The sequence below is a fragment of the Amblyomma maculatum genome, chromosome 9 (genome assembly GCF_055883805.1).
Source record: "Amblyomma maculatum isolate TAMU_Amacu chromosome 9, ASM5588380v1, whole genome shotgun sequence".
Lineage (NCBI taxonomy): Eukaryota > Metazoa > Arthropoda > Arachnida > Ixodida > Ixodidae > Amblyomma > Amblyomma maculatum.
The window spans coordinates 65,723,537-65,795,625 of record NC_139352.1 but is presented as its reverse complement, the minus strand read 5'-3'; the positions used below and the strand labels follow the sequence as shown (position 1 = coordinate 65,795,625).

Below are 72,089 nucleotides of genomic sequence, written 5' to 3'. Positions count from 1 at the left end.
CATCACGTACACGGAAATCACGGCTGAGCACAGGAATGAAAGCTAGACCTCTCACTTCCAGATCGGACTCTCACATCTAAGGAGTGCAGAGATTGGAGAAAATTACAAACAAACTGATTTTTTTCACCTTATCTACACGGGGATGGAGGCGAAATTCCAAAGTTCTGCACAGAATGCTGGATAATATCCAATCAGGATCACCTCATTTGGGATTGCCCAAATTCTTCCTGGCATATTGATGGAATTAGAGAGAAAGATATCTGAGATGCCCTCCTCCGGAGCCGGGCTCCGGAGCGACAAGCTAGAGTAATGCGTCTGGCACGGGACGCTTTGAGCAAAACGTCCCTCTGCGCGGCTCCGTCTTCCTTGGAAGGCCGCCTAGGGTCTTCCCGAGGAAGCGGAGAGGTCTACGTTGACGGCAATAAGGTTATCTTGAACTTGAACTTGGGAAAGGGCGTAATTTGCGTGCAATTGTTACTAATTTGTAATTAGAGGTAATCAACCTACTGAAGTCTGAATATTTCCGAGAGCCTTGCAGAATCTCCAGTGCAGAAATGCATAAGCATGAGCTTTGCTGCTGCACACTGTACATCATGCGCCTCTTGTCGAACACAACCAGCGTTCCGTTGAACACATCAGTTTCCATCGGCGTTTCATAATTAGTTTACAGAAAAGGAAGGCGCTGTACCGGTACCTCGCGGAATCCAGCTCACACGTCTCGTGGACAGCACAGAAACGCTGACGTTTACGCATTTCTCCACTGCAAATTCTGCAGATATATCTCGAAATTTTTATTGCGAAAATACGACAGCCAAAGCGAGACCTCGAGCGGCCGCAGCTACGCCGTGAAGAGGCGTAGCTACTGTCTCCTCATAAAAAATCAGCCTGCCTTGACATTTGAATTCACGTTACCCCTATGCCACGGGCAGGAGCTGCCAACTCGGGTCGCTCCTTTCATCATATGCGACGGTGATATCAGAATCAGCCTGCCAGAACCATTTGCATTCTCGTTACCCCTACGTCACGCAGGCACGTTCATACGGCTTGGTTGAAGCGTGACTTTATATGTGGGCTGGTAGCTTACGCTCTCGCTTCTTACCCTTAAGTGTCCCCAATAATGTTGCACCTTACACTGATAGGGCGTGATAGGGAAATAATGCCAGCAGGAAAAGTGCATGACAGGGCTGTCAATAACCGTGTTTCAATCAGTGTAGCAGGCTAAAGAAGCTTCCCTTATTGCTTTCGCAATTCAACCAGGATTAACCATAGCTAAATCTCAACTATGGTTTTGTTCTTGTGGAACGGCAATCCTCGACAAAAGTTGTTTTTTTTACCCATTTGATTTAGGCTAACTTATAGAAATGTCAGTCAGAATTTAAAACTCAGAACCTAATGTAAAGTAAGCGATAATAATCAAAGTAGCAAGAACGAAGAGGCTAAATGTTATGTAAATTGATTTCTTGATTAATATGAGGCCTTAGCCTCTATCACGTGTTGTTTCTTAGCTTCCCATTGAAAAAAAAACAAACGAGCTCATTACATTAGCGCACTGCTTCTTTCAGCACAGCCATCCTCATTCTCAGTTCACACATGTCCCATTTTAGTGGTAATTTTTTTTTTTCGAAAGGTTTGCCACAAGGCATAAGTTGAATGGTAATTGTTTTTACATGACCAGCCAAAGACTGAAATGCTTCGAAACTAATATCTAGGATATAGTATGCCATTAAAAAGTTCTTGACGGCAAATAAATATTGAGTACAAAAATTGGAAATCAAAAGAGAAGCAATAAATACAATAATCAATTCATTTATACGAGCAAAGTACTGCGCCCAAAAGCAGTGAGAATAAGGAGATAAGAAAGCATGAAAAATTCATTTATTGAAATTCATCGCTGAGCGTTCCTAAAGAATATAAGCTATCTATTTATTTATTTAAAAATAAAGGCGTTAAGAGAGACAGACTGTGTAAAGGAGAGCCAGTACAAAGGTTATGTGCAAAACGTTAGAACAAACGCATAATAAAAGTGTAGCAATACAAACAAAAAGCGAAAGAAGTGAGCGCAGGTAGCAGATCGTTATTAACAAGTAGTTATAAAAATTATAAGGCACCATTGGGGTCCTGGAACAAAAGCTGTGTGAGATGCACGAACTGTCCCACACAAACGCAAAAGCAATTATTTTAGGCGTACATGTCAGAAAACCGCGCATGAGCAGCACCAACAGAAATAATCATATGTAGCTGAAAACAAACTAAAGAGAATTGACCACGAGTATAGAAATGGCGTGCTAACTGTTGTCAATGAAGTGTCCTAAACAGTGTTCACGAAAGGTATCATGATTACGTTGCATGGCGATGCAGTCCGGAAGGTCACTCCAAGACGGATGGCGCGCTGGAGTGACGAGAAGTTAAAGCATGTGAACTGTCACAAATAGCTTAAGGTAGCTTAAGTTGTTATGCAATCTATTTGATAAGTAGGAGGGATAAGTTGGTGAGGGCAATTATCCTATCAAACTGGATTGCTGTGAAGTGCCAATAATCATAATCCCCGAAGATTCCTTTACTCTGAATGGCACTCAGCGTGACAGGAAGTTTGTTGGCTCAAAAGAACGCGCGGCCGCTAGCCATTTATATTTAACATCCGCCATATAACATCAACAGCCACCGTTGTGTTAAGCAAATTAGGTATTGTTGCTTTTATGTGGGACTTATATCCCTGTCACACGAATACTTTCGATCCTCATTGAACTCGGCCTGCCTTCCTACTCAATGCAGATCGAGGTTATCACGTGGGTACTTTCAAGTGCAATCGAGCCCGAGCCTGCTTGGCTTAAAGCCGAATACTTTTTCAAGTGCTCTTGAGTTTTCCAGCACATTCGAGAGCGGGCGTCGACACCCTCGTCATCACTGTGCTCTAAAATAAAGGCGAATGAATGCAGTACAACAACAACTATTAACATAGAACTGCCTTAAAATGCATAATAGAACATTATTATAGCATTTTGCTTGTTTATATCAAGATACTTTTATAATTTCGCCACTACAGTAACGCCACCTAACGTACAGGAACGAAATTTTTCAATGGTCATTCAAAACGACCGTGTAGCACCGAATGTTTCGTTCCTTCTTGAAAACATGAATGCAGATTGCGTTCAGCGAGGATCGAAAGTGTTCGTACGACAAACGTATAATATCCCGAAGCGTCTTCGCAGAACAACGCAGTAGAAGGCTCTGAAATAATTAGGCCTCCTTGAGATAATTTACCGTTCAATACTTTAACTTGCCGTTTTGCGTTTCGCCTCCATTGAAACGCTGCCTCCACGGCCCTGTTCATAACCATATACTCAAAATTGTCTAGTGTTCGAACCATTGAACCATCATGGTGTATTTATGGTAGATCTTTGTATCGTCACGGTTCATGCATATAAAATGTTCTTCACGGTAAAAATTTAGACGCTTCGTTTCTTTATTCCATAGAAGGGCTCAAGAAGAAGCGCTTCCGTTATGAGCTGAGGATCAATAAGTTGCCCTTGAAGGGACACTAAAGACAGCCAAAGATGGTATGAAAATCTAATAAACTACATTTGGTGACACTGTCGCCGCATATCCGGCAGCAAAAAATCGAATAATTGCTGAGATATTGCGATAAGAAGTTGAGGTTTTTTCTTGTTCCCGCCGGTCGAATTCAAACTGTGGCCTCCGACTACGTAGTTGGAGTTGAGTGACGCACACTATGAGATAAGCGGAGACTCCGTGATAGCTAGCGAGCCGGCGCGGCCCGCGGCGTCGCATCCCTCAAGGGCCAACATGGCAACAGCGTACTCGTAATGACGGCCTCAGCCGAAATAAATAAAACGATGAAGAGAGTAATTTACCGAGCGATGGGCCCATAAAGGAAGAAAAAAAAACACAGAGCGCTTGTAATGCACAATACTTTACATGTTTCTCAGGCTTTTGCGCTCCTTCTTGCACTGTGTATAAACAAACCGAGCCCTCGGCCATCGCAACGCTTCCTGACATGTTTACAAACAAATAAGATTTAGTTACCAGCAAAATAGTGTCCTCGCTGCTGCGCTTGTCAGTTTTGAAGCTTCGTCGCACTTTTTTCCTTCAAGGTTTGTGCTACAGCTCCGTGTTCAGCGAAAATTACGTCCACGGTAGCAGAACATGACCGAAGTGCCGGCGCCACTACATTTGCCAGCGCTGTGAAATTCCACATGTTAAAATGGATCGAGTGCACAATATAGTGCGCATAGGCATCCAGAACATTAGTTGCAAGACGTGAGAGCAGGCAGCATGCGCCGATGATCAAGAAGTTGTAATTTTTAGACCGGCAGCAGAAACACTTTATTTTAAATGGGCCATAACATAAAAACTAGAAATATTTTCAAAGTTCGTGTGGCGCGGCGTAGCTTCCGGCCACGCCAGTGAACGGACGCAGGATGCAGGGCTCCGCAGGAGCGGCTTCAGCGGCCATGTCGGGCCGCGGTAACAGGGCTATGGAACAGGATAATGGCTACCAGGTTGTTCTGCCAAGTCTTCCAACAGGGCGTTTTGTGTTAAACAGTTTTTTTGCACGCGGATATCAGGGCCCGCCCGTACCGGGTGGAAGATTTCCGAGAAGCGTTGGCTCAGCGTTCGCTGCTCCCTGACGTTATCGCCATGGGGGCGTATCGCATGAGCCACGTCTGGGCCATCACTATGAAAGACGCGGATGCCGTGAAGAAGATTGCTGGAGTGGGTGAGTTGTGTGTGAAGCAACGTCGCTGCCTCGTTATTTATCCCGCTAACCAGGATGTGAGGCTGAAGCTCCACTGGTTGCTTCACAACGTTCCGGATGAAGATGTGCGTGTGGCCTTCGCGCCGTATGGAAAGGTTTCCGAAGTGGCCAGGGAGCGCTGGCGCGTGCATGGCATATCGGATAAGGGTTCAACTAGCAGGATTGTCACCTTGAAGATGAAAGTGGGGGTCAAACTGGACGACTTGCCGCACCAGCTGAACGTCGGCGGTGAGTTGGCGCTCGTCGTAGTACCTGGAAGGCCTCCGTTATGTCTCCGGTGTCGAAGTACCGGCCACATTCGCCGAGAATGTAAGGTTCCGCGTTGTGGTGCATGCCGTCGTTTTGGCCACGAAGAAGGGCAGTGTTCTCGCAGCTACGCGAGCATCGCTGGACCTGGGAACAGCGAAGGTTTTTCCGAGCATCTGATGGATGAGGCGGACGCGGAAGAGGCAGCCAAAACAACCGGGCAACCGGCAAGGAATGATGGGCCGGTGTTGACCCCTTTGACAATGAGGAGGACGTCCACGGCCGTTGCGACAGCGGATTCTGCACCAGTGGAGAATGGTTCCCAACTGGACGCAAGTAACAGCGTGGCGGACGCCAGAGAACCTGTGCTCGAAAGCAAAGGCAGCGTGGAGTCTCCCAACTCCGAAGTTATGGACTTCAACGCAGGAGTAAGCGGTCTACCCGTTGGGAAGCGGCCCCATGATGAGAGCGCCGGTGAGGATCTGCAGCCTGGTGGTGGCAGTGACGAGCCGCCATCGAAAGCACCGGGGGTTCGACGTTCGACGTTGAGGCCTCGGCTGAACGTTTTTTCCGAGACGCGGCAGGCGGGGAAACCGCCTCCGTAGTTTGGACGTGACCTAATGCATGTGAGTGCAGGGGGTGCGTCAGCCGTCATAGCCTGTTTTCGGCTGTGGCTCTTTGACCGTGTTTATGGAAGGTGGCAAGTGCGGTGGTCAGGCACGCCTCAGTACGCATTCAGACATCCCTTTGGGAGCCCGGGTACGAGCACGTACGCTTTGGAACCTCGGACAAGCAGAGCAACATGGACGATTGAGGTAGGCATCACATGGATCGTGCGCCTTTTTCTCTAGATGCATGGCAATTAAGCTAGATGTCCCATTACGTGTAGCAACCTTGAATGTTAGAGGGCTTCGAGCCCGAAGGCGGCAATGCCAGTTGAATCGCCTGCTGCTATATAATGAAATCGACTTATTAGCCGTTCAAGAGTCGAAGATAGAATCTCAGGACCATGCAGACCGCATGGTGTCTGTTTTCCATGCAAACTTTGATGTGTGTGTTTGTCACTCTGTGGGGACATCAGGCGGATGCCTTGTTTTCATTCGCAATACTTTGGGTATAAGCGTACACTGCGCATTTGCATGCGAAAGTGGCCGACTCTTGGTTGGAAACTTTTTGTTCTCAAATTTATTTTGGCGTGCTGTCTGTATGTACGCCCCCAATGTTGAAAGTGATCGTCAAAACTTCTTTTATTCAGTCGAGCCGTACTTGAAATGTGACAAAATTTTGCTTGTATTGGGCGATTTTAACTGTGTGTGTGTGCTGCTACTGATCGAGTGAAGATTAGACCAGTGAAAGACAAGAGCGCTGAACTGTTGAATGTATTGGTACATGACTATTGCTTGGAAGACAGTGGAAATGTGTTTTCTGTTGGAACCCGTCCGGAATACACGCACTTTCAACGCGATAGTCATGCGAGACTAGACAGGCTGTATGTATCTATTGATCTCGTTCCAATCTGTACCGACTATAATGTAAAACCTATTTCGTTTAGTGATCATTGCCTTGTTAGTGCGACTTTTGGAATGAAGGTTAAGAAATCTGTTTTCAACTGGCATCTATGGAAACTGAACGAGAAAATTTTGGAGGACGAAGAGTTTGTTAAGGCAATCTTCATGCTTTCTTCATGCTTAAGGTGCATGAAGAAAGCCATGCAGATAAATGGGAAAGATTTAAAGAGCAGGTGAAGATAAAAGCAATAGAAAAGAGCAGTGTTATTCGGTACAAACAGAAAGAAACAGAAAAGGAACTTCGTGGACAACTTGAGTGCCTGTTGTGCATGGAAAGCTGTGCGCCAGGAAAGTTCACGAAGCAAATAAGAGATGTGAAATCTCATTTAGAAAGAATCGACGCTGAGAAGTACAGAGCCGCGGTTATACGTGCAAGAAGCGATAAACTGTGGGCTGGTGAGGCGCCGACAAAGCGAGAGCTATCAGATGAAAAAAGGTATGCTTGCCAGAAGGAAATCAGGCAAATAAGACATGAAGGGCAGATTACAAACGATGCTAAAGATATAAAGTGTGCGATTCTTAAACATTTTGCTGAGCTTCTGAGTAATACGCGCGAACATAGTGAAGGGTTTCCAGAAGAATATTTACGGCTAATGCCAACGCTCGAAGATCATGTGAAATAGAGCCTTGAAATGCCTATTACATTGCAAGAGATAGAAAAGGCCATAGATGACCTCCCATGTGGGAAAGCCCCTGGACCAGATGGGCTGAGCGCCTCCTTTTACAAAGCATTTAAAAACCATGTTTCCAGCCATATGTTGGAAGTGATAAGAGAAGCCTACGAACGCAAACAAGTGCCATTATCATTTACTACGTCACACATCGTACTTATTCCAAAAACTGATGATCCGGAGAAACGCCTGTTGGTGAAGTCCTATAGGCCAATAAGCCTGACAAATGTTGATTACAAAATCTTCATGAAGGTTTTAGCGAAGAGATTGCAGAGTGTAATAGCCAAATTAGTCGGACCGAACCAAACGTGCGGCATAAGAGGTCGCAGCATCGCCACAAATATACATGTGGCACGAACCGTACTGGAATGTGTAGACACGCTTGGAAGTCAGGTTGCCATAATTCAGCTGGATTTGGAAAAAGCGTTGGATCGCGTATCACACGACATCCTTTTCTCCATTCTAGAGGATTGTAACCTGGGCTCGGTAATCGTGGAGGGAGTGAGAATGGCGTACGCAAACTGCTCGACGCGTATTATAGTGAATGGCGATCTCACTGACAGTCTCGCAATGCGTTCTTCGGTGAGGCAAGGATGCCCACTCTCTCCTCTGCTTTTTGCAGCCTATATCGAGCCATTATGCTTGGCCATTCTCAATAATGAATGCATCTCGGGTTTCAAGCTTCAATCGGCGCATGTGAAGCTACTTGCATACGCGGACGACATTGCAGTATTTTGTGAAAACAGAGAGAGCATTTGTGAACTGGTTAACTTTGTTGAAAAGTTTTGTGACCAGACTGGATGTCGGGTTAACTGGGAAAAAAGCTCCGGATTTTGGTACGGCTTATGGGATGCTGAACCGGCTTCTTTCTCCCGATTGCAATGGTCTTCCGTGCCAATGCAGTATCTGGGTGTGCCCCTACAATGTTATCGCGATCCTAGCTTACATTGGAAGGAAGAAACAAATTGGGTTGCGAGAGAAAGCGGAAGCATGGCAGGGAAGGCAACTGTCAATCTTTTCACGCGCGTTCATCTGCAATGTTTTTTTGATTTCAAAGATATGGTATGTAATGAATGTTCTATGTGCGTCACGAACTGCCATTCAAAAAATTCATCGTGTGTTTGCGGTTTTTCTTTGGACTTCGACCTGGGAAAAGACGAGGCGAACGAATTTATTTTTTTCTTTAAAAAGCGGAGGAGTCGGTTTGATTCATTTGTTTCTGCGCCAAGTGGTATCGCGCTTTTTTTTTCTTCGCTGCCAAAATGACACCTTTTTAAGAACAGTCATGCAAGTGCCGCTGCAAAGGCTGTTACCCGGATTTGTTGTCTCCTCAAGTGAAAACATGCGTGGTGCTGTCACAGGATATTTGCGCGAGGTAGTTCTCTCTTACAAGTTGTTAGAAGTGCGTTTTTCCCGTGAATATTTGTACAGTGTTGTCAAGAAAAAGCTGTATAAGGACCTAGTGGAACTAATGCTGCCGGCACCTTTGTATCGAGAGCCCTACCGTGGAGGCCAGGGCAGGATATTTTAAAACGAGTGAAGAGGATGCCAGTTCGACCGGCTGCCAAAACGTTCTTTTTTAAGTTGCACTCGAACACTCTACCCGTCAAAACCTGGCTTCACGAAAAAGGAATCTATGTCCCTTGGACGACAAACTGCCTGCTTTGCAAGAAGCCAGAGACAATTGAACACATATTCTTAGACTGCTGGGATGCAGTATTTCATTGGGACGTGCTACAAAGAACAATTAAAAAAGAGCTACCACTAAACCCTTATGGCATCCGGTTTTTACCGGTGGAGAACGAAGACGTACCCTATGATTTAATAATGCTTCTGGGCCTCCACAGCTTGTGGCAAACACGGATGCAAGTAAGGCATGAAGATATTAACATTCGCAGTGTACGTGAAAATTTTGTTGAAAGTGCTGTTTATCTACGGGAATGTATCTGCGCGCTCCCCGACCCACCACAGTGGGCAGAAGTTCTGGATGACCTGGTAAAATTGAAGAAATTTTAACCTCACACGCGTCAGCTCAAGGGCAGCTGAAGTGTTTTATTAAGTGTGACAAATTGTTGTTCATGTATACCTCGGAAATAAAGAAGAAAAAAAAAAGCGGCGTAGCCGAGCGGTTAGCGCCGAACGCTACGGAGCAAGCAGTAGCGAGTTCGAGTCTTACCGATTTTTTTTTTCCTTTTTTTTTTTACAAATCGATTTTTTGTAACCTTTTGTAATGTATTTCTGGTGCTTCGTTATTTTTAGTTTTTACTTTTTTCCCGAGGCCCTTTTATTCGCCGGGCGACGAGCGCAATATATCGACGCTCTCCTTGGTATGAGCGGCAAGTATGCCCGTTTTGTTTACGACGCCTGCAAATAGCACGTTGAAGGTCTTGTTGACGCAGTATATGTTGGTTAGATGTGCCATGATTTAGTGAACAATTGAATGATAATGCGTTTTTCCATCAGTACTTAGCGTATGTATGCTTTTCGTGGCGTACATAGCTGCAGTCAAGCGGTCAGGTCGCAGTCGAAGCGGATACGGCGGCGATATGTTGGCGCAGAAGTGTGAACGAAGGAGCGTGTCGGCGGTAGCGAATTTCGCCCGCTCGTGCCTCCGAATGCTCAAATGGGAACCACCAAGGCGCATCTGCTGCTCCAAGCTCGTAATTCAGGCGCTGCAGGTTCAAACAAACTATCCGAGTGCGCACGAAATGCCTGAGCCGAAACATAACCAAAACTGAAGTGGGCGCCTGTGGCGCCTACAAGTATATTTTTGTATTTGCCTTGCAACGTTTACGTTGTATTTTCGCCATCGTTTACGTATGATAAAAGCGTGTTATCATGTTTGAGAAAAAACGTACTACCGCATTCAAACATTCAACGTAATTCGCATTTGTCAGCCTCCGGGATCCCTTGCGCGTCACGTGATTTGTAGTTGCGAGCCTCGGCCGCTTGGCTGTGGTGGCGATACCTGTATTTCTGTTATTCTTCTTTACTACCTTATAACAGCTCTGTTTTCAGTAAGAGTGGTCTTTTTGTAATCAGGAACTGGCATTCCATCGATGCAAACCCACTTCCTTTCACTCTTTAGTGTCCCTTTAAGTAGCATCGTCCTTTCCAGTGTAAAAGCATTCAACATTGAGGCGATTAGTTTTGCACAATTTTTCTTGGCAGTGACCGACTGGGCATGAGTAGCCCAGGTAGGGTTGCATACGTCGAGCCTCACCGGGCGTAATTGCCTGCAAGGGACAAGAGAAGTCACTTACACGTAAAACACGCTTCCAGTATCAGCTTAGTATGGAAACGAATCTTGCTCTGCTAGGTGCTGCACACTTAACTTATATATTTTGTATATTTAGGCAGTTGTTGACACAGGCACTTTATGCCCCTCGTGGGTTTCTTTTCCCTGGATGCCAGCAATGGTCCCCCCCCCCCACCTCGTTTTAAACTAAACCATTAAAGCCTACTTGTATGGCGAGTTTTTATTGATATAGTTTAAGACACTAGTGTTCAGTATTACTACAGTTTAACTTGCGTGCAAACGCAAATTATTGTCTCCGCAATGAAAATGGCTTCCATGTCCCCTTAAGACAAATTTCAAATCAAGGATGACTGTTTAGTAAAACTACATGCATATGCAGATTGATCAAGTATATTAAAGGTAGATGGCAAACCCTTTTCTGTTCGTCAAAATATTTAGAGCTTAATGGTGAAGCTGAAAAAAAAAAAAGACGCGCTGATTAGCATGTACAGTGCACCCTATGGTCTTCAGGTAGTGATAACTTATGATTGATGGGACGTGATTGTTTTCACATTCACAGCAGGTAAATAGGCTTATGTGTCCTCGTACCCTCGCAAAGTAAATTACTACTACTAGGACAAAATTCTGCAATAAAATAGACAGCTACCTTTACGAAATTTGTGATGCGCATCATAGTAAAACTGTTTTTACTGTTCGTGCGCGTGTTGCTGAAGTACTTCCTATTTAGTTCCAGTGGTGCTTATTGCATAAGATTCACAGTGGCTGTTAATTCGTGAATAGGTTCTAGTTCCGTATATACAGACTCGTACAAATGACGAAATGAACAAGAATGCCAAAATATATTTTAGTCTTCACTGTTCCGTCTTTAGGTCGTAGGACTTTCAGACATACTATGGAAATATTTTTTATTTCATGGAAGTTTACGATATTGGCAATATTTTCGGTGGTAAGGTCTATGAATTCTATCATCCATAGTAAGCTTAAATTTGGTAAACAGTTCCTGTTCCTAGGTGGTGTCCATTTCAATTCACTTCCGTTACTAAGTTGTCTTGAGAGTTTAGGGAATAGTTGTATAACCAGAATATTCTTTACAGGAAAACAGGTTTAAGGAAAGAAACGGTGACGGTTCCGAGGTGACGGCCACTGCGGAGATCCAGCGTCAGATTGGGTCGAATCCGCGACCTCCACCAAGATGTTACGGGGATGTACTTAATGTAACGGCACTGCGATGGGCTGTACTCGACGCTAAGACTTGAGTAGCCGTGCAGTATTCGCTCTGTCAGCGTCGTCCTCTTTCTCAACGCTTCGTCGTGCCCGCGTTCCTCGGTCGTCGGCTTTGTCAGTGAGCACATCACTTTGGTCCCGCGTTTCCCGGTACGTGATCACTCGCCATTCCAACCAGCTGCGCCACAGACGTTGCTGACTTCCTTTTGCACGACGTCATACTTCACCATGGTGCTCCCCGTCAACTACTTACCGACCGTGGCCGCTGTTTCCTTTCCCGAGTTGTTGAGGAAATACTTCGTTCTTGCTCCGTTCGGCACAAGTTCACCACTGCGTACCACCCTCAGACGAACGGCCTTACGGAGCGTCTTAACCGCACACTCACCGACATGCTCTCAATGTACGTATCCGACAGTCATCGCGACTGGGATATTAGTCTGCCATTTGTCACCTTTGCATACGTCCAGCCTCATAACTCTTCGCGTCATGACACTGCTGGGTACTCTCTATTCTATCTTCTCTTTAGAAGAGACCCCTTACTGCCCTTCGACACTTTGCTTCCCGCCACTGGCCCCGTCACAACCTATGCCCGTGATACCATCGCCCGAGCCGACGCTGCTCGCCAGATTGCTCGTCACAATCTCACCATCTCTCAAGAAGCTCAAAAACGCCGCTACGACGCTCACCACCGCGATGTGCACTATTCTCCCGGATCTCTGGTGTTGCTCTGGCTTCCGTGCCGTCGTGTGGGGTTGTGTCAAAAACTTCTGCCCCACTAAACAGGCCCTTACCGTGTACTACGCCCAGTGACCGATGTGACCTATGAGATTGCACCGCTCCACTCAAAGTCACCGACTGCTACACCCACTTCCGAAATTGTACATGTCGCCCGCCTCAAGCCAAACAACTTCCCCTAGAAACAACATGCCTAATACGCACCGGGACGTTGCCTTTTGCCGAGAGGAGTAGTGTTACCGGGGAACGCGGGACCAAAGTGATGTGCTCACTGACAAAGACGACGACCGAGGAACGCGGGCACGACGAAGCGTTGAGAAAGAGGACGACGCTGACAGAGCGAATACTGCACGGCCACTGAAGTCTTAGCGTCGAGTTCAGCCCATCGCACTGCCGTTACATTAAGTACATCTCCGTAACATATATATACTTCATCCTACTTAGAGGTCTGCTGAGTTGACCACATCTTAGAGATGCGAGGATACCAATGCTAAACCAATGTACACAAACATTCGCTTTTTCTAGAACAGTCCGCGATTAGAATGGTTTGCGGGAGGATGTTGTCACCACGTTGCCCTCTTCGTTTGACGATGCTCTTCCTGAGCTTTTGTTTAACTACATGTTATATGAAGTTTTCCTATTCTTTTTTTTTTTATGTACTATTCTCTTTTACTGGTTTCTGTTGTATTTATGTGCACTTTTGGTGAGAACTCCTTTTCAACGTCTTATTTTTAATAATGACATATGGTGGGGTTATGTTTTCTTGTACACAAATGTACCACCTGTACGACTTTACAATGTTTCCCCCCTACACTAATGCGCCTGTTAGGGCGCTGTAGGTACCTGAATAAAGAATTATAAATAAGTGGGTTAAGTGGAGAAATATGGGAGAGGCCTTCGCCCTGCAGTGGGTATAATCAGGCTGATGATGATGATGATGAAATAAAAACAACGCTCAGAATTACGTCATAAGCAAACACTTCACATGAAGACAGTCACATAGTTGAGAACCAGCATGAGCAGAGATGATTAGGACTTTGGGACACCGTTTAATTGTGAGGCTACTGTGTGATAATATACGGTACTGTTATGCACATGTTGGCAGGAATAAGCTGCGTGCCAAACATTTGTTGCAGAGTTTTTTTTTTTTTTTTGTGGAAGCAACTAGTAGCACCGCCCTCGAAAATAGGCGAGCTGCACATTTAATGCTGTTTTATGGCAAAATAGGAATTTCCAAAGTTATTTTTATTAATATATTGTTACAAGTAGCGTATGCTACCGATTTACAGCCAAATTATGCTTCTTAATTTTTCCCTAGGCTCACTAGAAATTAGAATTTCTCATAGAAAACCGTTTAGGTATGTTTTGAAAGAATTTTGAGGCAACTGAAGAGTATTCTGAGATATCTTTATAAAGCATATTGGTAGAAATTGTTTAGCCCACCGATGGTTACCAAAATGTCTTCAGAAGTTTGTGCTGAGCGCAGAGTAATAATCAGCCTGACATAAAAAAAAAATAAGGGGGATGTTTTTATTATGAAACAAAAACTAGGAGCCTGTCGAAGAGAGATCTGCGATTTTGTAGATCGTTATGCTCGAAAACTGTTTCTAGGAAATGCCAACATTCCTGGTGGTCGAAATTTCTAGACCCCTATATCATGGCGCTGCTGATAGCCTCCGCCTTCCACACGGTCTCTTACGAATAGGAGAAACTTTGCTGTGTCACCTCTGGCAAGTGTTGCCTTCACCAACCATTGTTCTTTTGTTATCGGCGTGGATGATAACCTTGCATGTGACATCTGTGGCAGGGTGAAAACTATTTCGCATATTATTTGCGAGTGCCCTGAATACAGTGAAAAAATGCGGTCTCCAAGCCGTGCACTAGAGAATCTAGAAATACCACTGCTGCCGGAGGAAATGATCCTCGCACAGTGGTAGTGGCGATAATCTGCGGTGAAAGCCTGTCAGACACTCCTCCGCTTCCTAAGAGCGCCGAGCCTGCAAGATACGCGGTGACATTACAGTGTATAGCGGCTTCTATGGCATTTTTGCCTCCTTTTCTCCTTTTGCTTTATATCCCAATGCAGGGTAGCAAACTCACTTCTTCTGCAGGTTAGCCTTCCTTCCTGCCTTCCTTCCTCCTTCTTATTTTTCTCCTTGTCATAGCGTGAGTCGCTTTGGCACACGTAAATATTACTAAAGAAACCAAGGCATTTCTGTATGTTTAGAGCTGAGGTATAAAGCTGAGATATAAGGGGTGTTTAGAGCTGACATATAACGACGCACAAGCGGCGTAAACTGACAAATATGATATGCTGTTAAAATACGAGAGTACAATGTGTGCCACGCTTCCTTAGTGCTTGAAAGGATATCAGTGTATCGAGGACTACGAAATCGTTTCAACTAGACCAGTGGATATTTTAACTTCACCTGAAGGAAAGGAATAAGTTGACTAGGTTTCTTTCTTCCTACAAGTATACACGTAGGAGCAGTGATATAACTCACAATGCATTCTGCATTAGAACTCGTTGTGGGCATGCCTGGGATTGAGCACTCATCAGAACATCCAACTTGAATCTGCAAGAAAAATTGCAATTCCGCTCGCAAAGGGAAAAAAGTACATGCCACGTTCCCTCTTCAGTGCCAGGTTCCTCACAAAGTTTTAATGTTAACGCCACCCTTCCTGTATAATTGTTAACTGTATATTAATAATGTCAGTCAAAGTCAGTCGGAGAATAAAGTTCGCAGTGGTGCAGGTACTGCAGTGCTGTATCCTCATGACGTTTCTTCATTTGGTATTTGTAGCGGCTGGTGCCTGTTTTTGCTAATGCAGTCACTGTTGACTTATTGGCAATTATCCAATGGCTGCAACATATTCTTTAATTATTACTCACTAACAGGTCAAGCAGCATCATCAAGCAGGAAATGCGTTTATCTTTGATCTTACGCAAACTAATGTCAGCATTGCGATAATCTGAAGCTAAACAAGAGGGAGAATTTGACGCCAAACATTAGGGAGAACATAGTTGAAAAGGGACTTCGCTTAAGTCTGCGTAAGAATGGAAATGGCGAAAGCCACTTTACAGGACTGTTGTCACTAACTACATAGTCACTCTCATCTCTGCTATTCTACACATCATAATTATCACCATCGCTACTATCATCATTGTCAGTATAAACTCAATTCACTGCCAATTTCAGTCTCTACAGAAATTTCATGAATCGTGCCTGGAATACCAATGCCACCTGGTGGTTTCAGGTAGGGTACGATTGATAGTCTCTATCAAACACAAACACAAACCACCACACAAACACCTTCCTTCCTCGGACGCTATAGACTGGAGAAAAATACAAGCAAACACATTCCCTAATCTTCAAATTTTAAATAAGATAAGCCCAACAAAATACACGAGTTACTGTCCTTGGTGCGGTGCAAGCCCCAGACTCTTTCACATCTCTTGGGAATGCCAGGACAAACCTGACCCAACGTTAATAGTGCCATGCCCGACACACGAGCAGTGGGAGGCGGCCCTGACCAGCGACAACCTGGACCAGCAAACCTGGATTATCCAGCTAGTCCGCAAGTCAGCTGCTGCCAGCGGAGCCCTGGACTAGGGGCACCGACCACCAAGCTCCTTCGAATATTTACTGATTATATGCTCATTAAAAGTTTTTTCTCTCTCTCTCTATAATTTCTTCGTTTCTCAGGCAATACCTGAAATAATGGTATACCATTATGGTAATGTTTACGTTATTATTATGGAAATAGTGTACTACTATACAATACAGTAGAAGATTAGTGTAGTGCATTTTAAAAGGAATACACTGTGCCGTGCAAATGTGATGGGTGCGCATTTGTCGGGAATCTTTTGAAGCATACATCAGCTGCTTCAGCGGCGCCTACCAGCCGGTTTCTGTACGCTTTCGAAATGCTCTTGTTTGGGCAACGTACGCAGCATGTGTTACTCATTAAGTGCGAGTGTCTGCGTTGTAGAGGGCTCGAAAACTATTGTTTCTAGCAAAGTCGAAGCTCGAACCGAAAACCGAAGCTGAAGCCAGATATCCTAGAACTACATGGTGTAGTAACAGCGTGGCGAGAGCTCTGACCCCGTTGCCTTGGCTGCATAGCCACAAAAAGTTATTCGCTAGTATATCATCATTACCGTCATCGTCATGGTCATCGCTGCTATCATCATTATGTTGTGGCAAGAAATATCCGGGAACAATAACAGAACTGCAGGCAGACTTATGTAATTCGGCTTGGACACATGCGGAAGATGTTTTCGCAAGGATCACCTGTTACAAAGGGGAAGGTTCATATCGAAATTTAAATTATTATCCTCACAAACTATATAGTCATTTCCATCGGTACTATTATTATTATTATTATTATTACGCTAGACGAGGATTATTATGATTTGTTTCTGAAGAGCAAGGCGTTAGGTAGTTGTTTGCGCGCTCGGCTTGAGATCGGAGGCGTAGGGGTTCGAGTCCCGGTGAAGGCAGGCTTTTTTTCCCTCTTAACTGCAAATTCGTGCAGACATTTCTTCCGACGCGCTGGCAACACGTTTGGACGACAGTTTCTTCAATAACAACCACTAGCCTAGAAAGGTTTTCGTCTTAATGTTCTCAGACTGCTCATAATACTTCCATAATACTTCCGCTGCAAATGCATATTGTCGCTTGGTGTCGTGCTCCTCAAATTTACTCTTCAGTTTCCGCTGTTTAGGTATAGTAAATAAAATACACTAAACCTGTACAGCCATGATGCGGTAAGCGCGAACTGAGCCCATTGTGGACGAGCGCTTAGAGCGTGATCGTACGAATGCCTCGAAATCGTTCGTAGATACGCTAGCAGTTATAGCTGTAAATAAAAAAATGAGAGAGGATATTACTAACCGACTTGCTCTGCGTCCTTACATAAACGCATGGCGACATTTCTGAAATGGTAAACAGAAAACTTATGAGATAGATTATATGTTCTTAATATCTCAGAAAACATGCACGGTCTCTCATTTAGCGTATTCTGCCGATACATGCCTATTAACAGACTATCATTTAGAGATAGAAAGCTTTTTTGTTGCAGCATAACATATCGGCACCGAACGAAATTCCATGTTGTCGGGCGCCCGGTAAAATCTGTTTCGGAAATTTTCATTTCTGAAACGAATTAAAGCTGGCATTCATATGTTAAGCAGGTACTGTATTTTATACCAATGGCAATTTTTCAGATGACCATGATGACGGCGATGATGGGGATGTTAATTCTATCGGCTTAAAATTATAAATAAGAAAAAGTCGAAAATATTGCATTTGCAATTTCGGAAAACTGCAATTTCAGTTTAACAGAGAACATGAAATGATATATTTTAATGTCTGGTTAACCTTTCAATAAATTACAGGGAACCACTTCTGTTGAAGCAGCAGTGAAACGTATTGTACGGTTTGGAAGTTTGGAACAATATAAATCGCAGATACCTTCGAAAACATTATGCGCGACAAGCAGGGCATTTCATGCAATAAAAATGGCGAAATATGGAGCAGCAGAACAGCATAACTGCCACTGATACATTTTTTTTTAATTTCAATTTTAAACGATGGAGTTGTACTTAGTAACCAGAAATGTAGCGCAGCAAACATAATCATGTGAAATAAAACACAAAACAAGTGTCCAATACCAACTGTAATACGGAACTGAACGCGCACTTCCTCTTCACCACTCAGCTACACCATCCTCTTCTGCACCAGTTACAGTTGGTAGAGTGCGCCTGTGTTGTGGTTTCTATTCATGTGATTGTGTTTGTTGCGCCACATTTCTGGGTACTATGCAGCACCAACTCGCCCTTCAAGCTGTTATTTTGAGTTGTACTTAGTTTAATCCCAAAAATTTCTAGTTCAGAAGCTATTTTGAGGCGCATGCTTCCACTTGAGCAAACTATATTACCTAATGAAAGGGAATCATTCATGCAGTTATTCCTACAGCTTATGAACTTGCACAGCGGCGTTAACGTGTTCATTCATAAATGTTTCCGCTCCAAAACGTTGGCATAAGCCAGGCTCACTGCAGCGCGTTTGACACCTTAACATACGAGACCTTTGAACTCCCCATTCATATGTTGCGCTTTTCAATCACTTTATTGCGTCCTGAATGTCAGTATGCTGACGGCGTGGAAGTTTATAAATGCTGGAAACGTATATATTTCATTTGAACACATATAAGAAGCAGCCAGCTGTTCTTAGTTTAGTGGACAAATTCGGAATTGAAATGAGTATTTTAACGCGATAGCGTTAAAGAACCCGCTCACCGAAAATCTGGCTTCGGCGGCCGTCCGTCCGCATTGGCGTTGTGAGGGTAAATTTACGAGCACGGCGCTGACAGGCGGCAGCTGGCATGGCCGAGGACTAACTAGACTTAAGGTTTTCCGACATTACGTTTGGCAGCAGCCGCCAATATGGGCCTCTACTTTCACACGTCAGAAACAGCCTGCCAGTACCCTAGCATTCGCGTTAACCCTAGGCCACAAAGCGGCTTTCATACGGCTTGGTTAAAGCAATGCTTTATATGTGGGGTGGTAGCCTACGCTGTCGCGTCATGCCCTTAAAGGCGGAGCTTATGTGTTCCCCGTAATTTTGTATCGAGAGCAACATTCTGCTACCTGTGAAGCATTTCACTATGAAGCCGCCCTGAAATATCTGGAATACGCCGCGGAGAGGAGGAGCAGGTGCGAGGGGCGTGACATCAGAGTGCTCATAACTGCGCATGCGTAACTGCGTGTATAAACGGAGGCGAGACAAGACGGCCGCAGCGCAGTCGTTTCGCATGGAGGAGGAGACTGGGGCCTCTGCTCAGCGAAGGTATCGACCGAAGATGCACAACTCCTCAAATGTAATAGTTGTCGCCTGGCAATTGGCCATTCAACAGAAACAGAATAAATACCGAAAGGCCAAGCGAGTAGCAGAGACACCTGAACGTAGAAAACATCTCGCCAAGTGGAGAACACCAGTATGCAGACCATAACAGGCTGCTCATAGAAGCTCAGATGGAGCCTTCGGAAGGTAAAGAGGAACCGATGACAGTGACAGGAGAGAATGTAGAGGTCCGTCAAGGAACTCGGTTGCTGATGCAGTTACTTTGAACCTAATAAGAAAGTCGGAGTCTGCATCTACGTGAGACAGGGTGTCACTGCTGGCAGACATCTGCCTTCGATGGCAGTGAACAATGGAGAAGCCTGTTGTGTTAGATTTTCCGAGAGCGGCATTGGTCATACAGGGAATTTACGTGGCGTCGAAAACATCTTTCGAACATACGATTATTGTGGTGGCCACCTGTGTGCCAGCTTACGACACTGTTTCAGAGTTGTGCTTGACGGTGCGGGACTTCTACTGCGTGGAGGACTCTTTTAGTCATTACATATCGCAACGCATTGATCTCCCTTACAAAGTCGCTATCCAATTATGGAAAAGATTGTTTCTTACTCTCATTTGTTCCCCATATTTCTAAAGAAGGGAACGGTGTTCCAAATGAAATTACATCTATTACAGATATATTTAATTTTCGCAAATTTTTAGCTTGCACTGTATAAGTACTACCAGTTTTGTACTTGCTATAAAGTTAGTGCCTATTCAATAGCGAAGATTGTGTATATAGGATCTGTTATTTATGCACCCACATTTTACATTGTTTCCTCTGTATTTTTTTGCCCATTCCCCTTTGAAATGCCTGGACGACCCTGTGGGTAAAGTAAAATAAATAAATCAATATGAAACAGAAATTCGACTTTAGTTTGGTATCAAATCCCATTATCCCAACCACAGAGTGGGAGACTGACATTGATCTCACATATAAAGAGATTCTGTGGATTGAAAATTCTGCATATATTTAATCAAAACGGCCACGTGCTACTGTGTTGATCACCAAGCCGCCTTTCTTTCTGCCATAAAATAAAAAAGTTATGGGTGATGACCAATGCATCTTCTTTGATTATCAATATAAACTCAACAATAGGCTCGGCAGCTTGCCATAACTAGAGGAAAGTAGCTCGCAATACATATATCCTAGCGTAGCCGAGCTTAGCTACTGCCAATGTGTTTAATCTCCTTTATGTGTCGAGCCGGCTGGGATTGAACATTAGTAGTTGCAAGGTACCATTCTCTGGCCTTCCTTAAAAAATACAATATTACAAATAAAAAGTTTGAGCTTTTATTTATGATACTTGACACGCCTGTTCCCGCTAGGTCTTTGTGCACACTACTGAAGAAAATATAGCTTTCCTCTAAAATAGCATCACTTCGACAGAACTTGCCCATTCCTAGGCGCAGGCCTGACTTGCTTGACACATGAAAAGATTTTACATTAGCAAATGATTAAGGGGCCTTTCCTAGCACATATTTGCTTGCAAGAAGGACGAAACACTACATTATTTTGCACACCCTTGGCCTAAGCTCTATTGGAAGAGCTGTGGTTTATAAGCAACTCCTGATGCCTAAATTAAGCTTTTAAGTACCGAATGTCTAGCTGATTGCACTGAAACACCCTTTAAGTATTACTGAATTTTGATTTCCATTAGCCAGAAGTATAGACGACACGAGAATTAAGAAGCAGTATAATGTATGCTAGTGTTCCATCAGGAAGTTTGCTGGCGTGAATATTGTTCTAGAGTATTTCTGACTTTGTTTAATTATGCTATTTAATACCACTCGCATGTGGATGGAAGTTGACTTTTTTTTTCCAAACGGGCTCATTTTACTAATAATTATTCATATCTGTACCTGAAAGAATTGTGTCCTGATAGTAGGCATTTATGAAATTAATAATAATCATTTAATGGCGTGTTAATATTAACACAGAAATACTGAATGCTTATTTAAAACTGAAAAATGTTGGCAATGGCATTTTCTTAGGTCTCAGCCATAATTTGCAATTTTTCGATATTTTCCAATTCCAGAAGATGATTAGAGAAAGAGGGAGGGAGAGAACAGAATAGAAAGGCAGGGAGGTTAACTCTAGGCGATGCCCAGTAATCTACCCTACACGTAAGGAGGGGAACAAAGGGAGAAAAAGGAAATAAAGAGAGGAAAGAAGATTATTTAACAATTTTAGGAAGGATCCTTCTAGTTGTCGGTATTCTTCAATGACTGAAAAAAAAAAAAAAAAAGATGCATTCAATTCTACAACACTGAACCGGTGGCTTAGCTAGAGCATCCGCCTCACATTTGGGAGGTACAAAGTTCGGTCCCTGGTGCTCCGAGTAACCCCGGTTTTCCAACGAGTACATTTCCCCCGGTGTGGTGCTCGGTACTTCTGGAGTGAATGCTTGGAAAAAGGGTCTATAGGGCCAAACCTTTCCGCTTACGGCCCAGTGATTAGTTCTGCTGTTAGGCAACCTCAAACCCCTTCACTTTTTAGAAGCTCAAGTTAGGCCGAGATCCTTTTCATAGAGAATTTCACCCCACAATTGCAGAGCAGCAGCCTCAGAAAACTTTGTCCACAGTGGATAACAGGTGTTTACTCCGCAGCACCAGGTATCGGACCTAGTATGAGAAGCAAATGCTCTACGATAAGCCCAGTGTCTAGGTAAAAAAATGATGCATTTTTTCCCCGTTATCATCCTGCAGAGGGCCATGCTTTGTAGCAATATTCTTTGGATGATCTATTGAGGCTTGTCATTGCGAAGTGCGAAGACAGATGTGGTCGAGTATGATTGCTAAAACAATATCCACTTTAAAAAAGGACTTTTTTTCGATTCTGTGGCGATTGCAATACGCGGTTTCGCAAAGGTGCTAAAGCGAAATTTCCTTTTCCGATACACGATTTCCCCACCAAAAAACTACTCCTTCAGCTTCAATACTGACATTTATTGTTTCGTGCAGACATGCTTGCAGATGCCATATAAATATTTTCACCGAAAACAAAAGCTGTCCAATTACAAGCACCGAAAAAATTTTCATAGGGATGGTTCTAGCTATCTGTGTGCCTTTTTGTCTATTGAGAAATCGGCTCTCTGGTGCCAGTCGAACTGATTCCTGTGGTTTTTAACTAAGAATGTTGTTAACAGTGACATAAATTGAAGCAAAATCTGTATTAATTTGGTGGGACTATTTAATTTCAGATGCAGCGACGGCGCAGAGATAGAGCACCCTCAGTGCGTGTGAAAGTACGGCGTTTCAAATCCAATTCTCGCTACAATTTTGCAGTGGAGGAAATAAGCAGCCTGTCTCTGCAAATGAGGCATGTAAATGGGAAGGAGGGGGCGGGGGGACGTATTCTGGCGGTAAGAACTCAAGGCTGCACGCACAGTCACAGGGGGTGCGGGCTTTCACAATCAGTGTGTAATAAGATATCGTCTTTAAGCTGCAGCTGGTTGTTAACAGTGCTATCAACTTAGCGGTTTTCCTATTAAATTTAGCAGTTTGTGAAACTGTTTCATGTGAGGAATATTGTATTGCGGGACATGAAATTTTGAGCGGTTTTGATGTTTGTTGCCTTTATTCCTGGCTGCTTTCGGTAGTCTTATATGAAGTGCTGAAGTGCTTGACTTTTGTTCTATACTGTTATTTCTGTGCTCCGTTTTGAGTTGGATGTTTGTTTTTGTTTTTTTACCGTCTGGGTACGTGGCTTCTGTGTGACTGTGTATGTTAATGGCGCATGAAGTCCTGAGATGATCAGGTGGCGAATCCTGGGACATGCGATATATGCATTGAATTCATTGATGGGGCAATTATAAGCGATAGCTTACACAGCTCGTTCGATCAAAAAGCAGCTGGCGTAGTAGTAGTAGTAGCGATAGCATTAGTAGTAGTAGTAGTCGGCCCCACGTGTCGGAAATAAGTAGGGTCTGTATAAAAAATCGTGTCGCTGTAATTTGTGGTTCTAGTGATTGATGATTGACTGATGTGTGATAGGCGATGATGAGTTGATTAAATCATTGCAATTATTTGAGTTTATGAAATAAGCGATATTGTAGCGCAAAATAGACCAGACACACGAGAAGACCGAACAACACGAGCGCTAACTTCCAACAAAATATTTTTTCCAAACATGCAGCACATTTATACGCCAAAGACAAGATATCACATGCGCTAACAGTATCGTCGCCGCAGAAAAGACTGTTCCTTATCACAAACAAATCGACGGAGTACTAACACACGTCTCTCCGGAAGCATTTATCCTCTCCGCTTCAATTATTACACGTGTAGTCATATTAAAACTTCTTGCTAGTACAGCAGGTTGTTCAAAGTATGGCTTGCAAGTTCTCGATTTACAAGAAAGAATGTGATCCACAAGTGAACTTCCCTTTCCGTTCATTTCGTTACGTATGTGCTCCATTATTCGCTCATTTAGGCATCGTCCTGTCTGTCCGATGTAGTGGCCACCGCATGATAAAGGTATCTGATACACGACTCCTTCAATGCAACGTACGAAAGGCTTCTGATGACGAGTCGTGCAAGCACGTGCTCCGTTATTGTTTGTTTTGCCAATCTTGCACAAAGAAGCGAGTTTTTTCGGAGCAGAAAATACGATGAGTGCGTTTGCCCTTCGTCCAATTCTCTTTAGATTATGGGAAATTCTGTGCATATACGGCATTACAACAAAACGTTTTCTTCCATCGAGCAACGTAGGCTGGTGTTCATCATTGAATTTTCTCAGAAGCTTCTCGGCAACAGATACTTACGTTACTACGTGACTCCCCATACGCTTCCTACTCCCCGCCATTCTTTCATGTATATGGAGATTATTCACAACACTAGCTTGGCGTGAATTAGTGGGTATACCCCCTTTTGCACTATCTGCAAGGCAGCTCAGTACGCAATAAGTGATGGAAATACTTCATTACGTGAGCTTTTGGACGTGAGGACTTGGACAGCTGCAAAAGAGAGAAAAAAGTCGGAGTTTTTGACAATTGTTTTTTTTTCACCATAGCTAGAACTACTTATTGGCATTTGTTTTTCTCTTTATGATCATCCCTAAACGAAGTCTGAAACGTGTGAAATATTGGTGTCGTGATATTTTAAAAACAGTTTCTCTTTAAGCCATAACTGTCGGCCCGTGCTTCCGGCCTAAATTTGAGCTAGCTATACAAAGGTCGTACAAACACAAATAAAAAATGGCTTGTTGCGACAGAAGCGCGAACACACATAGTAAAACAACAAAAACAAACTTCCAACTCAAAACTAACACAGAAACAACAGCATATAAAACTAGCAGGAAATCTTGTGCCTCATAGAACAAACGTTTTACCGTATGCTTAGCTCAGGACTTGGAGAAACAAATACAGTCTACAAATTGGCCATATTTCCATCGTAAGGAAGAAAACCGTACAAACAACAGGACAGAGGAAAATCGACAATGCATGGCAGTAGTGACAACATATTTGTATGCAGGGCATTCCATTCAGCGATAGTTGTGCACTACACCAAACCACTGACAATTTTTCTTTAATGACTGGAAAGCATAGCGTGAGGAAGAAAAGGATAAAAATACATTAGTTATAATGTGATTTGAGATTTATAGATAGAGAGTGAGATAATGTTTCTTTCCTTCCCATCATTGGCATCACAAATTGTTTGCAATATAGCTATGATCACGTGACTTGACCGCCATTTTGAATCTGAAAGTGACGAAGGCGCGGATGAGGAACCGAAAAATGTAAATAGCAAGAGATAACGCTGTTACAAAATGGAGGTACATTTGCTTAATCCTACTTTATCCTCGAAAAGGAGTTCCAGCATCGGCTGAATAATATGGGCTTTACGTTTTTACACATTAAGAGAAAACAAATTGAAGAAAAGCTGTTTAGTATTGATGATTGGCGCAGTTTTAATACAGTTGTGAAAATGATGTTTCTTGAGTAAAACCGGCTATTTCTTTACACTGTGTTGAAATTTGATTCAATCTGGATAGAACTGTACGTGGTTCTAACTATTTATATCAATCATAATGGCTCTACCATCCAGAAAAAGGTCAACAACTGTGTGTATATTTAGAATTCTCATTTTCAAAAAAGAATATAAAAACAAACAAAAAACAGAACATAAATAGCTCGATGAATTAAGGCATACTGTATACTTTCACGCTCGCCGATATCCTTTAATGGCCCGAAAAAGCTGTTTACTGAAACTAGACAAAGCGCACAAGCTGTAAGTATCCTATCACTGAAAAACATTTTTCATTAGCACAGACCTTATCGCCGATCGAAAATGATGCTCCTCCTTTCCTACCTCAACTAAGCGCACGCAAGCGCGCACGAAAAAAAGAGAAAACCAAATCGTGACGGCGCCGCACCACGCACGTCGCACTCAGCTAGCCCCGATGACGTCACTGAGGAGGTAGCGCGCAAGGAGGTGTTGCCATAATCAATTGCGAGCGCTCGCCAGAAGCACTTTTCAAAATTAGTCGTATATTATAGGTTCAACGAAAAGCTTTTACCGAAAATATTACCGAAAGTAGCATTTCAAGGGCAATTTAATAGCCAGACCCTGTATCCGCTACAAAAAAATCAGCTCTATAAATCAGTAAAAATGCATTCGATTAAGCAAAGAAAAGAAATGTAGCGGAAACGTACTTCGCTACTCGTGTAACTGCGACTTCTGTAAGTAACATGCTCATAATTACCGATATACACTGCAGTATAACGTTCTACGGCATGTTTCTAAGGCAACACCGCATTCACTAGAAGCGCTTTTGTACCGCTTTCAAGCATCGAACTCGTGGCTGAGTGGTAGCGTCTCCGTCTCACAATCCGGAGACCCTGGTTCGATTCCCACCCAGCCTATCTTGGATGTTGCTTTTTATTTATGAAGTGCATGTTTATTTATGAAGTGCATGCCGGGATTCATCGCTCACTGCACGCCGACGACACCGGCTTTTCTGCGACACGAGCTCCTTAACGCTACCGCGTTAAAAACATACGGAGGGCGCTTAAGATTGGTTGCGTGCTGGAAGGCGAAAGCATAAATGTCTCAGCCTGGGTTGGCTCGGTGGTGGACACCCGGCTACTAAAACGGAGTTGCTAGTTCGAGCCCGACTGCAGCGGCTCCATTTCGATGGACGGGAAACGCGAAGGCTTCCGTGTGGTGTGCGATGTCAATGCACGTAAAGATCTCTAGGTGGCCAAAATTATTCATGAGCCTTCCACTACGCCACCATATTTAAGAACGTAAGGTCTTATTTTTCACTTTTTGCGATTTGTGTTGGTTTCTCCGCGGCTCGAAATTTCTCAAAGTTCGAAGGCGTGTTCGTAATGGTGGTGGGCTAGCTTAGCAATCCAAAATGGCGGCCACGCTAAGGTCCAAGGTTCGGACAGGTGCTAAATGATTCGTTGGGTTAACGCACAAAACTGCTATTCGAATCGAGCTTTAAAATGTGTGGCGCAGTCGTACCGACGACCTCTTGTCATAACAACCGTACCGGGGGTGTAACTTCAGCGGCCATGGCAATCATTTGTTAAATTGGTTTCGAGGAAAGGAAAGGCGCGTGTATCTTTCACTCTTCTCGGTGGACAGCAAGAGAAAGGAAGGAGTTGGGAGAAAATGAAGAGAGAAAGAAGTGCCGGTAGTGTGGAGCTCAGGAAAAAATTGGCTGTGGCAAAGCTCAGCTAGGCCACAATATCAGCGACAGCATGTGCGCCTTGCACTGGGCTGCCTACTCCTCTCCAATCCAATCTAAATCCACTGGATCCAATGTAATTCAATTCAATCCAGTCTAACTTAATCCAACCCAAACTAGTTCACTCTAATCAAACCAAGTCCAATCAAGTACAGTTCATTCCAGTGAAATACAATCCAACCAATCCTGTCCAATTCAATCCAAACCAGTCCAATCCAAATCAGTTTGGCTTGGTTTGCTAAAACTTTATTTCCCACAGTAGGGGTCCTGGAGGACACTCTGCTAGGCGCCAGATGTAGAGGGCAGCTACCACGTCGGCACAGAGAGCCCGAAGCTCTCCGCCGCCGCGCAGGCCTCCTGGACAGCCCGAAGCCGATCATCTAGTGAAGCACTTTTAACACTTTGTCCAAACGTTCCTTGTTTTTGGCGTAGGCATCGCTCGATGCACAACCACACAGCATATGGTTTAAGTCTACACGGTCACCAATTCCAATCCAATACCAATACCAGTCCGACCGAGTCCAATTCAAGCCAGTACACTGTAATCTAGTCCAACACTGAGTACACTCTCGCCCGAAATGCGCCGCTGACTAGCCTATCATCATCACTACTATCATCCTCACGCTAGAGAAGGAGAATTAAGATGCGCTACTCACTACGTCTAGCTATGGTATTGTTACATTAAAGACGAGACATCTTCCGCTTTTTCTGATCCGCTTCTTGACTGCCAGGTGGCGAGGCGAGCGCGCGGCGTCTGGAAGATTGGTGGCTTCCAAATTCTTGTTTTTTTTTTTTTTTTTTTTTTTTTTTTTTTAGCGTTTCAAAGTGACTGAGGCTATCCGACGTAGTAGAGGACTCCAGAGTCTCACATAGGCTAGGTCGCTTTGAGCCGCTTAAACCTATCTTATCAACCTAACCCAAACATATTCCCACGTGTTGGTGAAAGTGCTAAAGGTAATAAATGAGCGCACTGGTATTCCACTGAAATTGGCTTTTTATTGGAATATTTTGCATTTAAATATCAACGGCGGCCATAGCACCCATAGCACCAAGTATGCTCGTCGATCACCAAACTACCTATCCTCCTTTATTCGGCAGCGCTCAATTTGAAGTCGGCGAAGAAACAGCTTGATAAACCAGCGAAAGGAAGCTAGAACGGTCTGCAACAATACGGAAGCAGTTGCGCTTGACTGCAATCATTCAGATAAATCTCGGGGAACCTTGCGCTACAAAGAATGTTTTAAAGCCATGTGTCGGTGGCTTTTAGCGCGTAGGGAGATCACAAGGTCGTTCTGTGCACTGCAAGCAAAGTATTAATGTCTCATGAGGCGGTTGTTCAAAGCAACAAAATATATATTTCAGTGCCTTTTGGCAATACAGATATACATGCATGCATCCGCGTAAGGTGCGATGCAGTTACGCTGCACTACTGATGCGACTATAGATGCATGGAACGCTTTAGAAGTGTGAGGTAGCAAAAACAAATAGGTAAACGAATGAAGTGACAATGCGGCGCAATTCACTGCTCAAATAAAATGTGAGAGAGGCTATAAGGAAGTGCGCAGCGTGTTTTTCCAAGCTTTAATATGAATGGTTCACGTACACACTGTCTTAGCAGAGACCGAACGAAACGGAAGACCGTGGCGCTACGATTGAAGGTATGGAGCGAGAAAGATTTATATTTTTTCCTCAGCGCGTTTGCTCCTGTTAGGAGATTGGAATTTGAAGCCGGACAACTGATCTGTTACAGTTTCAGTTTCCCATCCTTCGCAATGTGCATGGCTCTATTACTACGTAGAGACGACCGCGAGCAGCCATATCGCCATTCTTCCAGGTTATTTCCAATCTCTAAACTTGGCGGGGGGCTCTTTTATTCCTTACGGCACTAATTATGATCCTTTGCAAGGAACGCTTTCAAGGTTTCTCAGTTTTGAAACAAGCAGGCAAAATAATACATAGTAAGTTATTCCAGGCTGAATGTTAAGCTGTGCAATTTGTGTCAGATCGTTATAAGCTACGTTGTGGTCTCAGTTTCCTTTAGGATGCTAACCACACCTCATTTGACTTAAGGGAGGAATGATCGCTATCTAAACAATTGAGTCCATCTTACGGATTTTGAAAGCAGCTGATGCCTGCAAAACAAGTGAATTGATATGCATACGTGTCAGAACTACGCCGGCTAATATGTAAATTGCCTACAATTTCAACGCCGCTTTCAGCGTTCATTTCAGATACGCTTAAAATGGTTGAAATGAGCTCATCGCAAGGGAACCAATATATTGGTCGTCCCTGGTAAGTGTAGTGAAGTCTTCGGCAAAGGGGTGTGTCGTTACCCCCTGAACCTAAATGACATCTTTTCAGAGTCGCCTGTCCTAGTCTCAGGTATTTTAAGGTAATGGAAAAAAATACCCTGGTCTTGGCATTGTGAGTGAAAACATTATGGGGACACTAAGCTCCACCTCTAAGGACATGACGCGATAGCGTAGGCTACCAGTCCACATATAAAGTCCCACTTTAACCAAGCTATATGAACGTGCGTGCGTGTCGTAGGGGCAACAAGAATGCAAACGGTTCTGGCAGGCTGATTCTGATATCACCCTCCCATATGAAAGGAGTGACGTGGTAGTATACGCTACCACGTCACACCGTTCCAATAATTTTTTAGTCCGGCAACGAATATTTCTAAACACAAATTAATTATATTTCCAACAATTTCACGAACAATGTGTCAATAAATAATTTTAGATCGCTTTGAGAACAGCTGACTCGCATGTTTGCACCGGGCTACCGTTTGCCTAAAGTTTCTCTTCTTTACTGGCATTAAAAAATATTTGTTGTGGTTTAACTCTTGGTAGCCCTTGTTGAATTGCGATAGCAATGGCGGAAGCTTCTTTTGCCTGCTACATTATTTTCCTATCACGCCCTATCAGTGTAAGGCGCTACATTATTGGGGACACTTAAGCTCATCCTTTAAGAGTATGACGCGGCGAGAGCGTAAGTTAAAAGTCTGTGTCTGTATATATATTTCACATGCCTTCTCCCACATCGTCACCCATCATGACCTTCTTTCTTCTCTTCTTCCCCTTCCCCAGTGCCCAGTAGCAGGCCAGATTTGAATTATTCGGGCCAACCTCTCTGCCTTTTCCTTTCAATAAATCCATCTATCTACAAGTCTTCTTCTTTTTCTTCGTTTCTGTACCTCCTTCTCCTCATCAGCTGTTCAAGGTCAAGCGCGGCCTCCGCCGGAACCATGCGACGGCTCGAAACCTGGCGCATTATTGCTATCGCATAAATATGAGAAGGGTTCAACGCTGCTAAACCGAATATGGAGCGAAAACATTAGCTGCAGGTGACCTAGCGTTATTGCTGTTGTTGTTGTTGTTTTTCTTGTTCTTCTTCTTATTCCTCTTCCTCTTCTTCTTCGTCTTCTCTTTTTCTTCTTCCTCAGCCCACATATAAAGCCCCGCTTTAACCAAGCCATATGAACATGTCTTAGTGGCCTATAGGGGTAATGTGAATGCCAGGTTCCTAGCAGTCTGATTTTGACATAACCGTCCCATGTGAAACGAGAGACCCAAGTTGGCAGCTACTGCGAGGGATCACGGACACGGACACGGCACACAGCGGCAAGCGGTTAGACCTGGCGTTTTATTGCTTTCGCAATAAAAACAGCTTGTAAAATAATAATAAAGAAAAACTTCCACGTGAGAGCGCCGCACTTCAGCTTTCTAGACACCCCCGGGGTAACAAGATTCGCTGGAGAGCTCACACCTATGGCGCTTTGCGAGCTGACTGGACGAAAGATATCAGCCAGCAGGTGGCATGATAGCTTTCTATGAAGGCAACCTAATAATACTCCGCATGTCGTCTTCAGATGAAAGACTCGCAGCTAACGCTTTTCGAAGGAAACGTACTATATTTACTGCCGTTATTTATTCTACGCAATGATTATAATAAATAAATTATTTATTCCTAACTAATAAAGTTTACAGAATAAAACAAATGCTGCAGACTACGCCACGCGCCACAAAGCAGCTGCCCGTTCTTCTCACTCACCTGGGCCACTTCATGTTATATAATTGCGTGGTCACATTTAGCTGAAAGACCCCATATAAACGCCAGCCAGTTACACAGCATCGTTTCGCAGCAGAAGTCGAATTTTTTGGCAAGCAAGTTTGGTGCTGAATTTTTATACGCCGTGACTTCCGATAATAAGTGGGTCCCAAAGTTATGATCTTAAGAGGTCATGAAATCGGTTCCATTGAATAATTGTTGAGAAATAAATTTATTTTAGTATCAACTCAAACGACCAAATTAATCTCAGTTCAACTGTCTAGGGTTGTGTACTTCGCATTATGGTTCCACTTTGCGAATATGGTAGCATATAACCTAAAATGCTTACCAAAAATAAGACATTATACAGATGCCAGTATTCTGAAAGCATCTGGAGTTACCTTTGAAAATTAGTTCAATGCTTTTGCTCTAAAAAGTACTTTTATTGTAATTTTTCCGCAGTGACTTAATGTTTGAGTAGGTTGCGGATTGGTTCACTACAATAGCTAGACGATCGAGTCGTTGATACATTTTCCAAAATATAGCAGCGCGAACAACGGGGACGAAGTTTACAAGAATGGTGCTGGTCCTGTGTTTTTCTACCCTTCGTCCCCGTTCTTCGCGCTGTTATTTTTTTTTGTTTTGAAAATGAGGATAGGTGATGATTTTAGAGGGCGGAGGTGGGGTGTAGTGGTCGCTCATAGTCTGTGCTTCTGCAGTGGAGATGCAGCTCTATGCCTCTTTGTGTATTACTCAGGCGCCACTTTTTTGTCCCGCTGACTTCTCAGCTCTAAGCGCATGAAAAACTTGTGGAGGCGAGTTACTGGTGGGTGGCACCTCGTGTAGAGTTAGAAGGATGAACAATGGGTGGCGCTGCGTCTTAGGCCCCCGGCTCTTGACAAGTGTGTTTCCGTCTATGAAAAGAGATACGTGAGCTGCGCCGCAATCTACTGCACAAAAGTTGTGGACACGACACACACCAGTGCTGCGTCTGATTGCATACAATGCAGCGCTTTCCTTGTTGCTACCTTTCGGTGACAGATATGATAAGCCCTCTTGAAATGTGTATGAGCAACCCACGGTGACTGATAATACAGACCAAACCACCTAGCGGCGGTTGCCGGAAAAAGGAAATGAATGTCTCCCGTCTGGCGATTTGGAGATGTGCAACTCAGTAATATAAAGTTGCGAAAGCACATTCAATACACTCTGCTTGTTTCAAGCGGGGCTTCCGCTTACGTATTTCTTTTACATATTGATCATATCTGCCGTTCGCTTTTTCGAACCGCCGCTTAGGATCTATCCATCGGACAAGGCTACATGATCCAATATAGGTAGCCCAGCAGTAAGACTCTTGGAAAGCATCGAAGTACATAGCGTATGTTTGTCGTGATGAGACACGTTGGCTTTTGTCCCGTTCAGCATAGTGGATATCACTTCGTGAGAACGAACTTAGTGTTCGGAGACATTAACAGCCAAGTATCGTTATAGGCGGTGGAGGATCTTTAAAGGGCCGTGTAGATGACTATTGAGTGATATCAGCACTATTTGTTTACAGAAAACAATATGTTACCACTTCTGGCTCTGCGTCAGTTTGATATGTAAAAAAATTGGCTACCTCGTGTTTCTTATTTTACTTTTACTTTCTTCCCTTGTAAGCAAAATTCAGCTCCGAGTTAAACGTGGCCAGCCAGTGGTGTATGCGGGTGCGTGCATTATATGCCGCAGTCTTGGCTGTCGTTTTTTGCGTATGTTTATTTCGCGCAACTCTGGAAGCTCTCCTGCACATGTTTCACTACGCTTTGACGGCGCTGAAGTTCATTTGGTTGAGAGGATGTCTATCAGACGACTAGTATCAGCCTGCTGAATGTTGCAATCATTATCAGTGACATCCCAAAAAAGTCAAGGCCCATGATAAGCACACTACTTCCTCGATGTTAGAACACCCCTTTTTACACTCTCTGAGGAAACCTTCAATTAGGATTAGGTTCTTCTGGTATTGAAAGCTTCAGATTGTACAAATTTACCGCACACCTTGTTGCGTGCTCAACTCGTAGTTCTTCAGGTCATACCTGTCACTGAAAGACGGCGATACAGAGTCGACGCTCAGGCTTTCACGATGTTTGCAGTGCGGTGTATGCATAAAATGCTCCGCGTGCCTAAGTGCCGTGTGCACATCGTCTGTTCTGCCCCTGCTATACGGAATGATTTGCTTGTGCTAACCGAGAAACCAAGCGAAAAAAAAATTGTTACTGCCGCTTCGTGTCCAGCTTATAATGAAATGGAATTAGACGTAATATCACTGCCATAATGATTGACACTAGGAGTAACACCACTATCGGGATCAGACCAGTGGGGTACCGTGCAGGATAGAAACGCGGTTATGTCATAATACCTTATAAGCTCTTACCAGAGCACATGAGTGGATAATTTCATCACACTGTTGTCCCGGGATAACGAATTCCACCCCTTATCTTGCCGTTACTAGGGAAGGTGCCTTATCAGGCGCCATTATTCTCCGAGTGTAGCACACTTGACTTTGACCGCTTTGTGAAATCCTGGCATCTATCGCGACTTTTTCGACAGAAGAATGCTCTTCAGAGAAAGTAGGAACCCGCGTTAAATTGACCAGAAATGGCACTAGAAACAACCGTAGGTTTTAACCTGCTGTGGAAACAAATCTCACAAGAATAAAAGTGTTTAAATGCTCTACACCTATATGCGCCTTCAAGTACATTAAAGTTTTCTGTGCATTACTCTCTCTCTCTTTCTCTCTTCGCATCAGGGAAATATCGCGGAGAGCGCGCTCGCAGGCTATGAACATGCGGCGTGTTTATTAAGTATATAATGATAAAATAAACCTGACTGCACAAAATATCTCAGGACATTTATACAGGCGTGCATGAGTTCTTAGCGAAGTTGATGGCTGATCATACGGAAAAAAATTGCTCTAGTTTTATTATTACTTATGTTGGTCAAACCATCGTCATAACGCGGACCACACGTGCGTGAACAGGTTGTGCCCAGGTTAACCTCTATGCTCACCGGGATAGTAGACATTGTTTGACGCACAGTATCGTTGTTTATGGCGACTGCTCGACACAGGGAGGGCTCACACTGGTGTGAAGCGTTCCAGTGAGACCGACGAAGAACGCCAGTGACACTTTACACAACGAGCGCACAGGCTCCTGCGAAGTAGAACAGAGTGCTACTTCAAGACATTCCGCGCTTATTTATGATAAAACGTCTGGAAATATTTTATATCCTACAAGGCTACATTCTGTATTAGAGTCTAAGATTGTCTCGGGAGTAGGGTAAAAGACGATTTAAGAGGAAAGCCTTATATGTCCATTAGTAACTGTTTCCGGCGTGGGTTCAGTTATAACGACAGCGGAAAAAACGGCCCCGGAGTAAACGTCTCCAGAAATAGTGGGCCCGAAAAAAACGTCCCCGGAAGAAAAGTCCCCATTTGCGAAAATAAAAAAGAAAACAAAATATCCCCAAAAAGATGCAATCAAACGTACTGTAAAGTAGTGCCGCTTATCAGTGTTGAATTCTTTTACCATCACCGCCTTTTACTTATTTCACCCCCCCCCCCCCCGTTTATAGTTTCATCTTGACCTTGCTTGTATTTTGCTTCCATCGTTTCTTGGATACAGTGCCCTTGAGTGCTTGGATACACTGCAGATCTCGCAGAAAATTGCCTATTAGCGATTTTCAACAGTAGTCTACCATCTTTCATGGTGTCGTTGTTCACACAGTCTCGAACACCGCCAGAAAAAAAAAAAAAAACAAAAAAAAAAACGTTCAGTGTTGCCTGAGATACTAAGAACCTCTCGGCTTCAAAAGCTGTGTTCAGCACTGATTAACATACTGACACCTCTTGCTGGAGTCCTCGGGGGTTGTCTGTTTGGTGCCGGTTATACTAACCGTTAGTATTGTGGTAACATGCAATTTCTTGATGCTGCCATTCCAACAGCAAGGGGTTATCGTTCCTTCAATGGGCACAGAAATTTGCTGGGCATTATCGCAGGAGATGGGTTATGTAAAAACCGCAGATAACGTGTTAGCAGCATCATAGTGTAAATATGAAGCTAATACTGTTACAGGAGGTTGCCCCAGTTATCCCGTTGCTTTTCCTCCAGCGTCACTACTGAAATATCTGAACATTTTTGTTCGTGATGCCTAATGTTGCGTTAGCCAAGAAATGTCTGACACAACCAACTGAAGAGCATTAACTGTCGTCGAACTGAACGCGTATCTTATCTCTAGCAGGAGCGCCTGTGACGCTTATGTTGCGGCTGGATGAGTAGGTGCTATCTTTCACAGAATTCGGTAAGGTCGATAAGCCTGCCCCGCTTTTCCGTAGAAATGCAATCATTCTGTGTTTAGAAGACGGCCCTTTCATATCACGTGATGCGAGTGGCTTGTAGACGAAGCTTTCATATATGCTTTGGACCTGAATGTGACACCCATTCACTGAAGCATTACCGTGGTGCGCATGTCACTTGTGTTTTCGCCAGCAAGCACAGCAGTCAAGGTAAGAGTTTTCTGTGGGCATCCAACGATACAGGTGGAACTCTCATTATCTTTATGTCAAGATTTTCAAACGCCAGTGTTGTCCATGGACTTGCATTTTAACGCGGTCGAGCTAGATTCCACGTAGTCCAAAAAATTCGGCGTTGCGTTGTCGGCGCGTTGTGCGACAGAAATTAGGAGCATGCATTTCGCAAGTGGCAGGTGACATAGTTAGGCACTAATTGGTCAATAGGTCGGCTTATGTCACGCCAACAAGTGACATGGGGAAGTTGGCTGTATAGCTGCCGACTCTAATAGCTCCTTTGACACTAAAGTGGAGCCCTCCGGGGACATTGGAGTTCCGCTGCGCGGCGATAGGTTCATTGGGCGGGGTTAAATAACTGCTTCATATTTGTGTCGGGTTACATTTCACATATTGCGATAGTTTAGTACGCTACGCGAATGTACATTTGCAGTGCTCGCCAGCGTTTGCCATTCGAAAGCACTCGAGTCATGCTGTTTGCGTGCTGTTTCCAGTCCTACAAATGTGCCAAAGACGACGGCTGAGGAGAGGAGAAAACCACCAACTCTTTCGAAGGGACATTGTAAACTTTTGCAGACATAATTTGCCGCCGGATACAGCAATCTATGCCATGTAAAGAGTTGGCGTGACCGCACAATTTGCAATAGTGTCCGACAAGCATGTCTGGTTCCTGTTTTTGCTTTATATATCAACTAAACAGATACAGCAATAAAGCGTGCGAATAAAGTGCACGGCGTAGCCAGCACCGACCAATATACATCAGCAACAAGTGCACGCTACGTGAAGTAGACGACACATGTTGACACGAACGCACGTGCGAAGGTCCAGAGGGAACCGGGGCAGTCTGACATCAGCGGTAGAGTCTTTGCTGTCACTATTTCCCCCGTGCATCGGTTCTCTGTATTCCGCGAGCTCAGCTTCATAAGCGCCAAGCGCGTAGAAAGAAATGAGTCCCATACGGCACGCTGCCGGCACGTACAGAGAGAAGATAGCGAACTAACTTAATTGGGAAGCATCCCACCCAATAGCAATGACTGGCTGGCAAGAGGAAAAGTTCGCAACACCCATGTTTTGAGGCAAACACGTTAAATTTGTGTCATTCCAGACAGCACCAGTGAAGACAACGAGAGGGAGGCGGTAACTAAATACCTCGTTTCCAGCTTCGCATCCACCGCAGTAAGGCTGAAAAGCAGCGATACCAAAGGATAACAAATATATGAATAGATGACGCCGTCTTACCTCTTTAATGTTTAGTTTTACCGCGAAGTAGTCTTACATTCAAAATCTTTTTCTTTTGTATATCTGCGGCCGTATGCGCCACAATCCGTATACGCCACAATACGCCACAATACCCAACAACCTCCCTCTGACCAGGGAAGCTACTATGTTTTAGCAACGTAATTTTTCTTGCCAAGTATGTTGCTTTGTTTGTATTGTAGTTATAACTAGCTAAATAGAAAATCCCAAGTGAAGTAACCCAATCTGGATAAGCGTTAGTCTCGGACCGAAACGTGGTCAGTAATTGTGCCTCTAAGAAATGTGTACTTTATTTCCTTTTTAATACAGAAGCCAACAGAAACTACTCTACTGTGTGTATTTGTGCTTGCGTGTGTGCGTGCGTGCGTGTATGTGTGTGTTTGTGCGTGCGTGCGTGCGCGCGCGTGTGTGAGCTGCTACTAAAAAGATGTAAACATGAACAAATAGAAGTGACGTCCATCCGTAATTTGGGGCTAAACAATGCGGATGGATATAGAAAAAGAGGATGATTTAAATGTAACTAAGTATAAATGTGCTGAGAATGAATACGAAATCACTGAAAGGAATGCAATGTTTGAAATGCTGGTAACTACAAAATGGAAAGCCTGCTTATATTTGTGTGAATATTAGAGATGTGAGAGAAAGCGAAAGGACGTGAAGAAAATTGAGCCTGTTTTCAAACATAAAAGCGAGAAGCTAACATGAAACAGTGCAAATAGCCGAGTTGACGCAATACTAGTATCCCGGAGTGAGATAGAAAACTAGAAGCCCCCAGGTGAAAAACCTAGTTGGAAGAATCCCCGTTTAATTGAGTACAAATGGATGTCCGATACATAGGTTTAACGGCCTTCGAGCGCTCTAGCGTCTGTAATCAAATGCTCTGCGAATAGTGTTTGCGTAAACATGCGACCAACGCGGCCGTCAGTCCGGGAACTTTGGGCCATGTTGACTTTTCTCGTTCTCACGGTCCGTTCCTGCCAGAGCGCATCTCTGATTCACGGCTTACCGGCAGCGACTCGTCTACGAATGGCTGAGCGCTACATCTTCTGTGTATATTGGTCGTGTTGCAAGAGGAAAGAAAAGCCTCGAAATAAAAAGCAAACATATGAATAGAAGGAGCCGCTTGCTGGTTGATGAGACAAAGCACACTCTTGGCTGGGCATGCACGTAACACTTACTCGTAAGCGCCGTTAAATGTTTTGTATCTCGCTCTCTTCCAGGATGGGGTGTGCTGCTCTGCTGCTTTTCGTCGTGTTCGTGTCGCATCTGCGGGGGTATGCCGTCCACAGCATCCGCATCAACCAGGAGAATGGAGCGTACGAAGATATAGTGGTCGCCATTCATCCATCCGTGGAACCCGACGAAAGAATCATTGATAACATCAAGGTGCTTACTTGTCTTCACCTCCTCTAAAGCGGCACAAATTGTGTTCCGACATTTCTATCCTCCTACAAATAGTCTATCCGTTCGTTCTGTTTTCTTTCATAATGGAAACACTAAGAAGTCTCTTTTAGATCGGCCATAAGCAAAATGTTAATTTAGGGTGCCGAATTATACATGTATGCTACGGCAGGCCTGTTGGCCGCAAGCAGTTTAGGTACCATAAAATTAGTGAAGCATTCAGGAACAAGACTTGTTAAGCGGTTGGATGCTATGCCTCAGTCTCAAATGTCTTCAAGAGAAGAATACCAAAAATCAAGGTTATCATCGAGGTTGCATAATAATACAATCACTCATAAATATCTTGCTTCCTATAGCAAGATGTTTGATTCAATACCGAATTGATATTAAAAAAAAAAAAAAAACGGCTAACGTGCTAAACGCTCGAAAGCACGCCCTGTTTCCTCTCTGACCGTGGTATGATGGTAAATATTTTGACAGCGCACTAATAAAGGCGTGCCTTTTGCCAGCAATACAGGGTACCAGGCGCCGCATTTCTGGGTACTATGCAACATCAACTCGCCCCTCGCGCTGTTACTCTGAAACCAGGCACTGTATGCAGGCATTTAAATTAAGGCTTAAGTCCGCCCTTTCCTGCGCGCTGCTTATTTTCTTTTAAACGGAACAGCATCAAACGCCCTCTCCTGAACGAAATTCGTCGTCGTTGGCGCTGTGAGATAGAAATCGCGGGTGTTGCACTGACATACCTTAGGTGACAGGTGACATGGCCGGCTACTGTTAAGTTGGCGGTTTGTGCAACGTCACGGGACCATGTCACATATCATCATCAGCCGGACCATACCAAATGCATGGCGAAGGTCTTTCTCATTTTCCTCAAATTAACCCTGTCCTGTGCTAGCTGCATCCACTTGACGCCTGCGAACTTGTTAACCTCATTCGCACGCCTGATCTCCTGATTGGAATCCAATATCCTTAGCGACCATTGGTTACCCTGTCTTCGCACTACATGTCCTGCCCATGGTCATTTCTTCTTGGTTTTCACTAGAATGGTCCCTTACCCTAGTTATATCTCTGACCCCCTCTACACGCGTCCTATCTCCGCTTTAACCTCCATTCAAGTAGAACCCTTTTCGTTAGCCTCGACGTTTCAGCCCCATCAGTGAGCACCGGTAAACTGCAACTGTTACATACTTTTCTTTTGAGCGATACCGGTTAGCTGCTATTCATGATCTGCCAGTACTTTCTAAATGCGCTCTATTCCAATCTTATTCTCGTATAGTTATGTCTCTTTCGTAGTCTGGGTCTTCGCATCGAACTTCCAATGTTTCAGTTGTTGCAACCTGTTGTTAACCCATTTTGTTTCTTGAGGCTGTTCAACGTCACCTTAGTCTTCTGGATACAAATATTTAGGTATACCATTCTGCGTTTACTGCCCAAACTATTATTCATTCTTTTTAATTCGTCCCCTCAGTTAGTTAGCAACGAAATGTAGTCAGTGAATTGCAGGTGGCTGAGATATTTCTGCAAGGCTCCTTACTCCGAACTACTCCCATTCCAAGTCTGTGAGTACTTCCTTTACACAAGCAGTGAATGATACTGGGGCGGTCGTGTCTTCTTGACCAACATATTTCTTCAAGGGAAATGAATTACTTTCTTTATAGAGAACTACAACCCACTATAGATATCACCCCATAGCTGCACGTACTCTTCACCAACGTCCTGATTGTGGAATGCTTTAATGACCAGCTGAGGATCGCAAGCTGATTGGTTTGTAATTCTTCAATTTCTTAGCGTCCCCTTTCTTATACCTAAGATCATGGTAGCAATCTTTCAATATTCTGAAGCCCTGGATGTCATCAGGCATTGCGACTGTAGGGTGACCAGTTTTTCTAGAACGAGATTTCTACCGTTATTCAAAACATCAGTAGTTCTGTAATTCAGAGGTTGAAGTTTTTGATGACTACAGGGGGGATTAGCATTGCCGGTTCGGCTGCTAATACCGTGGTGCAACCTAAATATTAATTGGCGTTCACAAGTCAGTCACACATAGTAACACATAAGAGATAATAGCCGCTCTTCTGTCACCATCTGAATTCCAGATCCGAGTCCTGCAGTAAAGTTAAATGAAGCCGTGAAACCTTCTTTTCACAGTATCGGCTTCTCCCGGGTAGACAATGCCCTGAGATTAACAGTGGGGGACTTCTATTCTCTTGAGGGAATGCAAGCAACACACTCCTTTCCGCACTGTGCCCTGGACAGCACATAATGCAGTGCTCTATATCCACACACAGCACATACGGAACACAGCGGAGACGTTGCCGGATTCGTCTTATACATACACGTAGGGTTAAGAGCAGTACCCGTGCAAATACAGTATATCAAAGTGGCGTGTGTTCGTTTTCGTCCTTTAGTCACGCATGGCTTGTAGGGTGAACTTCAAAAGGAACTGAAATGTCTGTGCACTGTTTCTCTCAAGAGCATTTAGGTGTATTGCGGAACTCTTCTTGATGGCTGTTCCTGATCCTCCGCAGCTGCTTTCCTCTTCTTCATAGTTTCTAAAGCCTTTTTTAACCGTCTTCATTACTGGCTGAATGTCTCGCTGCTCTTCACTACAGAGAATCTCGTTATTTTACTGACTACTTTGGCTACTGTATAGGTCGTATAGAACGCCTCAGTTACTTTGACTATATCGTCCTTATTTGTTATGACACTGCTATTTTTTATGGCAAACATATGATTTTTGCTTGTACCTAGCTTTTTCTTCACGGCTTTCAGATTATCACCGTTATTTAGAGCATGCTCGATTTTCCCCGTATTATACATCCTTATGTTTCACAATTTACGCCTGTTGATTAGCTTTGATATCTGGCGTCAGCCAGTTCTATCATGTCTATTGGCTTGGAGGCTTTCATACTTGGTTGTTTCTTAATGAAAGCCTTTTCACCTTATTTAGCTTACCTTTATTCTCTCTAACTATCTCACCTCCTACTTGTTCCGCACACTGAGTAATGATATCTCCGAAATTATTGCTCATTGCTTCTACATTAACGTCGTCTTCATGGACTAAAGTTGAATATTTGTTTTATAGCGAGATCCTGAATTCTTCTTGCTTTCTCTCACTGCTAATTCTTTGATGAACTTCTACCTTATTAGTCTCTTCCTTCCCCTCTTCAAATCTCTATTAACTCGAGACCTAACTATCATGTCGTCACTGCTTCTCACCTTTTCGATTTCCTCCACATCCTGCACAATGCCAGGGTTAGAACACAGTATGAAGTCAATTTCATTTTTAATCTCCACATTAGCTTTCGAGTGTATATACATCCGATATCGCCGTTCGGTGTAGAAACTATTCATAATCAGTAAGTATTGCGTTCTCTGAACTCAACAGGGATGATTAAGTAACGTAGATTCTTTCACCTCAAAGCTTGGTCATTGCCAACTGTGTGGTCGTTATTAATGCGAAAGAATTAGTAGGCTATGTTGTCGCCGGAAGTGCTTGCAAAATGCGTCACCGGAAGTTAGTTCCCTTGTGACGTCATAACCAAGTGGCGTCGTCTGTCGACGACAGGGTGAGGGTTGCGAGTCGTGGTATAAATAAGTGCTGTATCATCAACTATAGTCGTCAGTCATTAGTCACGTGACATGGGAATGGCGAATCATGTAATTCATAAGCCATATGAGTCACGAGTCATAGGACTGATAGGTCATGAAACAAAAATGTGTCAGCCTCCGAATAGTAGCATCGGAGGTCGAATGGTGGCGGCCGGGTCTTAACGGAGTGGGTAAGGAGATTTGAGGCGTCGACCAGGAGCCATTGACGTCGCGCCAAAGCTAATGTTATCGAATTCTCGTAATACACTTTCTACAGAGATCTGTATGCTTCTTTTGGAGTACTGGGGTTAAATAAAGATCATAACGCGTCATAATACACAAGGCAGTTCGAATTTAGCGCCAAAGCCATTGTAAAACGTCGTCGCCGAACTTTACATTTATACTGAGGTTCCTGCGCGTCACTTGCGCGCAGGAGTTTCGAACAGAAAAATGCGTCGGATGTCTTAGCGCTGCTAGTATTTATAAAAAGAGTTTCTTTTTATAGTGAAAACTGATATGCTATCTTCTTGCTCACGCCTTTGAACTTCTTTTGTTGTAACCACACAACTGCGATAATTTAAAAAGTTATTAGTAGGTTTTAGGTAATTAAATGTAAACTGAGAAGCGGTTTGCATCAAATTGTGTCAATCGCACCCGAGAGGGCGTGCAGGTGTTTTCGATATCCTTTTATAGAGACTATCTTTCCAATTTCAAAAGTGAAACACCTGGAATATAGATCAATCTTCATTTTGGCAAAGTTAGAAACTTTGCAATACTATTATTTCTTTGCTCGCTCAGCATGCGAGGTAGATGCGAAGTGAGGGTCAATGAACATCCAAGAAAAGCTACGAAGGGTTTCATTCACTTAGACTATATGCTGTCCTTGCTATAACCTATGTTGATGCAGTCTCATATGTATAGCATTCGATCTAAATATGCACTGCCATGGTCATTTCAGTGTTCGGACGATATGTCTTGTCAGGCAGTCCCGCCGCCTGGCCATGGCAGGCGTGTAAATTAAGTCCTGGTCTGTCTGTCTCTCTAAGGCTTTGTTCCGATCGGCATCAACATTCCTGCATCGGGCTACACGCGGACTGGTCCACTTCGGCAGCGTGACCATCGCCGTGCCTGAGACGTGGCCCCGGAGGGACGGCGCAGTCACCACAGCGGCAAGCCTCTTTCCCACGGCCGATGTCCGAGTGGCGGCCGCGAACCCACAGTATGGTGACACGCCATACACGCTTCAACCTAGAGGGTGCGGCGAACGCGGAGAGTACATTCATTTGACGCCCCACTTCTTGTCGCACATGAACGGATCCATAGCTGAGATCTACGGGAGTCCAGGTGAGGGTCTCAGGTGGAAAAAAGCTTGAGCAATGAGTGACACCAGTGTCGATAAAATTTTTTGCATAGTAACGTACGAAATGAATGGATTTTTATGTCCTAGAAACATAAAAATAACATTTGTTTTAGCAACCTGCTAAGTGCCTTTAAATACGAAGCTGTGCTGCCTTCTCAAGCCTTCATTGCAGGTAAATATTTGTCCACCGAGCAGGGCTCGAATGTGACACTATTTCCACGGCACTATAAGACGGATATGTCGAAATAGCTTAGAATTGTAATAGTTCAAGGTTTTAAACTGGTAGAATCAAAAGCACTATTCACTCACCTCATTCCTCTAATAAGGGGTGAACTGCTTTCAATTACGAATATTTAAACGGAATGCGGAATATGTATAGACATTTAGTGGAGACGTGCAGTCATATAGCTTTGTTACGCTCAATGCCATTTGTACTTATTTCATAATTATTTGAGTGGTATTAATATTCTCACTCAGAGTACATTGTTGTTTGGGGAGGCGCTAAAATGAATAGTCTTCGCATGAGCCGGATTTTACAGAGTACCACCTGGTTCATGAGTGGGCTCACTTCCGGTACGGCGTCTTCGATGAATACGGTGACCCCGAGAGCTTCCGGTACCCAAGCCTCTACTGCGAATTCGGCATGGTGAGAAACAGAGCCGCATTGCGACGAGTGGATTAAATGTGGGCCACTGAAGAGTGCAAAAATATTGTATCGCGCTTGTTATAATGAATTTGCCGCTCTGTATTTGTGTCAGCTCGTGTTTCCGGCTAACAGAGTACCGAAAGTTTACAAATGTGCTGATCGAGCGGCACACCATAGACGGCAGTTTTATGATGTGCTGTAAATCTCCGATCACTAAAGACTGCTGACGTTCTAGGTAGAACGTCAGGTTGGTGGTTCTTGCTGTAATGCTGTGTCATAGATACAAGTGAAAAGCTCACTGCCCTGTACTATTAAACACGCGGAATGTTACATGAAATTAACTGAGATCTCTATCGAGATTATAGTGGCCTGCTGAAGGCATTAAGAAATGATGTAGGAGTCTTATCAGGAACATAGCCGAGAAGAGTTACAGTGTTTGCTGCGCTCAAGATAATTTTTAGCGGGAGAGGGAAGGGGCAAGAAGAGCCCAATTTGAAGATCGGAAGTGAGCCTTCCTATTAACCAAGGTATATGTTTCTATAAGGCTGCCTTTTGGCTTGTAGTATTATTATTTATTATCTGTTACTATTTAGTGTGGATTTGTCCATATGTTGAGCAGAACCCCAGGGCTCATATTGGGCTATACGGACATATACATCATTCTTCTAGTCGCTTCTAGCATCTTTAGTGAATTACGCCTATATATCAACACGACAATGTTATCGACCATCGAGCGCGGTGGAGAGAAAAAATAACTTATCCAAGAATTAATCAATGCCTTCTGAAGGTACTATTGTTAAGTGGACCAGCACCAGCTGAACCTGGCCGGCGTTAGCCTGTGAGGCTAGCCATACGCACCGCTGGGGAGGGAATGGTTTGCGGTAGCGTGTCGAAGGTGTCAAAAACTCTCGCGTTTACGTATCCGGTCTACTTTTTGGTCTTTCACGTTTACACCACCAGCATTGCGCATGATTTCGCGTGTGAGAAGTTATGATAGACAATGGAAAGGTAACTTAGAAAAGAGATTGAGAAACCCTGGTATCCGTTTTGACGAATTCGAAAGCTTCAAACTGATGTCACGAAGAGCTCTTGTTTTTTTTTTTCATTTACTTTGAAGTGCAGTGAGGGTGGAAGATATTTTACTATTTAACAAGTACTGCACTAACTTTCAAGGTTCGACTGGTGTGAAACTAGTTGGAAGACTGCCGCACAAGCAACCGCGGACAGTCAGCGAGGAAGCCAGATCGAAAGTTTGTCCATTGCAACTCGTCTTTTGCTAGTGTTGAGCAAGTGGGCTGACCCTATGCTCGAGTAGCCACGAAGAGGGTCCGCGGTGCCACTGGAAAATTTGTGCATTGGAAGGTGCTGCAAATGTTTTGTACATACATGCTTCCTGATTATAAAAGGTTTTCCGTTGATATCTGTCTCACGTTTTCGTAAATCCGAAAGGCAGAAGACAAAGAAATCATGACAGAAGCTTTCTTCATTATCAATACTTAAAAAAGTGCAACATAATCGATGTCGCAAGGTGTCTGTGTATTCCGCTTTGCCACCAATTACATTTCATGGGGAACTGGAATACGTTATTGATTATTTGAAGCGTATTGACTAGCTTACTCAGATTAAAACAAAAGAACCTGCTGAGAGAGACAGACCTCTTACTACGATGCCAATTTTTTTTCTTATTGTGTTCCATGATCACTACGTGACGCGCCTTCAGATAATAAGTCACATTAAAACAGTGGGAAACGAAAATTACTGAAACATTTGTGGACCGCCTTTTAGTGTATGACGCGGAAGTTTTAACAGCTGTCGTCAGTGGCTTCACTTGCGGCTCCTCTTTATGTAGATAGCAAAGTGCATTTTGACAAATCATCTATATCATATTTGAACCTTTGTTGTCTCAAAGGTATTCGTTAGCATGCATTCGTATGCTACTCCATTATGCGAAAGGCCACGTGACAGAGACATAAAGCCCCGCTTTAACAGTCATTAAAACGTGTCTCCGTGCCCTACGAGCAGCGTGTACAACTCGAAATCCAATGATCCGGGAGGGTACGTTCTCGTATCTGTCACTAACCCTACCTCTTCCCTCAGTCTCATAAAAGCTGCCCTAGTTGCCAACTCGGCAGTACTTTGTGGTATATCGTCACTGCGCAACCTCCCGAGCAATCAGTATTCTGCCGCGTCATCTGCCAACTAATAGTATACGTTACAGATGCATGCCTGGGACTGTTGGTTCCAAACGCCGTCAAAGGTGTTTTTTTTTTTTTTTTTTTTGAGTGCGGCGAGCTTCGCGTTCTCGAGTTAATACTTTCATCTGGTGCGTTTACGGCCAGTTGCAATTATATCGTCATTAGTAGTGGGGCTACCTTACCCTTCTTTTGGATGCGCTTGTAAAGATTCCAAACGGTCATAGACATAATGTTCAACAGAAACATTTCTTACCAAGAAGTGTTTTGCTGACTGCTGTCTCTCTGGGAACGCTGCCACGACGCGAAATAACATGACGCCGGTCATAAATTTGGCACTGCGCATAATGTAACGCCACAAAGTTAATTGCCCCGTTCATCGAAAAGTCCGTTTTCGGAGTTGGTGACGCCACTGTGATGGAAAAAAATAGTGGGTATTGCTCTGGCAGCTGACAGCTTGCTCGCCCAAGCACTGATTGGTCGCGGAATTTTCTGACGTCACGCGGCAACACGACATTGCTAATTTGGCAGGAGGCTTCTCATTTCGAATTGGTTGGCCAGGGGATTCGAACCCTACAGGACCCGAGCGTTCCGGGCCAGGCACGTTACCTATAGGCAACGCAGGGATGTTCGTATATTGCTTGGGTAAAGAGAAGCTTTGTATCTATGCTGTGTGGTCAGTCAATAAAATGGTACCTTACTAGATGCATACATTAAGGGGTCAGTCATTAAGCGAGAGGCGATTTGCGTGTGTGCGAGCGAGGGTCATCAAGAGGGGCCGCAGATGGAAGCCGTTAAATCCGCCGCGTCATACCATCAAAGGCGGATCTTGAAGGGACACAACACTGCACTTTATACGTCCAATTGTTTTCACTCAATGGAATGCTTCCTGCCTCGACTTGACCATTTCGTAGCGGTTTGGTTGAAAATGATGTAGAAATATTTTCCTGAAAATTGTTCAATCAGTGCATGCTGCCGTTTGTATGTCTTCCGACGCTGGAAACGATCAGTAACAACGTAGATGACGATTGTGCGTGGAAAAAGTGATATATCAAAAATTAATATAAATCACACCTGCTAGGAAGTAATTGGACATTTTTTAGCTCAGAGCAGCTTATATTTTAATTTGTATATCCAAGGCAGCTGCGGTCAGGAACGTACGCCTCATCGACGAAGTTTCTGTGAGCAATGTTCACTGCTTCATCCAGGGAATTCAAAACACCGTGACGTCATATATTGACAAGCATAAAATAATATCATAGACAATGCGAACGTAGGGTGGTTTTTGTTGACGAGCTCGCCGGAGAGAGCGGAAAATATAATAAATAAAAGTGAGCACTCTTCAAAGCAATAGAGGACATTGCGCAATTACGAAAACCACTGGCATTTTCTCTAGATGTGGTCACGTGGGTTACTACAGTGATAATTAGAGCGCTTCGCCACAAGAGGACACTTTACTCGTGTTTGTTCAATTTTCAGTGGCGAATTAAGATTATGAAATCCCCGTCTCTCAAATATTGTAAGGTCAGTTTTTATTATAATAGGAAGGCTATTCATTTTCACCTTGATTTCGGTACACATTTCAGTCATTGTTCTGCACCTTTCAGTGTTCCCGCTTCCCTATATGTTTTCTCTTTAATAAACTACTGATCTTTAAACTGCGTAAAGTAAAATGACGGCAAGGGAATCGAGCTAAATTCTTGTGTTTGCTTAGCACTTGAATGCGGGCATAAGAAAACATTCAGTGCTTGCTATTGGGGACCAACTCCCCGTGAAGCCTTGAGAGTTGCTTTCTATATGACTTCCTGAGGTTCCCAAACAGCATAAATCAAAACCGTATCACTTGTTTTCTTGAACAGGTCCGTGCCAGTACGTGTTCTCAGAATGTCCGGTTCACGGCCTCCACGGACTCGGGCGAACCTTGTCGCGTCTACAAGGGCTGTCGCGTGTCGTCCAAATGCAAACCGCACTTCTCCCAGTGGGACAAGGACCCAGTGACGTCATCCATCATGTTTATGCCATACCTGAAGGGTGTAAGTGTGTTGAGCAACACCTTGCTTCCAGATCGCAGACATTGCTGCTCATGCTTTGTTTTTGTTCGTGATTAACGCCCATCCTTCAGGGCTTAGTCAGTTTGGACTATATTTGCCAAACCTTCATTGATTGCAGTTGCTCGTCACTGAGTGTAATTTATTTGAGATTGCAATTTATTCTTCGCTCACGTTATCTCGCAAGTACTGCTTTAGTTTTGAATATGGCGAGACCAAGAGCGGTGATTGCAATTTATTTGATATTGCAGTTCATTCTTCGCTCACGTTATCTCGCAAGTAGTGCTTTAGTTTTGAATATGGCGAGACCAAGAGCGGTGATTGTAATTTATTTGAGATTGCAGTTTATTCTTCGCTCACGTTATCTCGCAAGTACTGCTTTAGTTTTGAATATGGAGAGACCAAGAGCAGTGATTGTAATTTATTTGAGATTGCAGTTTATTCTACGCTCACGTTATCTCGCAAGTATTGCTTTAGTTTTGAATATGGCGAGACCAAGAGCGGTAATTGTAATTTATTTGAGATTGCAGTTTATTCTTCGCTCACGTTATCTCGCAAGTACTGCTTTAGTTTTGAATATGACGAGACCAAGAGCAGTGATTGTAATTTATTTGAGATTGCAGTTTATTCTTCGCTCACGTTATCTCGCAAGTATTGCTTTAGTTTTGAATATGGCGAGACCAAGAGCGGTGATTGTAATTTATTTGAGATTGCAGTTTATTCTTCGCTCACGTTATCTCGCAAGTATTGCTTTAGTTTTGAATGTGGCGAGACCAAGAGCGGTGATTGTAATTTATTTGAGATTGCAGTTTATTCTTCGCTCACGTTATCTCGCAAGTATTGCTTTAGTTTTGAATATGGCGAGACCAAGAGCAGTGATTGTAATTTATTTGAGATTGCAGTTTATTCTTCGCTCACGTTATCTCGCAAGTATTGCTTTAGTTTTGAATATGGCGAGACCAAGAGCAGTGATTGTAATTTATTTGAGATTGCAGTTTATTCTTCGCTCACGTTATCTCGCAAGTATTGCTTTAGTTTTGAATATGGCGAGACCAAGAGCGGTGATTGTAATTTATTTGAGATTGCAGTTTATTCTTCGCTCACGTTATCTCGCAAGTATTGCTTTAGTTTTGAATATGGCGAGACCAAGAGCGGTGATTGTAATTTATTTGAGATTGCAGTTTATTCTTCGCTCACGTTATTTCGCAAGTATTGCTTTAGTTTTGAATATGGCGAGACCAAGAGTGGTGATTGTAATTTATTTGAGATTGCAGTTTATTCTTCGCTCACGTTATCTCGCAAGTACTGCTTTAGTTTTGAATATGGCGAGGCCAAGAGCGGTGATTGTAATTTATTTGAGATTGCAGTTTATTCTTCGCTCACGTTATCTCGCAAGTACTGCTTTAGTTTTGAATATGGCGAGACCAAGAGCGGTGATTGTAATTTATTTGAGATTGCAGTTTATTCTTCGCTCACGTTATCTCGCAAGTATTGCTTTAGTTTTGAATACGGCGAGACCAAGAGCGGTGATTGTAATTTATTTGAGATTGCAGTTTATTCTTCGCTCACGTTATCTCGCAAGTACTGCTTTAGTTTTGAATATGGCGAGACCAAGAGCAGTGATTGTAATTTATTTGAGATTGCAGTTCATTCTTCGCTCACGTTATCTCGCAAGTATTGCTTTAGTTTTGAATATGGCGAGACCAAGAACGGTGATTGTAATTTATTTGAGATTGCAGTTTATTCTTCGCTCACGTTATCTTGCAAGTACTGCTTTAGTTTTGAATATGGCGAGACCAAGAGCGGTGATTGTAATTTATTTGAGATTGCAGTTTATTCTTCGCTCACGTTATCTCGCAAGTACTGCTTTAGTTTTGAATATGGCGAGACCAAGAGCGGTTGACATCTTGATCCCAAGGAAAGCATAGCGCATTTGCTGCTACGCTGCCGCCGAGTACAGTTATTTAGAGAGCGTGAGCCGTTCCCTTTAAAAACCTTAAGCTGCCTTCTTGCTGTTTAACCTCCGGCAAAGTTATCTAGCAATAAAGTGGAGCTTCTTGATCGGCCACTACCTAAGTGCTCTTCAATATTCGATGACAGAATTCAAACACCAGCTATGTCAGCTTAATCCCTAGCAACCGATTAGGGCGACACAACCCAGTGCGCACTTCATCGCGACTTGCTGCGTACGCCCACTCATTGTAGGTTCCACTGTGATGCGAGCGGGAAGGGGCATGGTGGTGAAGCACTGCAAGTTAATTGTTCTCTTCACTTTCCTTTTTCTCGCGTACCGATGTGCTCGTAGTTCAGAGGGGAGAAGAGGAGCCTCATTTTCGATCACCAATAGGGTCAGCGTTAATGAAGCTAGCTTAAATGTTTAGCTTTATGAGAGGACTGATGGGATACCTATGGCTCGTATGCGTTCTCTAATTTGAGCAAATGTTATTTCGTGGGCCATTTATACTAAACCGGATGCACTCGCTTCATGTATTCCTCGACAGCCTGCCAACATTATCACCCGCCGGACTGTATACCCACTGCAGGGCGAACGCCTCTCCCATATTCCTTCAATTACCCCAGTCCTGTGGTAGCTGCACCCATTAGACCACAGCGAAGGAAGATACTGCGAAAATATTGACGCTGAATAGAAGTGGTAAAAACGAATAGAAACCAGATTCTATGCAGGAGATTGATACAAACTTTATGGGAAGGGGAGGGTTTTGTTCTCATTTAGAGTGTTTTAACTTTTAAGCAATCCACACTGCGATACTTTGATCCGCTGAAGTAGGGACCACGCTCCATGTACGCAATAAAAGGGAGCATCTGTAATGAGCGGCTGTGCATTTCAAAATATCTCCACGAGGAGGCATGCCAAGCTACCATAAACGCGGATTCCGCTATGCCAATTAAGAGCATTAGCATCGCGCACACTTAAACTAATTACTAAGGCAGTTAATGTGTTCAACAAGTGACTAGCTGTGAATTTCTCTTGGTAGGTGGCTGAATTTTGTGACAGCGGAGATAAGAAGCACAATGTCTACGCTCCCAACAAGCACAACCACCTGTGCGATCGCAAGTCCACATGGGAAGTGATCAGCGCCAACCAGGACTTCAAAGGGTTTGTACCGTCCGTCTATTTGAGCTTCTGTCCACCTTAATGCTAGTATCTCGCTTTATTTGGAATCAAGGAGGCAAAGTTAACCTTCACACAATTAACGCCGCTTTGGATGGATGTTCTTTTTTTGTTTTTGAAGGTATATAATGGCAGATACGCGTACTACCTTTGGTACTCACAAATGCTCTGCACTACTACAAAATAACGTAAACCATTTGCAAGGCTCTCAAGGAGGTTTTCGAAAAGGCTATGAAACTTTTAGTAAACTGTGGAAGTCAGGTAATATTTCGTAATTTCTCATCTGTGCTCATTAAATTATTCGTGATCAATACACTAGAGGAGGGTATCTGCTAAAGTGCCGGTGGCGTTGCTTTTTACAATATATTCCTTTATTTCAGGCAAAATACTGCTCCTATGATCCATGGTTTTATATTATCTGTTGGCGAACTAAATGATATACGCTTATTATTAGCGGTCCGTCAAGAGGCAGTAGTGAAAACGCCTATAACAAGGATGCTGATTTGGAAAAAAAAATTGTTTTCACGTTGCTGCTCCGGTTTCTGCAATATGCAACATAGAAAAGTCAGACACACACACAATATAAAGCATGTATGTATATAACCTCACTGTATCTTGCATGACTTGCCCTTTCGTAATCATGAAATTTGATACTGACGTATTTAAGAACCTCTCAAAAGACCCCCAGAAGACAAAAATGCTGTCCTATGCTTAAGAGGTCATTTGACCGCATAAAACATTTTAAGCAAAAATGAAATTAGTATTTTCCTTCTGAATACAAGGATGCCAAAAACTCCATTATGGACACTGATATTACATGAGATGAAAAATAATGCGGCTAACCAACACCAATCGCACGTATTATGCATGGCGTACACATGTACGTGCCAAAAGCTGGCATGCAAAAAGGTTGCGCGATTTGGAATTCGCGCAAAAAGACGAAAAGCCATGATGCGAAATCGCTCTTGCGCTATCTCATGCCAGAAACATGCATCCTGTAAAAATATGAGCAGCCAGAAAATATCGATGGGTTCGTTCGCTTACCTTTATTTCGCTTTCATGAGCTCCATTCGCCTAGCCTTTGGATGGACACACACACACACACACGCGCACACACACACACACACACACACACACACACACACACACACACACACACACACACACACACACACACACACACACACACACACACACACACACACACACACACACACACACACACACACGCACGCACACGCACACGCACACGCACACGCACACGCACACACGCATGCGCGCGCGCGCGAGCACGCGTGTTTATTGAAACTTTTTGCCCTTGTTTTTGTTGCAGGCTACCCGATGCTGACCTCCAAAGATCTGTCTCGGTGAAATTCACTGAAGTCCAGAAAAGAAAAGGCGCCCTGGGTCGTGTGATTTTCGCTCTGGACGTATCGACTAGTATGAACGTAAGTGTCACGCACTGACAACACAATGTGATTATGAAGCAGTGGGGCCATTGCTCCTTATTCCTGGTAGAGCTCCTAGAGGCTGCGCAAATAGCGGTGGAGCAGAGCAGAATGAACAAAACTTAGCAAGGCGCGGACTATGCGTGGATTGACTAAGGTGTGTTATCCATTTACCTAAATTGCGTTTACTGAACTAGCAATAAGTGGGGTTCAAACTGTATGCTAGCGCGACGTACCAGCTGCTGTGACAAATACGTCCGCATTAAAGAATTTGTTATAAGGAACGCATCTTGGGTTGTTTCAGAGTACCGTGTCCGTGTATGGAAAATTTCAAGACATGTCAAAAAAATTTTTTCCCCGCCTGGTATTTATGATGCGCTGATCATTCGTCGACAAACAAATAAAGGCGACCAAGCAGCAACATGCGAACAGGGTAAAAGGGAATCTCTATAGAGTGGAAAGGACTCGTAAATAGGGGCAGAAACTGAGTTTTTAAACTGCGACCCTGATTGTGAAAGTGTTTAAGCATTTGAATCGAGTATCCTATACATTACATCATAAAGCATTATGTTTTGGCATGGTGCGAAACGATGTACGTGTGAGACAGAGCTTTTTAGATGAATTCCACAGCTTCATAACCTGAAGCTAAGCTGCATTTGTTATAGCAAAGCCGGGCATCGCGGAACCAACCGCTAAGAATTTGTTTATTTTATTTTATTTCAGATACTGTCAATTCTCATTGGGATTTTTACAAGATGGGCATATAATTGAATTCAGGCTATAATAATGGCGGTACAAAGGTTACAAATATGCATAAATTAAGACGAAAAGCAGTTAACAGGTAAAAACAGTCTCATACACAGCATATCTGCTAGGTAATGATGCAGTTATACACGATAAATAACGTAGTAATACAATAGCTTTCTTGTAAAGTAAATAGCTTGTTATATTTGGTTCGAAATGGTTTACGTGTTGTGTAGCAGTTCTTCTAGAAAGGTTACAAATTTCGGCAATGATGCGCTATTATCGATGCGTGGATCCAAACCGTTCCATTTCGTAGTTGCACGAGGCAAACATGAATATCTAAAACACTCGTTGCGGAAAAAATATTCTTTGAGAGTTGTGGTTACTTATGGCGGGAAAGTGTGCATGCATCTAATGATATATACAATGAGCTATCTATTTTTAGTGCATTGTGTAAGAACTGGTAGAGTAATTGTTGTCGTGCTAGTTTGGCGCGGTTTTCTAAAGTAAGATAGAAGCCTTTTTAAGGAATTGAGATGGCGAATCAGCAATCCTATATTTGTAAGATATAGATCTAACTGCCTTTCGCTGTACTCCTTCGATTTTGTTAATAAGCTGCTGTGTATAAGGGAACCAAATTATGTTACTGTAGTCGATAACTGGTCGTAGAAATGTATTATATGCTAATAGTTTAGTTTCTGGTGGTGCTTAATGAAGTCGTCTTCTCAACAAAAACAACCGTTTTAAAGCGGAAGATATAATGCTGTTATTATGTGCTTCCCATCGTGGGACATGTTAGAGGATTAAAATTCGGTACTTATGTTGATTAACTTTTCTCAGTGGTATGCTATTTATGCTGTGAATGCTTTTCTATGTGATAGCTTCTGGGCTCTTAACTTTTGTCTGGTTTGTTAACCCGCCGTTTCTTTTGAGGGTCCTTTATGCTGGTTAAGTTGTTTTCTCACGTCTAACGTAGAATATTAAGAGATATCCTTATTACAATCCCCGCATTTATCTGCTGGCTCTCGTATCTTTTTCTCTCTAGGATTACAGCCGTATAGACCATCTAAGAGAAGCGGCTGGCCAGTTCATCAATGTTCTCATACCAGACGGGTTAGAGGTCGGAATTGTCACATTCAGCAGCTCCGCCTACACAATATCTGCCCTGACCTCCATGGACGCGACAGTGCGGAGACAGTTTGTTGACAAAGTAAAGCAGCTAAGAACTCTCGGAAACACCTGCATTGGATGTGCGCTGCGAAAGGCTCTGGAGGTAAGTCCAGTTTACCTCACGAGCGCTCTGCTATACACTTCAGTTTCAAGATATAGATTTTTGTTGCGGGAGACACTGAGGTAGTCACTGAGTGATTTCTCGGAGCCCCCGATGAGCCAAGCTGCTCATGCGTGAGGAGCGAGTGACGTCACATCGAGCATAGCTGCAGAGCCACGTCGGAGCCGCCCCCGAATCCTCCGCTGCGCGGGTGACTCACAATTAGAGAGTTTTAGCTCCCCGTGATCCGCGATCCGGTACCGTGATCCGCCACCGCGCGTTCCACTGCGCATGCCCAGACCCCCCTCTACGCCGATAGATGGCGCCACATACTGCATGTTGGCACACAGACCTGCCGCGTCGGGACCAATCGGGACCACGTGCGGTAGAGAGTCACAGTAGCGGATCGCGGATCACGGTAAGCTAAATCTCTCTATTGACGTCGTCACCGCGCTAGCTACGCATTCGCTAGAAGGGAGTGACTTCACACGGCGCACAGTTGGCGCGCCGGGGCCGCCACCGACTCCTCCGCGGCGCAGCGACTCAGAGGTGCCGTCGCCGCCGAGTTCGTCGCAGATGTTGCTTCTGCAGTTCTACTCGGGATGGCCATTGGTCAAACCACAGAAATATTTTTTTTTGCTCGACATTAGGCCAGCTCGTTAGTATTTCGCTAGACTGACCGCTGATGCCGAGACTGGCCAATGCAAATTATTCGATTACAGCTAGAGTACGTTCGAAACCGCACTGATGCTACCGCGAGCATGGAATGTGCGGAGCAATATGTCACTTGTTCTCCTAAACTGCTGGGAAAGGTGATTCTGAGGGCAATCAGCGCGTGAACAATGAACGTTTCAAGAAATTTTGTCCAAAGCTACCCGCTTTCGAAAGCTTAGGGGACTAAAAAGTGACATTAACCGTTTCAGGTACTCAGCATATTCTACTGCAGAGGAAAAAATTCGCGCGCATATTGAAAACATATCTTCCAAAAATAACCAAATAGATACAAAGACTTTAGCAATAGTTCTTTCCACACCCGCCGATTTTAACCCTTCTCTATTTATCGATCTCATTTATTGTGAATGATCGCTTTCCTGATAAGCGCGCCCTGGGACCATGTGACGTCCACATTTTTCAATACGGAAGCCTTTCTAGGCTCAGCGGTGGTGTTCGCGGAATGTGTTCTCATGAACTCTGATTCATTATATAGGTAGTGTGAGTGATGTTGTATAGTAACAGTAATATGATATATATATATATATATATATATATATATATATATATATATATATATATATATATATATATATATATATATATATATATTGTGAGCATGGTTCTAGAACTCTCGCCTCTTTCACCTGGGCATACGCAGCATCGTCATCATTCAACGGTGTTTGGGAGTTCACGCGCAGAGTTCAAGATTCTGGCTGGAATAAAGACGTTTGTTAGAGTGGTGGCTCACCAGTGGCATAGGTGCCCTTAGTATCCCAAGCCTCTCGCTTTATGGACCTTTGCATCGGGTTAGGAGGATGTCAAAACGCCTCCTCTCTGGACTGTTGCAAACCGGTTCCGCTGCCGCTTCCACCATACTGACGTCAGGCGCACACAAAAGCCCAGCGAGCAATATGGCGACGCCTAGGAGGCCCTCGTTGCAAAGGTCTATAGCTGTCTACTGCTCCCCTTGGAGCTCCGTTCCGGCCTTCGCTTGCCCTCACACCCCTTCGGTATGAACGAGGGCAACGAAACCCGCCCGCTCCTGGCACCAACCACGTCGACTACCGCCTGCTGCTCCCCCACGTACGTTGAAATGGCTTCGAAGCCACCTGCCCCAGTCCATTTCCCTTGTCCTGGTCCTGTGTGTGCTCATGTGGCTGCAGTGCAGTGCAGCCCAATGCTCTCAACCACCCCGGTATCGACAATCCTGGCGTCCTTTCCGTGCAGTCTGCTATTGCTGTGGAATCCGCGGTCACATCTCCCGTGTCTGTCGCCGGCGCCAGCAAGACTAACAGCGTGGTTATGCTCCATTTGAGAGTGCATGCCTGGGCCAGCCTGAAGCTTCTACGATGTCATACTCTACTTCCTTCGGTCGCTCTCCTTCACCGCAGGATTTCCAGAATATTTTCCGACCCCCTTGTTCTATCCGACGCCGCACCCCATCGCCTTTACGCCGCCCGTCTCCCCTTCGACCACTCTCCCAATACTTCCTTCCTAGCGCGGAAACCTAACAAAAGCAGTTTTTAGAGGGAAAGCTGCTTCACAATCAAACTCTGGAATTCCTCCCGAACACCCGTCTAACACGCTCAAAGTACCGATCGAACGAGTATACGTTCAAGCCCTCATCGATACGGGTGCTGCTTATTCCGTCATTAATCGATCGCAACTTGTGTTATCGTCTCCGCAAAGCGATCACTCAGTACAGGGGGCCTCCTCGCCGTGGAGCCAACGGTACTATCATCACGCCCATAGGGCAATGTACAACACGCGTTCTCATCGATGACCAGAGGCATCATATTGAGTTTGCGGTGATTCCGTCCTGCGTTCATGAACCAATTTTCGGCTGGAACTTTTTATCGTCGGCGTCTGCCCTTATCTTCTGCCGCGACCACCTGATTCACAATGCGGACATTGAGTTCGAACGCGAATCTGTCTCCTCCCCACTACGTGTGCTCGCTGCCCTTGACTACGTTTTGAGCCCTGGTCGTGAGCACCTCATCATTGTTAATCTGGATTATGCACTTGACGGCGATGCTTTAGTGATGCCAGCACCACGGTGGACCTCCGAAGGTATAGCGCTTGCCTCCTGCCTCACCTGTTTCAACCATGGTTACGCGGTTGAAACAGGTGCGCAGTCGGTGCTATTTTACGATATACAGGAAAATTAAGAAACTTCCATTGAAAACTCGCCCTTGTCCTGAATTTACGGATATGTTTCAGCCTTGCGTGAAAACGCGAAGATCGAACTATCGAGAGACGAGTGTATCTCACTCTTATTCCGCTATGTCAGCTACGAATACATTTACTGCTACTGGTGGGATTATGGGTTCGCTCATACGGCGTTAACACGTTCGCATACTGATGGTACTTTAAAATGCTTAATCGCTGCATGAGATTGCAACCATGTGATGCAATATTTATATTCTACTTATGCGAGTGGTTCTTGTCTACTTTTCTGCCCCCTGTCAGATGTTCGAGGAGAAAACGCAACGCGTCGAGGGCTCTGTAATTATCCTCATGACTGACGGTGAGGAGAACCAGTATCCCTACATACGGGACGTCGTCGACGACTTGATTGCCGCTAAAGTGGTGGTAAACACGATAGCTTTTGGCGTCTCTGCCGAGAAGACTTTAGAAGACCTCGCTCTGCGCACTGATGGGAAGCCGTTTGCCCTTAGGGACCACCAATCCAACGTTGCAGTCGCGCTAGAGTCGGCATTCCTGGACTCTATCACCACCTTGCTGGATGACAATAAGAGGCCAGTTGTGGTAAGTGCTACCTTTGATTGTGATTTTACTTCCGAAGAAGAAAAACCCGAGAAGAGGACCGGAGGGAGGGAGGAATGGACGGAGGAGAAAGAATAGGGCAGGGTGTGAAAGAATGTTTCCTTAGGTATGAATTTCAAAACCTGAATCTGATGATCCCTGGACTTGAAAAAAAAAATTATAAGGGCAGCAGCAGGAAAAGCTGCAGTGCTAGTTAGATGATAAGTGAGCACTAAAGCACGTTTGATGCTGAGACGTGTTTCTTTTTGAAAGGGACAGGTGGTGTTCCAAAAGGGCGTGATAAGCATTACAGCTACAGGGAAATAGCTATCAAGTGCTTTAGTGAAGGGGAGGACCAAACAAACAGAATAATAACAGATTATTAAATATCTGGAAAGGAGCATTAGAATCCCTTAAATATATTCCTTCGGCGTCTAAATTACTTGAGACGATAATCCCACGCTGTTAATTGGAGAGTTTATTCACAGCACAGAATAATCGAATATATCGAAAGGAGAATTACAATCCCATAAATATATTCTTTCGGCCCCTGAACTAGTCGAACAGATAGTCCCACGATTTTAATTAGACAGTTTGCTCACAGCAGGTGCATACACGCATGCCTCTACCCCCCCCCCCCCCCTTCTTTTGCCACATAACATAAGCTCCACGTGTTTGTCCAAACATGCTTCCTTCTCATCACTCTTACTTTGGTTCCCCTTGAATGCTTTTCTTTATATAATGCCACACTTGGCAGGTATGGTTTACTCTGATTTGTTATTCTTTTTTTATATTTCTCTCCTTGCATAGTGCTCTTGAAAACTATTCCCCTTCAGTTGTATTGCTTAACATACCCTTTTGGAATGCCTTTCCCTTTCAATAAAGTGCGTATCAGCATCGAATCTGCTTTATCTGCTGACTTATCATCTACCTCGCATTGTAGACTTTCCTGCTGCTGCTCCTTTTTATTTTCTTTTTCAGGTCAGGGGATCACCGGTTTCAGGCTCGGAAATTCATACCCAATTAAACATCCTTCCATCCCTTACCATACTTCTTTCTGCCCCTCCCTCACTGGCTTTGCTTCTTCTAAAGCCAAAGCGTATTTAAACCCCGCCAGTGATGATCTCTTGTCGCAATGTTGACTCGGCTTCTAAACCGAGGCTCCCCCTCATCTTGTACAGTGCTCTTTCATACCGCGTAGCTATCTTCTTCCTCTCGTTCTACCCTGGATCACTTGCCATATATAATTCAGTGACTGTACCATGATATGTGTTACCCGCCTACGGCTTTAAGGGGATGCAATGATTAATAATTTCGTATGATGTTCTTCTTATGCTTCCATAGCAGAGTGGAATCTTCCGGCACAATGACTGAAAGCGCATAGTCATGCTGCATGTCCCATTTTGTTTATTTTGTTCATTGTAGTTTGTGCTTTTGTATTTGTAATATCTACTTGTGTGTTTGTTCTGCTTGGATATGTACAATAATCTGCAGTATGAAATAAATAAATATATAAATATGAGCTTGCGGCATGCTATTCTCATTAGTCATTAAGAAACCGTAGCTTTACGCTTATGCTTATCTAATGCCACGAAACTTATGAAACATTTTTTCACGCAGTTACGTTTTAAGGGCACTGACGGCTTAGTCTACAAGTTGCAGTTGCCCGGAATCATTAATTATGTGCGAAGTGCCAATGAAGTAAAATAACTTAGCTATATTACCCATTTTCATCCTCCAAACAATTTGAGGAACAGACTTTAAAAAAAGAAATGGTGATAAACGATTAATGGCACAAAAACAAGCGGGACCAGAAGCAAGAGGAAATACGCAAAGGAAAACAATATAGAGCTTCATAATTGTTCAAACTTTATTCCATAAGGAGTGAATATGGATTCTTCTCGCTTTTTTAGGTCTTTGAGGAATCTGCGAAAGTGGTGGATAAGCGGGAGTTTCAGATCCTCCTGGACGCCGACCTGGGCAACCAGACGACAATCTCTGTACAGTCCAATAATATGGCCAGCCTCAGGGCAGAGCTGCGCTATCCCGACGGCAAAATCTGCGTCGACTGTTTCGAGCCCGACCTGAAGAAGTCCTCCAACTATATAACGTTCAAGATTCCGGGAATAGCAACGGTGTGTACTTGACCGACTTCTGACGAAACTATCACCCTGTCCATAACGATGACGAGACATATTTGTCCTATCACAGATGATACAATTTAACTAGCTCAACATTGGTCAGCGAACAGTACGTCAGTTTCAACCAACTGCCTTAGCGTTCTATTCATTTTATTATTGCGAAAACGTTTCTCGGCTGATGGGTGACGTGGACAGGACGTGTAGATAAGATGTGTGACCACGAGATTTAGATGTACATGAGATAAAGACGATAACGAATGATAACTAGACAATTAGAAGAGAATAAATAACGTATTAAGTCCTAGCAACGTTGAATTCAGATTATTTGAGAGTTGTGAGATTCATGACGATGATAATGAGATTGGAAAGCTAAGATTAATAGTGTACCTCAGTGGGAATTTAGGATTAAGAAAATCACATGACGTCATTTATAATGGAGTGATAGTTACTGATAAGGTTACTGATAAGGTAGTGACAGTCAGTGTTAATGATATATTAAGGAGATAAGAAGGGTGGCTGAATACAACGGAATTTAGGCCAGTATCAACGGTACTCATAACGTAGTCAGACTAGATGGTGATAAAGTTACTGGTAACAGTGATTGTTGATAATAGTGATAGGTAATGATAACAAGCAGCGTCAATCAACCACGTGGTGTGAACATGTCTAGACAAGAAGTTGTCAGCATCAAGTTGATCATCTCATAGTTCCATGCAACAAACATGTCCACACTAATGTAGATGTCACAAAAACATGAAAACGCTGAACGAGTTCATAACCAAAACAGGGACGGAACTCGCAATGTGTTCGAATTTCCAAATGTATGGAAAATAAGTGCATCTGTGTGACGTTTTTTCCTTGGCCTAACATCATGTGAAATCGCTGCTCAGGTTACCTACTATGTGTCAGAAATCTGCTGGCTATTATGCGTATATGCATCATATGTTTCGTCTTTGTTCAAGCCATGCAAGCCAATTGCTATAAATATAGTTCTAAGTGTGATTTACCGCATTCTTAGCTGTGAGCATTCTATTAAGGACACGTTTTCTTTGTTGCTTGCGTGTTAGATTTTTGCCCCGAGCACTCCTCCATATGACGGACAAACTGGGATGGAGAATTCGGATTATTCAATGAAAGCCGCTAGCACTGGTTTCGCTCATTTGAGTGAGAAATCCTCCACGGAGGCTTCTTTGAGCACACGCAGTGGTTCATTTATGTGAGACGATGTTCGGGGGAGCTTAATCGCTTTGGACTGATGACACTGTGCAAACGAAGTTATTCCATTTGCGTGATTTTCACTACTAAAAGTTTTGCCTCGCAATAGCGGTCCGCAGATTTAATTTTACATATCATGAAATGCGGCAGTGCCTTTTAAGAAGAAACTGTTTTTCTATTGACTTCAAACAGGATGTGGGTAACGTGCGTCTGTCAGAAAACTGTGTGGTGATCAGCTTGAGGGGGAGGGGGGATGAAATGAGACAGCATTTTTTATATCGTTCACCAGTCCAGTTTTACGCCAACTTTATAACGATATTGCAACTCCAGCTCTGTTGCAATTATATTCTCATACTATTCAAATTTAGATTCTAATATTTTTCTGATTCTTTTATTATTCACTTTCCATTCGCAATATGCTCCGAGTCATTCTCTCCGAGGCTCAGTATTCATTGTTCCGCCTCTCCTGCCTCCATTGGAATTGTAAAGGAGGATTTCTGCTCTGCACCGGCCCCTTAGTGCTCAGTGAAGGTTAGTGAAGGAAGTGCTTAGTGAAGCTTAGTTCTTACGTGGTGCCACCTGCCTTGGAGTGCAGGTGTAGCCCTCACTGATGTTCGCGTTCATCAAACCCATAACTAGAATGCGTAAAGCCGCTTCGGCAGAGCAGAGATGCAGGTGCTTCGCGCGAACAATACGGGGAGCCCAGTGACTAATAATAAGACTGAAACTTAGGTCCTGGCGGTGCTGTTCTAGCGGGCGGAAACGCATTACACAGTTTCATTCTTTCTAAGGACTAGAAATGGTTACGAGCCGTATTTGAAGTAGCGTATCCAATGCCTTTCCAGTAACGACTGCTTTAAGAATGCATTGATAAACAAAAATATTGGTTATTGATATATTGGTATAATGAAGCGGCTACTTGTTTACATCGCAGGCAGGGGCGGTGGGAAACCACAGGTGGAAGGTGTTGCTGCTTTAACATATCTCGATGCATATGAGCTTCGCGTGGCACCTTACTACCGTTGCTTGCACGAAGCCTACCGTGGCAATTCTAGAGGGCTACTTTTAGTGAGAATTCATATTTGCTTCAGTCTTATATGCAATGCCACACCGCTGTACTTTTACAGAATGTTGCTGGGAGAGTGAAATTTATCGTTAACAATGTACAGGGTGATCAACTTCTAGCTATGCCAAGGTCACTGTTTTCAAAGCAGCATTGCGTCGGATGCAGGCGCTTATCGAAGCAAAGCGATATATGCACAGTGGGAGGCGGAGGTAATGCTTCGCATGGCCTGCCGCCTAGCTTTATGGAATGGTCGGGCCGGACACAATGATGCTTTGAAAGCAGTGGTCGTGTTATAGCTAGAAGTGGATCACCCTGTACAAAATCTATGTGTACATTTTTGATATCACCAAGACTGTCATCTTTTTTTCAGACTAATTTGCCTTCGACCGCGTCCACTGCTTTAAAGAGACGCACAAACCTGATTTATTTGTTTTGTGCGCATGACCCCGTAGCCTGGTGCCTGGACTTTGGTCGTGTTTCACACCATAAGCCGTGGTGAAGCCGACGTCCATGTACGTGCCACTTCGCTCGCCAACGGTGACCAGGATGAGCCTGTGCTCGTGCGCGCCTTCCTCAAGAAGACCGAGGTGGCCCAGGCGGCCGAAGCGGTCATCTACGCTGAGGTCACCAAGGGTTCCCAAGTGGTGCTGCATGCTCGGGTTACCGCCACCGTAATCAGGCCAACGCGGCCGTTCGAGATCGAAGTAGAGCTCTTCGACGACGGATTAGGTGCGCTTCTCTCACGACTTCAGTCAGGCACTGTTTCAGGATAATTAATACGTTATTTTAATATCTGAAAATAATGTTGGCTTGCACTGCGTTCCAAATTTTTTGTAGACGCAGTAGTATAACCTTCCAAGGTATCATATTTATTGAATAATGAGACAAGGTATGGGCATATATAGCGATAAATACCGCAGTCTACTTTGGGTACCGTTATGTACTATGAAGGGTATAGTAAGGGTCGGTTCGCAGACATGATGAAATTGTTAGCTGCTAAGTAGACACTAAATACGGTTGCTTCCTTGAACGCTTGTATTAGGCATAGCACGCGACTCTATGTTGTTTTTTTCTTCTTTTTTTTTACAAGCGAGACTGGAAAACAAGATAACAAGATTATGTTTTTTTAAGAATGATGGCAGACGAGTGGGGTACCTCTCTACGTGTACAGACATGTTCGGTGTTGCGTAAAAATGTAATAGGAGGAGCTTCATGCAACACTAGCAAACTATACACTCTATATTGATTTGGAATCCTTTACCGCTGACGACTGGTGGCCAGTTATTGACGAAACGGAGCTCACCTGCCATGACTCAGTTATGGTGAGTCATGGCAGAAGTACCAAATTTTTTAGGACCATTTGCCTTAACTCAATGCTTACATAGGCGGGAACGAAAACAGCTTGATATGTTTTGTAAGAATGTCTTCTGGACAACACTGAAGCGAGGTTATGGTGGAATAAGGGGAAATAATCGTTAGGTATAGAGCCTATCCTAACAAGACAGGCAGGCAGGAATGTACTTCCAGCCATAAACACATCAATCATCTAGAACTCTGATGGTTTGATTAATGTATTCGCTAGAAAACTGGTACTACATTTAAACTTTAGAGGACCAATCACGCAGCATTATATGCGTCTATACGCACTGTGAAGTGCGATTTGAAGTGAAGTGCACTGATCGTGCGCAGCGTGTACGTACCTGTGAGACGATCGCGACAATGGACCGCGAGACACGCGCCACCCAAATCGCCGAGTAAATTTTGGTGCTTGGTAGTCAATAGCTGCCGGCAGGATGTTGTAACGGGCACCTGCTCTAAAATGTATTACGCCTTAAGCTTCTTTGCACAGTATCAGTGATATTTCAGACCAGAAGACATTACGAACGGCTGTTGGCATTTACAGTCAACGGCGCCACTTGAATCACGATGTGTCCCTTCTATACCTTAGCTTCGGTGTAGGCGCAGCTTCAGATGGTATAAAACAGTCCTAAAAGTGACCGACAATAACGAGTGTAATTTGGCTATAAAGTGAATTCATGATCCTAACAAAGTCATGGATTGAACTAACAGCGAACGATACCGCTCCATCGGAAAATTACTCTTTGCCAGAAAGCTTGTTTTTTCTGAAACGCTTCAAAGAGCAACATGGCGGACTCTTATTTGTATGTCCATGCCCAAGAATACCTTATTCACTCATATTACACTCTTTTGAGTCTCCGAATGCACAACGTGGTTTTAAGAACGCTGGAAGAAATCATGTAGAGTTTGCTTTGCACTCGGTTAACAATTATTCCAAGCTTCGAATGAACCATGGGTGCTGCCTCATATTTTCAGCTTGCTCGATAAATGCGTTAACTCGAGGCGCTCAACGGGTTGTTCAGGTCGCTTTTTGCAAGGATGTATCGGGTTCAAAAAATAAAAAAGAACTTTGCATATGCAGGTGCCGATGTCACAGCAAACGACGGCATCTACAGTGGCTATTTCACGCAGTTTCATGGTGTTGGCCGCTACTCGGTTTCGGCTCGTGTTGTCAGCGGCAACGAATCGGTCATTGTCCGAGGACGCAAGGCCTCGGGCGGACTGCCTGCTCCACAGCCATTAGGTGAGTACTTCGTTCGGACGGAAAGAACTGACGGAATCGCCAGTCTTGAACAAAAGATAGGTAGATAATGCTGGCGCCTGTTGGATGTCGTGCAAAAAATCATAGTATAAAAAATAAAACTCTGCGCGCTTGCTAAGTCAAAAAGTTCAGACATTTATTGGAACTTTTAGAAGTGATAAATAAAAATATTGAGGGCTTATTAAGGCATCTTCCATAAGAATATGTATGAAACCACTTCGTTCACTCCATTCAGCGAGCCTCATTGCAGATCCTGGTTCGCGTACGTGTGTTGGTTGCTACTCACTTATTCATTTTTTTTTCTGTTAATTAAGGCCTGTAATACGTCACACATGCTGATTGGCATATAGTCATCAGCTGCCGCATTATCTGAAAGACCACGTTTCCTAGACAAAGCTCCACTTTAACCGGCACGTATGAACGTCCCTGCGTGTTCAAGCAGTAATGTCTCTGACTAGGGATACAAGGGTTCCGGACGGCTCGATTCTCGTCTCTCTTTCCCAAATTAAAGAAGCTAAGAAAGGACATTATATCATGTACAGTGGCGAACACGCACAGAAACGACGCTTGCATTTCTACGCGCTATAATTTCCTGTAGTAAACATGTTCCATCACGTAGCCCAAATAATCGTTCTTTTAAATCAAAGGAGCAGCCAGATTTGGGAGCACCTGCCTTTACATGTGGTCTCCCGATGTAGAGCACAAGCCGGTAAATCTGAGCCCGTCAATACCACCTGCCTACTACCACCTGGGAGATGCATGCTCGCAATAGAGAGATTTAGCTTACAGGAATTCGCGATCCGCTACCGTGACTCTCTACCGCACGTAGGCGGGGCGCTCAAGCCGATTGGTCCCGACACGGCAGATCTGTGTGCCGACATCCAGTATGTGGCGCCATCTATCGACGTCAAGGGGGGTCTGGGCATGCGCAATGGAACGCGCGGTGGCGGATCACGGTAGCGGATCGCGGATCACGGTAAGCTAAAACTCTCTAATATTTCGCTCAGAACACCGTTGCCGGATTCTCGATAGATCGCGAAACTTCGAACCTTGTTCAACTGGTGTCAGCTATGGTTTATATTGGTGTAATCAATGCATGCACATTTGAAAAAGTTCCAAAGAACATTCCACCACTTGCGAGGAGCCAGAATGCTTGGCGAGCAATACTGCGCCGAGCGTCACTCGTTCCCATGAAACGTACCAAGGATCACAACACTGAGCGCACGAGACGCATTCGAAGACATAGCAACTAGCGGCAACGGCTCGATCACGCAGATCGTGACCCGTAAGTGGTTTGGTGCAGGTGGTTCTATTTTGGGTATTGTGGCTTACCGAACGCCTATAAATACGAAAGGGGTGTTGTTTACACTACGGTGAAGATATAAGCAGCTGCTTCATAGAAGCTCTCTTGCAAGAAGGTGTGAATTAATAATAATGCGGTAAGCGTCTTAAATTTTCATCGATACCGGACGAGACATAGCTCATCCTTTCATTAGAAGTCTTCCAATGTAGCAGGAGAAGGCAAGGAAGGAGTGATAAAATTTGAAATGGATTAAAGAGTGACAGTAACGTTGAGGTAGCTGTGTATAGGAGATCGTAAAAGAGTTCGGGGCAGTTGGGGCAGGAATGACCTGAGAGTAAGCGGCATTAAAATGATTTCAGATCTAAAATCTCAACATATAAATAATAATGCTTTTTCACAACCGAGAAATGATAACTTTGAAGCAGCACACCGCATTAAGCAGTTATATGGCTCGTATCACGTTGCATTCGGCCGTCGTTACTGAGACGGGTTTGTAGTGCAATGGCCTCTTTAGCAGCGCTCATGAATAGTTTCACTGATAAATTCTATGTTTGCCTTTCAGCCTTCTCAGCAGCTCCTTCCAGTGCTCAGGCAGAGGAAGAAGGTGTTCAGGGCATTCCCCTAAGTCAGTTCGTCTACGTGGATGAAGACATCGAAGATGCAGAACCAGAGATCAAGTCCAGCGAAAAGGCCCCCGCGTTTGTCAGATACGCCGAGGGAGGCTCATTTCGCCTCACGGAAGACATCGAGGTGTCGACGATACCTCCAGGTTCCATCAATGACTTGAAAGTCGAGGATACCTTTGTTACTGACAATGGAACACACGTCGTACGTTTGTCCTGGACCTGCCCAGGAGCTCGTCTGAACACTGGAAACGGTGAGGCTTAGCTGGACCATAAGTTGAAAACTGCGAAATCTGGCTGAGCAGGGCATATCTAAAATAAAGAGAGAGGAAGAGAGGGGGGCAGTTATTAACTATTGGAAACCTTTGGTGGCAATAACTTCCGCCGGTAAATTATGATCAAGTCAGCTTTAACTGCTCCTATTCATATGTCCCTTTGAGGATATTCTTTTGCTTACATACACATTGCCATTGAATTGATCAATTATCCCTTAATATGATCCCTTAATCCCTTATTATCAGAGAACAGCTACAAAGCGTGGCCGCGTTCCTCCTTTACAACTCGCAAAAAGAAGTCTCTTGTAAGCACCCGATATTCTGCAGGAGTGGTGCCCGTTCAGGCTTCAACTTCTCCAATTTTCATAACTTTTGATGCGACACCTTACATAGCAGCAGCAAATAGAATTACATGTTAAAGGTCTGAACTCTATTGAGAGCCTAATTGTTTGTTTTTTTAGACGATGTATTGGTAGCTGTGCTCCCTTGCTCGAAGACAGCTCTTAGTTCTCTCGATCTAGCCGCTACTTGGCTGCTAGTAAGTCTCACACAGTGAACACGGGCTGCACAAAACTCGATAATGGTAGGTTTGGCTGCGCAGCCATTCGGCCGTGCGAGTCGTGCACAGACAACCAACTATTTGCCCGTCCCGTCTGCTGCTTTTGAGATAACGGCTTTCTTAGAGCACTCGCTTTTCCTTTACGTTTTCTGCTCTTTGCCTCGCGATCGGCTTGCTTTATGGAGTGTTCAGGCCAGTAACGAGAAACTACATTAACAGAGCATGATCAACTTGTGAACATGGCTTCCAAATAAAAAAAGTTTTGGCGTCATTGCAGAAAATGCATTGGCATAAAGCATTAGCACTGCCGCAACGTTTTTGAAATTTTCACTTTTTTACTGCTTAATGACCATATTTCTTAGTTCACTTTATTTTACTTTTTCTTCCTGTTTTTCATATTGAACTTCATGTTCTTTTATTTGTTATTTTGCTATTTTGGTATTTTCATTTCTTATTTCATCTTTTTTACCACTTTCATTATTTATCATTATCAGTAATTACTAGAGTTAATATTTTATTAGTGTTATTATTATTTGCCATCATCAGCAATTATTACTTAATTTTACAACTTACTCAATTGTTTCTTATTATTAATATAATAATATTAATAATCAATCAATCTTTATTTACTGTGCGCAGGAACAACCATGTGGTCTTCGTGCTGCAGCACAAATAAAAAAATAATAATAATACGAACACTTCGACCGCATGGGCTTCTTTAACGTGCACTACCGTAGCAGAGCTCATGGTGCTATTGCTTTTCGCTTCCAAAAGCGCAAAACAGACACGTTTCTTAATAATAAACGGCTAGCTTTCTTTAGGTTATGGTGGTAAGTAGTAGTATCAGTACTTTGAACGGAACGTTCTAGAGATAGAAAAACTATTGTGCCTTTAATGTGAAAGTCTCAGTTTGACTTGGACACTGGAATGCGCGCGTGGTGTGAACAATGAGTGGAAGAAGGCATTTCAACTTTTCATACTCGTGCAAGCCACATTTGTTGTCGTGAAAGGCCTGTGTCTATATGAAACATTTAACAAATACTCAAAACGTGCGAATACGCGGCTTAGGAGGAAACTCGTTTAGATCTCTATACTTAGCTAGCCGACTCATTTTGAGTAGTAGCCTTTGCGCGGAAATTCCTTCTGCTTTTCATTTTTCATTCACATAAAATAACGTAATCCCGTAGCAGGATCACATGACCATTTCCAGCGATCATGTTTGACCCTAATATGATTGAGGGACGCGGCAATCAACCGCTGCCTCATGGAAGCGATCGCCATATTGCACATTATAATAGACTCCTGCTTGTGTAACAACCCCTTAAATACCTTTTGATAAACGTCCTTATGACCCAAAAAAACTCCACTTGAACGTTGTTTCTTTTTTCTTCACGCACAGCATCCCATATTGAACTGAGAGCGAGCACTCAACTGGCCAGTCTCATGAAGGACTTCGACTCTGCAGTTGAGATCATCACTGAAGAAGGCAACATATCGGCGAGAGCTGTCGGCTCCAGGCAGCAGATCGAGTTTTCGCTTCTTGACACACTGCTTCTCGCAGAGAACGAGAGCCTGGCGCTAGACTTCTACTTCGCTGCCAGAGTGTGGAACGAGGAGGGACTCTCCTCGTCGGTGTCGAACATTGCGAGGGGTACTTTTGAAAGGCCGCCGCTGCTCACAGCGTCTTCCGGTGGCGGGTTAGGGACGTGGGCGATTGTCGGTATTGTTCTCGTGGTGCTAGCCGTTTTAGGAGGCTTTGTCGGAGTCGCGGGGGTTGTGTTGTTCAGGAAGCGCAAGACTCGTGAGAACAGGTTTTCCGAAAACGAGAACAGGTCCAGCATGCGCCGTCGTAACCTTAATCATAGTTAGGCAAGCGAAAGAGGAGGCAAAGGGACCTTCTAGTGTTGCGGTGAGCGAACTGCTTCCAGACCAGGTTTGCATCCACATTTCACTTTGTTTACCTAGCTTCTGTACCTTATTGGGGGCACGACATCCATTTTGGCGCGAATCCGTAACAATGGGAGGGATAAATTGTATATGGAGTAAGCCATATGCGAGGGACTCAGGCAACTTCGGTAGAAGACACGCGGACAGGGTTAGTGAACGCGTTTATCAAAGGTCAGCGCTATTTCTTAGATTTAATAAACCAAGGCAGTGTTTTGCTCCTCTTTATTTCGATATGCTGTCTGTACTGGGGATGTTGTTCAAACAGCTGATTTTTTGTTTCATACGTGTCAGCACTTCTACTACCGGACGACCCCAGCTGAAGGTTGCGATACTGCATTCATAGGTGAGATCGACCGGACCACGTTTTTCTATTTTGTCATTTCTGCGTCTTAGTACTTCTAATACCGGACGACCCAAGCTGGATGTTGCGATAATGCATTCATAGGAGACATCGATGGGAACACGCTTTTCTATTGTCTTTTTTGCCTCTTCCGTACATCTGCCCTGCAAGCATTGAATGCATGATACGCGCCACGTATAGAACTCCACTGCCAGTCAGTTGAAACGCATTAAAAAAAAAAAAAAAAGAAACTTCCAGGGTGGGGAAGCTACAGCTCCGATCAGTGGCTGCATGGGCCCGTCCTCCTTTCGTGACGCTATTTATTCAGTACGTCAATCTTCGTCATAGGGAGGAATTCGCAACTATAAAACAGCGCACGACAAATGCGACTAAAAGGAGTGCCCAGGAAAGGACCTCCGAGCCTCTGCATACTCTGTATATTCTCGGTGCGACTTTAAAGTGCATCTTCTGTGACGGTGTGTATGCTGATGTGATATATATATATCTTGTACGCCAATAACCTCACATCAAGGACGCAGCTCAGAGGCTGGCAGACATTCAGCCTTGCAGTTTGATGTATGGAGTAATCCGGCACCGAAGTTACCTTTGTGACTCCACAAGCTTCGGGTTTCGGCTCCTGAACATTTTTCACCTTGTGTGCAACATACTGCATATTTTTTTATGATGTTGCAAAGCTCATGTCACAAAACCTTTGTGGTTGTTTGCTGATCGTAAATAAAACTGACGAAGAAACTGAAAGCGTGCTGTGATCAGAGATATTTCCTGATTTATCATCTCTGTGGTCACATTGAAACTGCAGGTGTGTGAAACAGATCTAACACCGATGTTCTTGTACACAGTAGTAGTACATATAGTATAGACAAGTGAATATTTTGTTCACTAACACGTCCGATGTGTCTGCTCCACTTGTTTCACTTGATATATTGAAACCGTAATGTTCATTTATATGGTTGTTAGAGAGGTGACAAATAAAGTGAGGTGGTGCAATAGTACAAACCAGATCTAACTTAAAGGTTACAACAAATTCTGGCCAGTCCCCCACTGTTAAAGAGGTTTCAAATGAAGTGAGGTGGTGCAATAGTACAAACCAGATTTAACTTAGGGGTTACAACGAATTCTGGTCAATACTCCCTGTGGGTATGTGCCATTATAACAAGGGAGAAGAATTTAGAGGTCGCGAAGCAATGTGTGCAATCGGTTAATTTAAACATATATGCCCAATTACAGACCTAGAGGTGAATAAAAACAAAAGCTCCTGCAATTCTTGCCTTCGTTGGGTGTTTTATTACAGAACTAACGATCAAAACATTCTGATGACTGTAGATCTCCTTGACTCTGGTTACATCACGAAGATGCGGTTGTGCTGCCATCGCCAGCGACGTTCGCGCGGTAGGCAATACATTCAGTCGCTTTTGCATACCGTGATTGCGGGTTGGTTTGGTGCTGACGGGAAAAAAAAAACAGCATCATGCCGAATAGTTGCTTTGGTTTGGTTTGTGGGGTTTAACGTCCCAAAGCGAATCAGGCTATGAGAGATGTCGTAGTGGAGGACTCTGAGAATTTTGACCACTTGAGGTTCTTTACCATGCGTGCACTTACAACGCACAGCAGATGAGCCCCTTGCTTTTCGCCACCGTTGAAAAGCGGCTGCTGTGGCCGAGATTTGATCCCGCATCTTTGGGCACAGTTGTCGAGCGTCCTAGCCACT

General features: G+C 43.9%; 1 protein-coding gene across 1 annotated transcript; it reads left to right on the top strand.

The window, feature by feature from the left end:
* Window positions 1–35,534: 35,534 nt before the first annotated feature.
* LOC146179265 (calcium-activated chloride channel regulator 1-like) lies at window positions 35,535–71,120 on the top strand. The gene is made up of 14 exons (XM_084578936.1): window positions 35,535–35,677; window positions 38,176–38,341; window positions 42,997–43,294; window positions 43,850–43,956; window positions 48,008–48,181; window positions 51,193–51,314; window positions 52,663–52,777; window positions 54,567–54,794; window positions 57,975–58,274; window positions 60,185–60,406; window positions 63,146–63,422; window positions 65,134–65,295; window positions 67,179–67,493; window positions 69,473–71,120. Exons 2-14 carry the CDS (start codon window positions 38,177–38,179, stop codon window positions 69,940–69,942), a joined length of 2,955 nt encoding a protein of 984 aa, XP_084435062.1. The 5' UTR covers window positions 35,535–35,677; window position 38,176; the 3' UTR covers window positions 69,943–71,120.
* The last annotated feature ends 969 nt before the right edge of the window (window positions 71,121–72,089 follow it).

Bases quoted from the DNA above. Each gene is read 5' to 3' on its own strand.
- LOC146179265 (XM_084578936.1), top strand. From the start codon at position 38,177: ATGGGGTGTGCTGCTCTGCTGCTTTTCGTCGTGTTCGTGTCGCATCTG. The intron at 43,957-48,007 runs GTGAGAAACAGA...TTTCTTGAACAG, and splicing joins TCTACTGCGAATTCGGCATG to GTCCGTGCCAGTACGTGTTC. The intron at 63,423-65,133 runs GTGCGCTTCTCT...TTGCATATGCAG, and splicing joins GCTCTTCGACGACGGATTAG to GTGCCGATGTCACAGCAAAC.